This window comes from Anolis carolinensis, unplaced genomic scaffold (assembly GCF_035594765.1).
Source record: "Anolis carolinensis isolate JA03-04 unplaced genomic scaffold, rAnoCar3.1.pri scaffold_14, whole genome shotgun sequence".
NCBI lineage: Eukaryota > Metazoa > Chordata > Lepidosauria > Squamata > Dactyloidae > Anolis > Anolis carolinensis.
The window spans coordinates 12,327,312-12,399,400 of NW_026943825.1; the positions used below are offsets into that span (position 1 = coordinate 12,327,312).

At 41.7% G+C, this 72,089-nt stretch overlaps 1 protein-coding gene and 1 long non-coding RNA gene across 5 annotated transcripts; both read left to right on the top strand.

The window, feature by feature from the left end:
* Window positions 1-4,793: 4,793 nt before the first annotated feature.
* On the top strand, window positions 4,794-57,395 carry cers2 (ceramide synthase 2). 4 transcript variants are annotated; one of them, XM_062965432.1, is made up of 11 exons: window positions 4,794-4,941; window positions 20,819-20,995; window positions 42,422-42,539; window positions 44,017-44,135; window positions 45,654-45,711; window positions 45,827-45,877; window positions 46,909-47,001; window positions 50,277-50,405; window positions 51,998-52,104; window positions 53,119-53,272; window positions 54,702-57,395. In XM_062965432.1, the coding sequence occupies exons 2-11, from the start codon at window positions 20,823-20,825 to the stop codon at window positions 54,852-54,854; spliced, it is 1,155 nt and encodes a 384-aa protein (XP_062821502.1). In that variant the 5' UTR covers window positions 4,794-4,941; window positions 20,819-20,822; the 3' UTR covers window positions 54,855-57,395. The 4 variants fall into 4 exon arrangements, with proteins under 4 accessions (XP_062821502.1, XP_062821503.1, XP_062821504.1 ...); XM_062965433.1 differs by having other exon boundaries at window positions 4,817-4,941; window positions 20,822-20,995; XM_062965434.1 differs by lacking the exon at window positions 4,794-4,941 and adding an exon at window positions 5,109-5,412 and having other exon boundaries at window positions 20,822-20,995.
* Window positions 25,954-27,066, top strand: LOC134294421 (uncharacterized). The gene is made up of 2 exons (XR_010001332.1): window positions 25,954-26,490; window positions 26,576-27,066. It is a non-coding gene; the product is annotated as an uncharacterized LOC134294421 (long non-coding RNA).
* Window positions 57,396-72,089: the final 14,694 nt, after the last annotated feature.

Sequence of the window (72,089 nt, forward strand, 5' to 3'; positions counted from 1 at the left end):
CATTTATTGTTGAACCAAAAAAATGAACATTTTTTATATACTGTACTAGCTGTGCCCGGTACTAGCTGTGCCCGGCCACACGTTGCTGTGGCGAAGTATGGTGGAAGGGCCTTGAGTCTACACTGCCATAAAATCCAGTGCAAATTAGATAATCTGTGGAAGAAGCCTAAGTGAGGCCTAAATCTGCCTGTCCCCTAACTGAACCCTGGCTGTCCCTTGGCTGAGTTGGTTGCTAGGAGACCAAGTGGGCAGAGATTAGCCCTCTAAACTGGCAGCAATTGGATAAAAACAATTATTGCTCTCCCTCTAATTAGGACTTTATTTTTCTTTTCTTTTTCTTGTATCAACCTAGAGGCGTGGATGATGGGTTGTGTTGTCAAATTTCGAGGTTGGGGGGCCTGTAGTTTTGTTGTTTTGTGGGTCGCCGTGATGCCATCACTCATTTATATATATAGACAGTAGTTGTCATCACAAACCAGCATAACCAGACAAACTGTGAATCCTATCAAGAATTTCTTGTTACTGCCATAATTTCCATGTACAACAGACTGTGATATGTACATTTACCGATCCTGTATACTCTGGTGTTCTGTTTTGCGGGCATGCTTCCAAACAAAAACTTTGCTAGGTCTTACTTTCGGGGGAAGCCTTATATTTAGCAATTCAGCAAAACTTCTACTAGGTCTTATTTTCTGGGGATGTCTTATTTTAGGGGAAACAGGGTAGTAAATAAATAAATAAGGCTTTTTCAATGCCCATCAAGGAGATTAATTTGATTTTTTTTTTCATTCAACCCTGGTATTTGTGTAATGTTTGCCCCACCTGTCTTTTCCAGCACAGGACAGGACCCAACATTGGTGGTTTTATGACATTCTGACAAAGCCAGCTTTGGGTTTTAATGTGTGTATTTTCGGGCTGTGTGGGCAACCCATGCTCTTTGCAAGGCGATAAGGTTGGTGATGAGTCAGGGGTGGGGGAAAAACATGCAGTCTAGGGTAGAGCCAGGTCCTGAGTGCGAGGGTAAAAGGCCCTAACTCACGCATGGCTCTCATATGGGGCGGCAAGGCCTTCCATAAGGCAGGGGCAGGAATAGAAAAAGCTCTGCGTCTGGTCCTTTCCAAGTTCACTTCTCTAGGACCTGGTACATAAAGTAAGTCTCGTTGGGACGGTCGTTGCGACCTCCGATGATGGGAGAAGGAGAGACGGACCCTGAGGTACAATGGGCCCTGGCCGTTGTGATACTCTAGGCTGTATGAGCACTGGAAACCAGACACCAAGCCAATAAACAATCTAATAAGCAGAATATTTATTCCATCAATAGACCTTCTGGGAAAGGTCAAATATAGTCCAGTATAAGAAAGTCCAATGTCCAATATTAGAGTTTAAAGATGAAATCCGTTAACCGAAACACACTCAAACTTCCAAGCAGTTTGAGTGAGGAATAATCCGGGTCTGTAGCAAGAGTTCCAAGGAAACCAGTCCAAAGGCAAGGAATTCAAGGCAAGGCAAGGCAAGGAGACAAGGCAAGGCTGGAAATAGAGGATCCAAACGTGATCCGGACTTGACTCGAAGGCGAGGCGTTGCGCCCAATCTACACACGAGTAGAACGCCACAAGGACTAGAGGCGAAGTTAACACTCCAACTAACACGTTGACACCGCGTTGGCTGGCCAGCGCGCAGAACTTTTAAGGGACTTCAAATCTCCCTTTCAAACAGGTGTCCAACACTTTTCCCAGGGGAAAACTGACTAGAGACAACAACTTGACCAGATGCAAGCCTCCCTGGAAACTCCCAAGGGAACCGGCTTAATTAACATTCTCTCTGGCAGCTAATCTTGTGCTCCTCCTGAGACTGGCCTTCTCTGAGCATCTCGATTCCCAAAACAGCCGCCTTTGAAAAGGAGGGGAACCGCTGGGAACAGACTCGGCTTCAAGGGCTCTTTTAATGAGCTCTGGGCTTGAATTGTCAACAGGGAGCATCTGGAAGGAAGCGGACTCTTGCTGAGTCGGCAAAATTCCCAAATCCTCATCGCTCTGGTCCGCAACGAATACCGGGTCATGACCCAAAGGTCTCTGTGACATCACAGCCATAAAGAAGGTCAAAACTAGCATCTTATATAGACCACGGTAATCATTTGGAAGCCAATGCAGATGCTGCAGCACTGGTGTTATGTGGCCTTTCATGGGTGTTGTTGTGAGTAGCCTGGCTGCTGCATTCTGAACAATACGGAGCTTCCGGGTCGTGGACGTCGGAAGGCCAACATACAGGGCATTGCAATAGTCCAGCCTAGACGTGACCGTGGCATGGATGACTTTTTTTCATATCATAAAGTCCCGGGCTGTGGCGCAGGCTGTTGAGCAACCAGCTGCAGCCAGCTGCAACAAATCACTCTGACCAAGACAAACAACAAAACCAATGAAAGAACAATACAATATTTAAAAATAAAAACAATTTTAACCAACATACATTTATCAGGATTTCAATGGGAAGTGTGGTCCTGCTTCTGGCCAATGAGATAGTCAAGTTAATTAGGATTGTTGTTGTTGTTGTGTGCCTTCAAGTCATTTCAGACTTTGGGCGAGCCTAAGTCTATTTATTATTTATTTATTTACTGCATTTATTTACTACATTTATTTCCTGCCCTTCTCACCCCAAAGGGGACTCAGAGTGGCTTACAAATTATATGTTCATACAATATAATATATTATTAGCATAGCACAATATTAGCATTATATATTACTATTTTGAACTGTACCACTATACTGTAATATTTTATGTAATATAGAATATATAATTAATATTATTATATGGTATTATTATTAGTGTTATATTGTATTACATTATAATATTATTATCAATATTATATGTATATACAATATATTATTTTATAAAACTGAGGGCGGGGGCCAGGTAAATGACCTCGGAGGGGCGCATCCGGCCTCCGGGCCTTAGTTTGGGGACCCCTGCTGTACAGTAATTCTCATCACAAACTAGCATAACCAGACAAACTGTGAATCCTATCAAGAATTTCTTGTTACTACCACTATTTCCATGTACAACTATCTATGGTACATACATTTATCGATCCTGCATGCTCTGGTGTTCTGTTCGTTGGGCATGCTTCCAAACAAAAACTTTACTAGGTCTTACTTTCGGGGTAGGCCTTATATTTAGCAATTCATCAAAACCTCTACTAGGTCTTATTTTCTGGGGATGTCTTATTTTAGGGGAAACAGGGTAGTAATAAATAAATACAGTAGAGTCTCACTTATCCAACACTCGCTTATCCAACATTCTGGATTATCCAACGCATTTTTGTAGTCAATGTTTTCAATACATCATGATATTTTGGTGCTAAATTCGTAAATGCAGTAATTACAACATAACATTACTGCATATTGAACTACAGTAGAGTCTCACTTATCCAACACTCGCTTATCCAACGTTCTGGATTATCCAACGCATTTTTGTAGTCAATGTTTTCAATACATCATGATATTTTGGTGCTAAATTCGTAAATGCAGTAATTACAACATAACATTACTGCATATTGAACTACAGTAGAGTCTCACTTATCCAACACTCGCTTATCCAACGTTCTGGATTATCCAACGCATTTTTGTAGTCAATGTTTTCAATACATCATGATATTTTGGTGCTAAATTCGTAAATGCAGTAATTACAACATAACATTACTGCATATTGAACTACAGTAGAGTCTCACTTATCCAACACTCGCTTATCCAACGTTCTGGATTATCCAACGCATTTTTGTAGTCAATGCTTTCAATATATCGTGATATTTTGGTGCTAAATTCATAAATCCAGTAATTTCTACATAGAATTACTGTGTATTGAACTACTTTTTCTTCCAAATTTGTTGTCTAACATGATGTTTTGGTCCTTAATTTGTGAAATCATAACTTAATTTGATGTTTAATAGGCTTATCCTTAATCCCTCCTTATTATCCAACATATTCGCTTATCCAACATTCTGCCGGCCCGTTTATGTTGGATAAGTGAGACTCTACTGTACTTTTTCTGCCAAATTTGTTGTACAACATGATGTTTTGGTGCTTAATTTGTAAAATCATAACCTAATTTGATGTTTAATAGGCTTTTCCTTAATGCCTCCTTATTATCCAACATATTCGCTTATCCAACATTCTGCCGGCCCGTTTATGTTGGATAAGTGAGACTCTACTGTACTTTTTCTGCCAAATTTGTTGTACAACATGATGTTTTGGTGCTTAATTTGTAAAATCATAACCTAATTTGATGTTTAATAGGCTTTTCCTTAATGCCTCCTTATTATCCAACATATTCGCTTATCCAACATTCTGCCGGCCCGTTTATGTTGGATAAGTGAGACTCTACTGTACTTTTTCTTCCAAATTTGTTGTCTAACATGATGTTTTGGTCCTTAATTTGTGAAATCATAACTTAATTTGATGTTTAATAGGCTTATCCTTAATCCCTCCTTATTATCCAACATATTCGCTTATCCAACATTCTGCCGGCCCGTTTATGTTGGATAAGTGAGACTCTACTGTAATAGGTAATATTCCGGTTTACAATCGAGGTCAATTTTTGGATTTTTTTTACATTCCCTATGAATCTCTTTCCAAGGCCAGCTTTGGGTTTTATTTAAATGTGTGTGTTTTCCGGGCTGTGTGGGCAACCCCTGCTCTTTGCAAGGCGATAAGGTTGGCCATGAGTCAGGGTTGGGGGAAAAACACAGCCAGGGAGGAGGTTGCAAAAGTCACTCCCTTCTCTCTCTCTCTGGCTTTTTTTTTCTAATTCCTCCTCCTCCTCCTCCTCCTCCCCCCGGAAAGAGTGGGCTGGGCTTTGACCGGAAGCTGCCGCCCCACCTCTGCCCCCCTTTTTCCTCCCTTCTGCAAAGAGGAAGAGCCCCCCAAGAGTCGGGTGCGCGGAGGAGAGGTGAGTGGGTGGGCGCAGGGAGAGGAGCAGGAGAGAGAGGCTCACAGGACAACAACAAGTGGGGCTCCTTTTGGGGGGGAATCGGCGCTCCATTGCTTGGCCTGCTTGTGGGGGGGCAGGGGGAGGGGGCAGCAAGGGAGGGGAGGGGGAGACAAGAGGGAGGGGCCTGTGAGCAAGAGAAGGGGGGGCTCCAAAGTCGGGGTCCCCAAGAAGCGCCTTTTACGCACCAACAAGCTTTCTTTCCTTGCCCTGTTCGCTTTTACGCACCAAGAGTTGCCTTGCTTTGCGCGCCCCCCAAAAAGGGGGAAGATTTAATTGATTCCCCACTTTTTGGGGGGTCAATAATCCCCGAAACCCCTCCTTTCAAATAGGGAGGGAGGGGGGGGGGAAGGGGTCACCAAGGAAAGTTGGGGAGGGTCCCCAAAAACGCAGAAGAGGATCAGTTTTGCTGGACTGGATTGTCTCCAAAGCGTGAGTTTGTGGGGAATTAGTCCTTTTGGGGAGGGGTGTTTTTTGGGGGGTCTTTTCCTTATAATTTAGGGGTCTCTTCCTCAACATTTAGGGGTCTTTTCCTAATAATTTAGGGGTTTCTAACTCTTCATTTAGTGGCATGTTTCTCTGTTTACTTGTGACTCCTGGAAGTTTGGAAGTGGTTTGTTTGGGGTCCCTTTTTGGGTAGGGGTGTTTTTCCCTCTACATTTAGGGGTCTTTTCCTCATAATTTAAGGGTCTTTTCTTCTACATTTAGGGGCCTCTTTCTCTACATTTAGAGGTCTTTTCCTCTATGTTTAGGGGTCTTTTCCTCTACATTTAGGGGTCTTTTCCTCTACATTTAGGAGTTTTTCCCCTCTATATTTAGGGGTCTTTTCCTCTACATTTAGGTTTTTCCCCCTCTACATTTAGGGGTCTCTTCCTCTATATTTAGGGGTCTTTTCCTCTACATTTAGGGTTTTTTTTCCTCTATATTTAGGGGTCTCTTCCTCTATATTTAGGGGTATCCTCCTCATAATTTAGGGGTCTTTTCCTCATAATTTAAGGGTTTTTTCCTCTACATTTAGAGTTTTTCCCCTCTATATTTAGGGGTCTCTTTCTCAACATTTAGGGTTTTTTCCCCTCTACATTTAGGGGTCTTTCCCTCTACATTTAGGGGTCTTTTCCTATACATTTAGGGGTCTCTTTCTCTACATTTAGGGGTCTCTTCCTCATAATTTAGGGGTCTTTCCCTCTAAATTTAGGGGTCTTTTCCTCATAATTTAGGGGTCTCTTCCTCATAATTTAGGAGTTTCTAACTCTTCATTTAGGGGCATCTTTCTCTTTGTTTACTTGTAACTCTTGGGAGTTTGGATGTGGTTTGTTTGGGTCCCTTTTTGGGGAAGAGTGTTTTTTGGGGGTCTCTTTCTCTATATTTAGGGGTCTCTTCCTCATAATTTAGGAGTCTTTTCCTCTACATTTAGGAGTTTCTAACTCTTCATTTAATGGCATCTTTCTCTTTGTTTACTTGTAACTCTTGGAAGTTTGGATGTGGTTTGTTTGGGTCCCTTTTTGGGGGGTCTGTTCCTCATAATTTAGGGGTCTCTTCCTCATAATTAGGGGTCTTTCCCTCTTAATTTAGGAGTCTTTTCCTCATAATTTAGGGGTCTCTTCCTCATAATTAGGGGTCTTTTCCTCATAATTTAGGAGTTTCTAACTTCATTTAGTGGCATCTTTCTCTTTGGTTACTTGTAACGCTTGGGAGTTTGGATGTGGTTTGTTTGGGTCCCTTTTTGGGGAAGAGTGTTTTTGGGGGTCTCTTTCTCTACATTTTGGGGTCTTTTCCTCATAATTTAGGGGTCTCTTTCTCTACTTTAGGGGGTCTTTTCCTCATAATTTAGGGGTCTCCAACTCTTCATTTAGTGGCATCTTTCTCTTTGTTTACTTGTAACTCTTGGGAGTTTGGAGCTGGTTTGTTTGGGTCCCTTTTTGGAGAGCTTTGGGCAACTTTGTGTCGCCTCCTTTGGGAAGCTTAGCAACTTTGTCTCCTAGTTACTTAGTTACTTTGTCTCCTAGACGCTTCCGGAGCCTCGGCTTCCTTAGTTACAAAGTCCGCCTCCCTCTTGGAAAAAAGTAACTTCCTTAAACATGATCATCAAAGGCCCAAATGGAGTTGTTTTCCCTCCAAAGCAGCGGTGCGTAAAAAGTCGCAAAGTTTCCTTCCAAATCAACCCACCAACAACTCCTCCTTTGGGATCCCTTGAAAGTAACGCTTCGTTCCTTTCCTTTAGGAATTAAGTTCCTTTTCAACTCCTGCTCTCCAAAAACGAAGGGAAAAGTGGGTCTCTTTGAGAGAAGGGAAAAAACTCTCCTTCAGGCTTTGGAAATAGGCCAGGAACGCCTTGAGGCGTGGTGTGCTTTTCAGTTGCTGATTTTATTTTAATTCCTTGTATATTTTAAATGCATCATGTACTCCTTTGCCTTCCATCCCTTCCTTCCTTCCTTCCTTCTTCCCTTCTTTTCTGAGTGACTCACTTTCACGTGAATCTCTTCCGAAACTCTTCAGTTTTTCCTCCCTGTTTCCCAAAAAATCTGGAAGGTAATTCTTTCCAAGAAGAGGAAAAAAAAATAAGAAACTCAGAATATGATTAAGTCAAGAAGTGGAACCTTTTCCTCCTCTTTAATCCCTAAGAAACCAGACTAATTATGGTAATCTCTTTTTTTTTTGGAGAAAGTAAAGAGAAGGACATGTTCCTTTCTCAACCCATTACAAACCAGGAAAGACTTCAAAAATATGTTTTCTTCTCTTCCTCTAATTTATTTCCTCTGTGTGTGTATGGATGGATGGATGGATAGATAGATAGATAGATAGATAGATAGATAGATAGATAGATAGATAGATAATATATGTGTGTATAAGGCATGGGCAAACTTAGGCCCTCCAGGTGTTTTGGACTCCAACTCCCACAATTCCTAACAGCCGGTGTGTATCTATCTATCTATCTATATAAAAGAGTGATGGCATCACGGCGACCCACAAAACAACAAAACTACAAGCCCCCCAACCTCGAAATTTGACAACACAACCCATCATCCACGCCTCTAGGTGGATACAACAAAAAGCAAAGAAAAATAAAGTCCTAATTAGAGGGAGAGGAATAATTGTTTTTATCCAATTGCTGCCACTTAGAAGGCTAAGCTCCGCCCACTTGGTCTCCTAGCAACCCACTCAGCCCAGTGTTAATAAAAGAATAAAAAATAAAATAAATACAAATAATACAATAAAAAATAATAAAAAACACTAAAAAAATTAATACAATAAAATACTATAACAAAATAACTAAAAATAATACAACAAAGTAATAAAATATAATAAATAAAAAAAATAAGTTACAATAAAATTAATTTAAAAAATACAAATAACGTCAAATAAAAATTCCACAACAACTTTTAAACAATACCACCACCACTTTGCCACAGCAACGCGTGGCCGGGCACAGCTAGTAGGTATATAGATACTAGCTGTGCCCGGCCACGCGTTGCTATGGCAAAGTATGGTGGTATGGGAAATAAAGTATCTTATATTATCTGCTCAGAACTGGATTATATGAGGCCCCTTCTACACAGCTGTATAAAATGCACACTGAAGTGGATTATATGACAGTGTGGAGTCAAGATAATATAAGATTATAAATGGATTATATAGCGGTGTGGAAGGGCCTTGAGTCTGCACTGCCATATAATCCAGTTAAAATCAGATAATCTGATCTAACTCTGCCTGTCCCCTGGGCTGAGTGGGTTGCTAGGAGACCAAGTGGGCAGAGCTTAGCCTTCTAACTGGCAGCAATTGGATAAAAACAATTATTCCTCTCCCTCTAATTAGGACTTTATTTTTCTTTTCTTTTTGTTGTATGAACGTAGAGGCATGGATGAGGGGTTGTGCTGCCAAGTTTAGTGTTTCTGGGATGTGTAGTTTTGTTGTTTTGTCCTAGGCCGAAATTTCATTACCCTTTTATATATATAGATGGATATTTATTTATTCATGTACTACATTTATATCCCACCCTTCTCACCCCAAAGGGACTCAGAGCAGCTTATAAATAATATGTACTTACAATAAATTATATTATAAGCATAGCACAATATTAGCGTGACATATTATATTGTACTGCACCACTATACAGTACTGTAATATTAATAATATTGCATGTAATATATGATATATATTTTATATATTATTATATTGTATTATTACTATGATACTGTATTAATATGGATGTGGATATAGATAGATAGTATATGTATTTGTGTGTGTATATATATATATATATATATACCAGGCATGGGAAAACATTGGCCCTCCAAGTGTTTTGGACTCCAACTCCCACAATTCCTAACAGCCGGTGTGTGTGTGTATTGTGTGTATATATATAGAGAGAGAGAGAGAGAGAGAGAGAGAGAGATGGATATGGATGTTTATTTATTCATGTACTACATTTATATCCCACCCTTCTCACCCCAAAGGGGACCCAGAGCGGCTTACAAATAATATGTACTTAAAATAAATTATATTATTAACATAGCACAATATTAGCATGACATATTATTATATTGTACTATACCACCATACTGTAATATTATAAGTAATATTGCATGTACAGTAGAGTCTCACTTATCCAACATAAACGGGCCGGCAGAATGTTGGATAAGCGAATATGTTGGATAATAAGGAGGAATTAAGGAAAAGCCTATTAAACATCAAATTAGGTTATGATTTTACAAATTAAGCACCAAAACATCATGTTTTACAACAAATTTGACAGAAAAAGTAGTTCAATAGGCAGTAATGCTATGTAGTAAATACTGTATTTACGAATTTAGCACCAAAATATCACGATGTATTGAAAACTTTGACTACAAAAATGCGTTGGATAAGCGAGTGTTGGATAAGTGAGACTCTACTGTAATATATGATATATAATTAATATTATTAGATTGTATTACTACTATTATATTGTATTAATATGGATATAGGTAGATAGTGTATGTATTTGTGTGTGTGTATATATCACACCAGGCATGGGCAAACTTTGGCCCTCCAGGTGTTTTGGACTCCAACTCCCACAATTCCTAATAGCTGGTATGTGTGTGTGTGTGTGTATATATATATATATACACACACACACACACAAATACATACACTATCTACCTATATCCATATTAATACAATATAATAGTAGTAATACAATCTAATAATATTAATTACAGTAGAGTCTCACATATCCAACACTCGCTTATCCAACCTTCTGGATTATCCAACGCATTTTTGTAGTCAATGTTTTCAAAACATCATGATATTTTGGTGCTAAATTCGTAAATACAGTAATTACTACATAGCATTACTGTGTATTGAACTACTTTTTCTGTCAAATTTGTTGTATAACATGATGTTTTGGTGCTTAATTTGTAAAATCATAACCTAATTTGATGTTTAATAGGCTTTTCCTTAATTTCTCCTTATTATCCAACATATTCACTTATCCAACATTCTGCCGGCCCGTTTACGTTGGATAAGCGAGACTCTACTGTATATATCATATATTACATGCAATATTACTTATAATAATGGATATGGATATTTATTTATTCATGTACTACAGTTATATCCCACCCTTCTCACCCCAAAGGAGACTCAGAGCGGCTTACAAATAATATGTACATACAATAAATTATATTATTAACATAGCACAATATTTGCATAACATATTATTATATTGTACTATATTACTATACTGTAATATTATTAGTAATGTTACATGTAATATATGATACTAGCTGTGCCCGGCCACGCGTTGCTGTGGTGTTGTCTGGTGATGTTGGTGAGAACTTGTTGAGGTAGTGGTGGTATTGAATGTCTGTTGTATGGTTGTCTTTATGTTTAGTAAGCATTTGGTTGTTTGTGTACTGTGAAAGTGGTGAGGGTAGAGGGGGTCTATGTCCCTGTGTAGTATTGTATAGTATTTATACGTTGTCCATGTGTTGTGAATGCTTGGATTGTGTCCTGCTGCATAGTAGAAAGGGTTGGGCTGGATGGCCCTTTGGGGTCTCTCCAAACTCTTGGATTATATGCTTCTATTATTATTATCATCATCGTCATTATCTTCATCATCATTATGTAGAGGCTGGATGGCCATCTGTCAGGAGTGCTTGGATTGTGTCCTCCTGCATGGTAGAAGGAAGTTGATCTGGATGATCCTTAGGGGTCACTCCAAACCTTAGCATTGTATGTTGTTGTTGTTATTATTATTATTATTAGTATTAGTATTGAGAGGCTGGGTGGCCATCTGTTGGGAGTGCTTGGATTGTGTCCTCCAGATATTTTGGACTCCCAACTACTACAATTCCTAACAGCTGGTAGTGTATATGTATGTATGTAATATGTATATAGATTATGATAGATAGTGTGCATGTGTGTATCTATATATATAAAAAAGTGATGGCATCACGGCGACCCACAAAACAACAAAACTACAGGCCCCCCAACCTCAAAATTTGATGACACAACCCGTCATCCATGCCTCTAGGTTGATACAACAAAAAGAAAAGAAAAATAAAGTCCTAATTAGAGAGAGAGAGGAATAATTGCTTTTATGCAATTGCTGCCAGTTAGAAGGCTAAGCTCCTCCAACTTGGGTCTCCTAGCAACCCAATAAAAAATAATAAAAAACACTAAAAATTAATACAATAAAATACTACAATAACAGAAAATAACTAAAAATAATACAAGAAAATAATAAAATATAATAAAAAGATAACTTACAATAAAATTAATTAAAAAATACAAATAATGTCAAATAAAAATTACACAACAATTTTTAACCAATACCACCACCACTTTGCCACAGCAACGCGTGGCCGGGCACAGCTAGTAAATATATATATACCAGGCATGGAGAAACTTCAGCCCTCCAGATATTTTGGACTTTAACTTCCACAATTCCTAACAGCCAGTAGTGTGTTTGTATGTGTATATGTATAGATATAGATAGATAGGAGCCCCCATTGGTGCAGCGGGTTAAACTATCAAGCTGCTGAACTTGCTGACCGAAAGGTCGACAGTTCGAATCCAGGGAGCGGGGTGAGCTCCCACTATTAGCCCCAATCTAGCATTTCAAAAACATGCAAATGTGAGTAGATCAATAGGTACCGCTCCGGCGGGAAGGTAACGGCGCACCATGCAGTCATGCCTATGGCCACATGACCTTGGAGGTGTCTACGGACAACACTGGCTCTTTGGCTTAGAAATAGAGATGAGCACCAACCCCCAGAGTCGGACACGACTGGACTTAACGTCAGGGGAAAACATTTACCTTAACCTTATATATGCATATACACACACACACACGCTAGGAAAATATATGTAACTAGCTGTGCCCGGCCACGTGTTGCTGTGGTGAAGTCTGGTGGTATGGGAAATAAAGTATTGAGGAATTGGTGATAGTTAAGGTAAAGGGTCCCCTGGGATGAGTGGGTTGCTAGGGGACCAAGTGAACAGAGCTTAGCCTTCTAACTGGCAGCAATTGGATAAAAACAATTATTCCTCTCCCTCTAATTAGGACTTTATTTTTCTTTTCTTTTCGTTGTATCAACCTAGAGGCATGGATGAGGGGTTGTGCTGTCAATTTTCGAGGTTGTGGGGTGTTTAGTTTTGTCGTTTTGTCCGCTGCCGTGATGCCATCACTCTTTTATATACATACTAGCTGTGCCCGGCCACGGGTTGCTGTGGCAAAGTGGTGGTGGTATTGGTTAAAAATTGTTGTGTAATTTTTATTTGATGTTATTTGTATTTTTTAATTAATTTTATTGTAAGTTATCTTTTTATTTATTATATTTTATTATTTTATTGTATTATTTTTAGTTATTTTCTGTTATTATAGTATTTTATTGTATTATTTTTTAGTGTTTTTTATTATTTTTTATTGGGTTGCTAGGAGACCAAGTTGGAGGAGCTTAGCCTTCTAACTGGCAGCAATTGGATAAAAACAATTATTCATCTCCTTCTAATTAGGACTTTATTTTTCTTTTCTTTTCGTTGTATCAACCTAGAGGCGTGGATGAAGGGTTGTGTTGTCAATTTTCGAGGTTGTGGGGTGTTTAGTTTTGTTGTTTTGTCGGTCGCCAGGATTCCATCACTCTTTTATATATATAGATTAATTAATATCAGTATTATATTTATTATACTTAATATTATATTTATCAATATTTATCAGTATCAGATAAGTGAATGTTGGATAAGTGAGACTCTACTGTAATAGAGAAAAATAATAAAAGTAATAGTAGCAACAATAATAGAGAAAAATAATAAATGCAATAATACCAATCATAATAGATAAAAATAATAAATGTACCCTATATTCTTGAGTATAAGCCGACCCAAATATAAGCCAACCAGGACCCTCACCCGAGTATAAGCCGAGGAGGGTTTTTTCAGTCTTAAAAAAGGGGCTGAAAAACTAAGCTTATACTTGAGTATATCCCTGGCCTAAAATGATACATTTAAATATATTGGTTTTATGGTTCCCGTCCCCTTGATCTGGTCATGTAAGTGTGATTTATTGTTATAATTGTATTGTTTTACTTTGTTTAATAATGTGTATTATGTTGTTATGTAATGTTTGTGTTGCTTTTATGACTGTAAACCACCCTGAGTCCCATCCGGGAGATAGGGCGGTATATAAATAAAGTTTTATTATTATTATTATTATCAACACAACGACGTTGTATGGCACAGCAAGCAAGATAGATATGCTGGATTTCGTTTCGCAAAACCACAAGTCGAACACTTCCCAAGTGTCTAGGACTGTGTGATGTATTTTCTGATGATGTGTGCAGATCCCAGTAGGGTGGCCTTTCGCAATTGGCAGATGGTGATTTTGTCAATGTCTATTGTTTCCAAATGCCGGCTGAGATCTTTTGGCACAGCACCCAGTGTGCCCATCACCACCGGGACCACCTGCACTGGTTTCTGCCAGAGTCTTTGAAGTTCAATCTTGAGGTCCTGATAGCGGCTGAGTTTTTCCTGTTGTTTTTCGTCAATGCGACTGTCACCTGGGATGGCAACATCAATGATCCAAACTTTGTTCTTTTCCACAACTGTGATGTCTGGTGTGTTGTGTTCCAGAACTTTGTCAGTCTGGATTCGGAAGTCCCACAGTATCTTTGCGTGCTCATTTCCAAAACTTTTGCAGGTTTGTGATCCCACCAGTTCTTTGCTGCTGGGAGGTGGGACTTGAGGCATACGTTCCAATGAATCATTTGGGCCACATAGTTGTGCCTCTGTTTGTAGTCTGTCTGTGCGATTTTCTTACAGCAGCTGAGGATGTGATCAATGGTTTTGTCGGTTTCCTTGCACAGTCTGCATTTTGGGTCATCAGCTGATTTTTCGATCTTGGCCTTAATTGCATTTGTTCCGATGTCTTGCTCCTGGGCTGCAAGGATCAGGCCTTCTGTCTCCTTCTTCAGGGTCCCATATTATTATTATTATTATTATTATTATTATTATTATTATTATATACAGTAATCCGAAGCAGAAAACTTGGCATCGGATCCTGGGATATCGGGCCTGTCGGGAAGTGAAAGACATGGGTTTCCAAATAAAGGAGTTGGAGGAAAAAGTAGGAAAAAGTGGGAGCCTTTTAGGTGTGTTTGGATCGGAAACCCTTTTTGGAAAGGCTTGTTTGAAACCTTGGGGTGGAATTTAAATAAAAATCAGCAAGGAGTAAATAATGAAATGCGTCCCGGAGACATTGTGGCCGGTTCTCGGGAACAAAGTGATCCTTGTTGAACACGATTCAAGCCCTAGATAGCGCGGTGTCTCGTTCACGTCTGGGTGCCTCCGAGCCACGCTTCTTGGGCGGTTGGTGGTTCGTTCCGGGTACATTTGCCGTGTCCTTTCGCTACGACTCTTGAGATTTAGGAAATGCCCTTTTTTTTGCATATTGCGGGGCCAACGGTGCAAGAAGCACTTGGCCGAGCCTTTCCTCCGAACTTTGAACTTCCAGTTAATGCCGTGCCCGAAAGGCCACGTTTTGTTTGTTGTTTGCACACCGAGGGGACTTTTCCATGTCGTTCTGTCTCTTTCTTTCGGGGTGGCCTCTTTGCAACAACGACAACAACAACAGTGTGTTTTGGAGATGCATTTTGTTGTTGTCCTTTTCCCAAGCTTTGGCTGAGATTGGATTCCAATGGATATGTTTTTGTGTTGGGTTTTTTAAGGGATGATTTTGATCTCCTTAATGTTAATGTCTTCATTACTTCCATGGTTGACTTTTTGGTGCCCAGAATAACAACAACAACAACAAAAACTTTATTTATATACCTCTCAATCTCCTAAAGAAGACAAATAATAATAATAATAATAATAATAATAATAATAACTTTGTTTATATACTGCTCTATCTCCACAAGAGAACAAATAATAATAATAATAATAATAACAACAACAACTTTGTTTATATACTGCTCCATCTCTTCAAGAGGACAAATAATAATAACTTTGTTTATTTACTGCTCCATCTCCTCAAGAGGACAAATAATAATAATAATAACTTTGTTTATATACTGCTCCATCTCTTCAAGAGGACAAATAATAATAATAATAATAACTTTGTTTATTTACTGCTCCATCTCCTCAAGAGGACAAATAATAATAATAATAACTTTGTTTGTATACTGCTCCATCTCTTCAAGAGGACAAATAATAATAACTTTGTTTATTTACTGCTCCATCTCCTCAAGAGGACAAATAATAATAATAATAATAATAATAATAATAATAATAATAATAACTTTGTTTATATACTGCTCTATCTCCTCAATAAGACAAATAATAATAATAATAATAACTTTGTTTATATACTGGTCCATCTCCTCAGGAGGACTAATAATAATAATAATAATAATAAATTATAATATTATTAGAATTATATTGTGATTTTGTGATACGAAATCCAGCATATCTATCTTGTTTGCTGTGTCATAATAAAATAATAATAATAATAACTTTGTTTATATACTGCTCCATCTCCTCAAGAGTACAAATAATAATAATAATAACTTTGTTTATATACTGCTCCATCTCCTCAAGAGTACAAATAATAATAATAATAACTTTGTTTATATACTGCTCCATCTCCTCAAGAGTACAAATAATAACAATAATAATAATAATTGTGTATATACCGCTCCATCTCCTCAAGAGGACAAATAATAATAATAATAATAATAATAATAATAATAACTTTGTTTATATACTGCTCCATCTCCTCAAGAGGACAAATAATAATAATAATAATAATAATAATAATAACTTTTGTGATACGAAATCCAGCATATCTATCTTGTTTGCTGTGACATAATAAAATAATAATAATAATAATAATAATAATAATAACTTTGTTTATATACTGCTCCATCTCCTCAAGAGGACTAATAATAATAATAACTTTTTTAAATATATTGCTCCATCTCCTCAAGAGGACTAATAATAATAACAACAACAACAACAACAACTTTATATACTGCTCCATCACCTTGAGAGGACTCAGGGCATTTTCCAACATGGGATGATATTGATATTCTTAATGTTAATGTCTTTTTATTATTATTTCCATGGTTGACTTTTTGGTGCCCAGAATAATAATAATAATAATTATAATAATAATAATAATAATAATAATTATTATTATTATTATTATTATTATTATTTATATACCGCTCCATCTCCTTGATGTTAATATCTTTATTTATTATTTTCGTGGTTGACTTCTTGGTGCCAATAATAATAACAACAACAACAACAACTTTATTTATATACCGCTCCATCTGCTCGAGAGAACTCAGGGCGGTTTCAAATATGGGATGATATTAATATCCTTAGTATTGTCTTTATTATTTCCATGGTGACTTTTTGGTACCAATAATAATAATAATAATAATTTTTATTTATATACCACTCTATCTCCTTGAGAGGATTCAGGGCGGTTTCTAGGATCAGATGATATTGATATCCTTAGTATTAATGTCTTTATTATTTCCATGGTAACTTTTTGGTAATAATAATAATAATAATAATAATAATAATAATAATAATAATAATTTTTATTTATATACCACTCCATCTCCTCGAGAGGACTCGGGGCGGTTTCCAACATGAACATAAAAACATTCAGTTGTCAACAAAAAACAACAACACCACAACAAAGTACAACATAATAAACAACGTCACGAGACAAAATCAAAACAATTCTATTAAGAACAGACACAGAATTACAAATTAGAATAGGGTGTAAATCATTTTTAAAATGACGAGTCAAAGCAATATATTTCTCAATGTGTTGTCGAAGGCTTTCATGGCCGGGATCACAGGGTTGTTGTATGTTTTCCAGGCTGTCTGGCCATGTTCCGGAAGCATTCTCTCCTGACGTTTCGCCCACATCTGTGGCAGGCAAACACAGAGGTTGTGAGGTCTGCTGGAAACTAGGCAAGTGGGGTTTATATATCTGTGGAATGATGTCCAGGTTGAGTCTGTTGGAGGCAAGTGTTGAATGTTGAATTAGGCCAGCTTGATTAGCATTGAATGGCCTTGCAGCTTCAAAGCCTGGCTGCTTCCTGGCTGTGGGAATCCTTTGTTGGGAGGTGTTTGCTGGCACATGCCACGGATCTATAAACTCCACTTGCCTAGTTCCCCCCAACTTGATTAGCTAGCATTGAATGGCCTTGCAGCTTCAAAGCCTGGCTGCTTCCTGCCTGGGGGAATCCTTTGTTGGGAGGTGTTTGCTGGTTGTTACCTATCAGGAATTCCGTTTTCCCTGTTGTTGTTGTTGTTGTTGTTGTGGAATATTTACCAACTTGCTTCGTTTCCAACAGACCTCACCACCTCTGAGGATGCCTGCCATAGGTGTGGGCGAAACGTCAGGAGAGAATGCTTCTGGAACATGGCCATATAGCCCAGAAAACTCAAAACAACCCAGTATATTATTATTATTATTATTATTATTATTATTATTATTATTATTATTGCTATTTTATTATGACACAGCAAACAAGATAGATATGCTGGATTTCATATTATTATTATTATTATTATTATTATTATTATTATTATTATGACACTGCAAACAAGATAGATATGCTGGATTTCATATTATTGTTATTATTATTATTATTATTATTCAAACACAGTGCCCTTGATCTTCCTTGCTTCCCTATTGCTTGGTTTTTTCGAAATGGCTTTTGTTATTCAATGTGATGCAATTTAAAATTTCTTTCTATTTACGATGCCTTTGTTTTCTTTTCTTTTTTAATTTATGGATTGTACCAAGCCTTGTTTTTCTTTCCTTCTTTATTTCTTTCTGATGCAATCTTGTTTTCTTTTAATACTATCTCCTTGGGAAAGAAATAGGACGATCACAATAATCATAACAATAGTATCTTTCCACCATGTCTCCTGTACCAATTTAATGATATAATAACATATAATAATATTACACTATACTAATACTATAATATAGTGTATATACATGTAATATTAATAACAATATTATGATGTAATACAATGTAATAATAATTATAATTCACTATTATAATTGTATATTTATATTACATGCCATAATACTAATAATATTGCAATATAGTCGTATAATATAATAGAAATGTCTCTAATAAATAAATAATAAATAATATTAGGAAATGGGGATGGTGGAAATGTCCTTTTTGGGTTTGATGGTTTCATCTACATCCCTTGTGCCGGCAGGACTGCTGACTTGAAGGTTGGCTTGCTGACCTGACGGTTGCCGGTTCGAATCCAACCCGGGGAGAGCGTGGATGAGCTCCCTTCGTCAGCTCCAGCTCCCCATGCCAGGACATGAGAAAAGCCTCCCATAAGGATGGTCAAAACAATAGGGCATCACTGGGTTGCTGTGGGTTTTCCAAGCTGTCTGGCCATGTTCGGGAAGCATTCTCTCCTGACGTTTCGCCCACATCTATGGCAGGCATCCTCAGAGGTTGTGTGCCAGGTTTGGTTCAATTCCATCATTGGTGGGGTTCAAGGGGCTCTTTGATTGTATGCGAACTATAAATCCCAGCGACTACAACTCCTGACTTGGAATATATATATATATATATATATATATATATATATATATTTAAAGCATTCAATGATTTATTATTATTATTATTAAACAGTTTTTATTACTTTTATCTTGGTGCCTAAATCATGTTTTTATTACAGTCACCTTTAAAATTTTATTTTAAAAAGTATTTTCTTGTTAAGAGTTATTTTTCAAAGTTAGTTTCCCTAGTTTCACTAAAACCAGTCCGTAAATGGAGTATTGTTACTAGTTTTATTTTTCATTGTTGGGTTGTATGTTGTGTATTTATGTTTATTACTTGTACTATTTTTAAATTGTTGTAAGGTTGTGTGTATTGTATTGTATTGTTTTTATCATGTTGGAAACCGCCCTGAGTCCCATGAGGAGATAGGGCGGTATATAAATAAATTATTATTATTATTATTATTATTATTATTATTATTATTATTATTATTATTATTTATTATATAGTATTGTTTTGTTATTTAATATTATTATTATTATTTTGTTGTATCATATATTACTATTATATGTTTATTTTGCAGTTGCTCAAGTCACTCCTGACATGGAAAAAAATATGTTTTGTTATTTAATATTATTATTATTATTTTATTGTATCATAAATTAATATTATATGTTTATTTTGCAGTTTCTCAAGTCACTCCTGACATGGAAAAAATATATATATTTAAAGCATTCAATGATTTATTATTATTATTATTACAGTATATTATATAGTATTGTTTTGTTATTTATTATTATTATTATTATTATTATTATTATTATTATTATTATTTTGTTGTATCATATATTAATATTATATGTTTATTTTGCAGTTTCCCAAGTCACTCCTGACACGGAAAAAATTGTGTTTTGTTATTTATTATTATTATTATTGTATCACATATTAATATTATATGTTTATTTTGCAGTTTCCCAAGTCACTCCTGACATGGAAAAAATGTGTTTTGTTATTTATTATTATTATTATTATTATTATTATTTTATTGCATCATATATTAATATTATTTTGCAGTTTCTCAAGTCACTCCTGACACGGAAAAAAAATATATATTTAAAGCCTTCAATGATTTATGATTTTTATTATTCTTGATTTATATACAGTTCTTTCCTCTCTTAAATGGGAATCAAGGTGGTTTGCAATTTTTGCTTATTATTATTATTATTATTATTTTATTGTATCATATATTAATATTATATGTTTATTTCGCAGTTTCTCAAGTCACTCCTGACACGGAAAAATATATATATATATTTAAAGCCTTCAATGATTTATGATTTTTATTATTCTTGATTTATATACCATGCTTTCCTCTCTTAAATGGGAATCAAGGTGGTTTGCAATTTTTGCTTATTATTATTATTATTATTATTTTATTGTATCATATATTAATATTATATGTTTATTTCGCAGTTTCTCAAGTCACTCCTGACACGGAAAATAATGTGTTTTGTTATTTATTTATTATTATTATTATTATTATTATTATTATTATTATTATTATTATTATCTGAGTCTGCCTTTGGGTCCAAAGAGCCATTGGCCCCAATGTGGAAACAAAGCCCTGTCAATCAAGGAGTCTGGAAAGGGCATGGTGGCAGATGGGAGTTGTAGTCTTGCTGTTGTCGAAAGGGATACATACGTGCGGAGACGGTCTTTGCAAACTCGCCAGCCAAGGCTGTGACGCTGCAGCGACAAAGGCCAATGCGATCCTTCCTTCTCTCTTTGCTTCCCAGCAGGATGTTCCAAACCTTGTACAACTGCTTCTGGTGGGAGCGGCTCTGGCTGCCGGCCAACCTGACCTGGAGCGACCTCCGGGACCACCAGGGCCAGGTCTTTGCCAAGGCCTCCGACCTCTACTTCACCCTCCCCTTGGCCTTCCTCTTCCTCGGCGTCCGGCGCCTCTTCGAGACGTGAGTTGGACTAGATGCCCTCTGGGGGTTCCATATCTAGGATTTTATGAAGGATATATTGTAGAATATTGTCTGTCTATCATGCCTATGGCTGGGTGGTCTAGATGCCCTCTGGGGGTCCCTTCCAACTCTAGGGTTCTATGATGGACATATAATAGAATATTGTCTCTCTATCACATCTATGGCTGGGTGGACTAGATGCCCTCCGAGGGTCCCATCCAATCCCAGGACTTCATATCTATGGTTGGATGGACTAGATGCCTTCTGGAGGTCCCTTCCAACTCTAGAGTTCTATGATGGATATATAATAATATTGTCTGCCTATCATAACTATGTCTGGATGGACTAGATGCCCTCTGGGGGTCCCATCCAATCCCAGGATTTCATATCTATGGTTGGATGGACTAGATGCCCCCTGGGGGTCCCTTTTGACTCTAGGATTCTATGAAGGATATATTGTAGAATATTGTCTGTCTATCATGCCTATGGCTGGGTGGACTAGATGCCCTCTGAGGGTCCCTTCAAATTCTAGGGTTCTATTAGGTACATATAATAGAATGTTGTCTCTCTATCATATATATGGCTGGATGGACTAGATGCCCTCAGGGGGTCCCTTCCTACACTAGGGGTCTATGGTGGATATATTATAGAATATTGTCTGCCTATCATAACTATGTCTGGATGGACTAGATGCCCTCCAGGGGTCCCATCCAATCCCAGGATTTCATATCTATGGTTGGATGGACTAGATGCCCTCTGGGGGTCCCTTCCAACTCTAGGGTTCTATGAAGGATATATTATAGAATATTGTCTCTCTATTACATCTATGGCTGGGTGGACTAGATGCCCTCCGGGGGTCCCTTCGAACCCTAGGATTCTATTTAGGTACATATAATAGAATATTGTCTGTCTATCATAACTATGTCTGGATGGACTAAATGCCCTCTGGGGATCCCATCCAACTCCAGGATTTCATATCTATGGTTGGATGGACTACATGCTCTCTGGGATCCCTTCCAACTCTACGATTCTATGAATAATATATTATAGAATATTGACTATCATATCTATGACTGGGTGAACTAGATGCCCTCTGGGGTCCCTTCCAATTGTAGAATTCTATGATATATTATAGAATATTGTCTGTCTGTCATGCCTATGGCTGGGTGGACTAGATGCCCTCTGGGGGTCCCTTCCAACTCTAGGATTCTATGAATAATATATTATAGAATATTGTCTATCATATCTATAGGCTGGATGGACTGGATGCCCTCTGGGAGTCCCTTCCAACTCTAGGAGTCTATGAAGAATGTATTACACAATATTGTCTCTATCCGATCTATGGCTGGGTGGACTAGATGACCTCTGGGGGTCCCTTTTGACTTGAGTGTTCTATGAAGGATATATTGTAGAATATTGTCTCTCTATCATAACTATGGCTGGGTGGACTAGGTGCCCTCTGGGGGTCCCTTCCAACTCCAGGATTTCATATATATGGTTGGATGGACTAGATGCCCTCAAGGGGTCCCATATCTAGGATTCTATGAAGAATATATAATAGAATATTGTCTATCATATCTATGTCTGGACTAGATGCCCTCTGGGGATCCCATCCAATCCCAGGACTTCATATCTATGGCTGGATGAACTAGATGCCCTCAGGAGGTCCCTTCCAACTCTAGGGTTCTATGATGGATATACAATAATATTGTTTCCCTATCATATCTATGGCTGGATGGACTAGATGCCCTCTGGGAGTCCCATATCTAGGATTCTATGAAGAATATATAATATAATATTGTCTCTCTATCATATCTATGGCTGGATGGACTAGATGCCCTCTGGGGGTCCCATATCTAGGATTCTATGAAGAATATATAATATAATATTGTCTCTCTATCATATCTATGGCTGGATGGACTAGATGCCCTCTGGGGGTCCCATATCTAGGATTCTATGAAGAATATATAATATAATATTGTCTCTCTATCATATCTATGGCTGGATGGACTAGATGCCCTCTGGGAGTCCCATATCTAGGATTCTATGAAGAATATATAATATAATATTGTCTCTCTATCATATCTATGGCTGGATGGACTAGATGCCCTCTGGGGGTCCCATATCTAGGATTCTATGAAGAATATATAATATAATATTGTCTCTCTATCATATCTATGGCTGGATGGACTAGATGCCCTCTGGGAGTCCCATATCTAGGATTCTATGAAGAATATATAATATAATATTGTCTCTATCATATCTATGGCTGGATGGACTAGATGCCCTCTGGGGGTCCCATATCTAGGATTCTATGAAGAATATATAATATAATATTGTCTCTCTATCATATCTATGGCTGGATGGACTAGATGCCCTCTGGGGGTCCCATATCTAGGATTCTATGAAGAATATATAATATAATATTGTCTCTCTATCATATCTATGGCTGGATGGACTAGATGCCCTCTGGGGGTCCCTCTGAACTCTAGGGTTCTATGACGGATATACAATAATATTCTCTCTCTATCAGATCTAAGGCTGGATGGGCTAGATGACCTCTGGGGCTCCCTTCCAATTCCAGGATTACATATCTATGGTTGGATGGACTACATGCTCTCTGGGATCCCTTCCAACTCTAGGATTCTATGAAGAATGTATTATAGAATATTTTCTGTCTATCATGCCTATGGCTGGATGGACTAGATGCCCTTTGGGGGTCCCTTCCAACTCTAGGACTTATCATATCTATGGCTGGGTGGACTAGATGCCCTCTGGGGTCCCTTCTAACTCTAGTATTGTCTAAAGAATTTATTATAGACTATTGTGTGTCTACCATGCCTATGGCTAGATGGACTAGATACCCTCTGGAGGTCCCTTCCAACTCTAGGATTCTATGGAGGATGTATTCTAGAATATTGTCTCTCTATCCGATCTATGGCTGGGTGGACTAGATGTCCTCTGGGGCTCCCTTCCAACTCCAGGATTTCATATCTATGGCTGGGTGGACTAGATGCCCTCTAGGAGTCCCTTCCAACTCTAGGATTCTATGAATAATATATCATAGAATATTAACTATCAGCTCAATGGCTAGATGGACTAGATGTCCTCTGAGATCCCTTCCAACTCTACGATTCTATGAATAATATATTATAGAATATTGACTATCATATCTATGTCTGGATGGACTAGATGTCCTCTGGGGGTCCCTTTGAACTCTAGGGTTCTATGATGGATATACAATAATATTGTTTCCCTATCAGATCTATGGCTGGATGGACTAGATGCCCTCTGGGGGTCCCTTCCAAATCTAGGGTTCTATGATTGATATACAATAATATTGTCTCTCTATCAGATCTATGGCTGGGTGGACTAGATGTCCTCAGTGGGGTCCCTTCCAATTCCAAGATTCCATGATAGATAGTGCTGCTTGGTCTCTTTCAGCAGAAACTTAATAGGGGCTAAACCTCATAATAATAATAATAATAATAATAATAATAATAATAATAATAATAATGATGATGATGATGAACATGTGAAAACTGGTCAGCAAAGAATACACACAAAGGGTCAGAAAAATTCTCAAAAGCAAGCTCAATGGAGGCAACACCATCAAGGCCATAAACACCTGGGCCATACCTGTCATAAGATATACTGCTGGCATTATAAATTGGACACAGGCGGAACTGGACAATTTGGACAGAAAAACAAGAAAACTCATGACCATTCATCATTCCCTGCATCCTCACAGTGATGTTGACCGGCTATATCTGCCTAGAAGATCAGGGGGCAGAGGACTCTTACAAATAAAACAAGCAGTCAAAGAAGAAGAACATGCCCTGGCAGAAGATGTAAAGCAAAGGGAAGAACCTGCTTTGATTGAAGTCAAAAATCAGAAACTCCTCAAAGCACAGCAGACAAAAAACCAGTACAAGAAAGCCACACTACAAACTAGAGCTGACAGCTGGCACAACAAAACATTGCATGGAAAGTTCCTTGACAAAATTGAAGGAAAAGCTGATAAGGAGAAGACCTGGCTCTGGCTCACGAATGGGACCCTGAAGAAGGAGACAGAAGGCCTGATCCTTGCAGCCCAGGAGCAAGACATCAGGACAAAGGCCATTAAGGCCAAGATCGAAAAATCAGCTGATGACCCAAAATGCAGACTGTGCAAGGAAACCGACGAAACCATTGATCACATCCTCAGCTGCTGTAAGAAAATCGCACAGACAGACTACAAACAGAGGCACAACTCTGTGGCCCAAATGATTCATTGGAACTTATGCCTCAAGTACCACCTCCCAGCAGCAAAGAACTGGTGGGATCACAAACCTGCAAAAGTATTGGAAAATGAACACGCAAAGATACTGTGGGACTTCCGAATCCAGAAAGACAAAGTTCTGGAACACAACACACCAGACATCACAGTTCTGGAAAAGAAAAAGGTTTGGATCATTGATGTTGCCATCCCAGGTGACAGTTGCATAGATGAAAAACAACAGGAAAAACTCAGCCACTATCAGGACCTCAAGACTGAACTTCAAAGACTCTGGCAGAAACCAGTGCAGGTGGTCCCGGTGGTGATGGGCACACTGGGTGCCGTGCCAAAAGATCTCAGCCGGCATTTGGAAACAATAGACATTGACAAAATCACGATCTGCCAACTGCAAAAGGCCACCCGACTGGGATCTGCATCATCATCCAAAAATACATCACACAGTCCTAGACACTTGGGAAATGTTCGACTTGTGATTTTGTGAAACGAAATCCAGCATATCTATCTTGTTTGCTGTGTCATAATAAAATAATAATAATAATAATAATAATAATAATAATAATAATAATAATAATATTGCATGTATGGCTTATTTAACCCATATATAAATATACTAGCTGTGCCCGGCCACACATTGCTGTGGCTAGGACTTTATTTTTCTTTTCTTTTTGTTGTATGAATGTTATGATTGAGCCTCATGGCTCTGTTACTGGCAGACGTGGGCGTAAGACTCCTCGAGAGTCAGATACTCTCGAGGAGCGAGAAAGAAAGAGACTGCGAGATATCTTTGCAGCACCATCTGACGAAGAGTCTTTTGAGGGGTTTACGGAGAGAATGGAGGAGGGGCTGGTTAGCTCGGAGGAGGATGAGATGGATTGGACTCGGGTGAGGGAGGAATTGGGTGCCACTGGCAATGATGGGATGGAAGATGAATGGGGACCTTCAGGATTAGACCCATGGACAAGCTGGAGGGATGGGACGGGATCCACAGCTGGGGATGCTGTGGGGCGTAGTCAGAGGTGTTCCAGCTCTGATGAGGAAAGTGATGAGGAAACGCCCGGGTTAAGGAGGGCAGCTGATAGTGATGAGGATTTGTAACTGGCATAAAATGAGGCTTGGGAGCAATTGCAAATTGCGTTGGGCAAGGTAATCTGGACGAACGCTTGGGATCTGTGTGGGACGCTTTCCTGAAGACTGGTGTGTTTTCGTGTGCTGATACGTAAGTTGTTTTGGAATTTGGGGTCAGACGGCGGGAGGAATTGTGTGGGCTTTTGTTTGTGCAAACTTGTGCTTAATCTCATTAGCTTTGACCTTCCGTCGTCTTCTTGACGGACGCCATCTCCTGCTTTGGATTTCGGACTGAACTGACCACGGCTTGACTTCCCCCTACTCGGACTTGGTGAAACTACAAACGTCTGCTTCTGGCTTGAACTACGGAAAGGAACTGGGTCTACTCTACTGCTTCAATCCTCGGCTGATCTGTGTGTATTGGAAATCTTGCCTGCTGTGTGGAGGAGTGACTCAAATTACTCAAAGCACAGTGCTGGCAGCAGAGAGGAATCTGCTGCCAATTAGCTGCATTCTTTTGAACACTTTGTTCCCCGGCTTTTGTTTTGTTTATCTCCAGGCTGAAGCAAGCTGTTTGTTTTTACCCGGATTAAACTTCGGTTTAATCCGGTTTATCTTTTGAGCGTTTTTCCTTGCCCCTTTTTGCTTTTAAAGGCTAATACTGCCTGGCCCTTGTATTTTACGGGCATTTTGAGTTCTGTAATCCAATAAACTCTGTTATCTTTGATCTTGTGGCGTTCTGTCCTTGACAGATTGCCCAACGCCACTAAAAAAGGTTTATTGCAGTAATAAATCCCGTCAGGAAGACGATGGATGAGTTAAGGGCTAAGTTCGATCAATTACAAACGGCCTTTACTGTCAGTCAAACAGCTAATGCTGTTAAAGGACATGTTTTGACTCCTGAACGCTTTGACGGAACCAGGTGCAAGTTGCCAACTTTTTTGGCACAAGTTGAGCTTTATTTTTCCCAGCTCAGTGCTCATGCTTACCCTACAGACACTAGCAAGGTGGCATTTATTTTGAGTTTGTTGACTGGTCCCGCAGGACAATGGGCCACTAATTTAATTTTGGGAAATGACCCAGTCAAGGACAATTTGAATAATTTCAAGAAGTTACTAACTGACACTTTTGGGGACCCTCTCCGCACGGAGAATGCTGGGTGGGCTCTGTATCGGTTGAAACAGGGAAAGGGGACTGTTTTGGATTACTTAAATAAGTTTAACCTGTATCGCCACCAGCTGGACTGGGGGGAAAATGCATTCATGCTTTTGTTTACTGCTGGGTTAAGTGATATGCTCCAGGATGAATTAGCACGCTTGGAGCCGGCTGAGAATTGGGATGCCTTAGTAGCTAAGGTGCTGCGTTTGGACGCCAGGTTCGAGTCCCGTAAACACTCGAAAGCAATGTGTGCGCCACCTATGCATGTAACCAGGGCACCTGTGGTGATGGGGGAAGAGCCTATGGAGCTTGGGGTCTTTAAAAAGCTGTCTACAGAAGAAAAGAACCGCAGGAGGCAGCTGGGGTTGTGTTTGTACTGTGGGAATGCTGGGCATTTTGCCAAAAACTGTAATGTGAAACCTTCCCAGCTTTCGGGAAAAGGCCAGCCCTAGTGCGACGTGAGTCCAACGCATTAGGGCTACTAAAGCAGTCAACTGAGGGGAGGAAGCATGTTTTCGTACCCATTACATTATCTGTTGGGGGAAAGGAACTTGTTTCTACTTTGGCACTGCTGGACTCAGGGGCTACGGTCTCTTACGTGGATATTGAGTTTGCTAGGAAGCATGGCATTCCTAGAGTGCGCAAGGCATGCGACGTGTGGGTGGAAGGAGCGGATGGGAGACTGCTGGAGACTGGGGTGGTTAACCATGAGACCTCAGCAGTAATGTGGGAGGTGCAGGGAGTAACGGGAACGTTTGTGTGGGATATTACAAGCTTGCCCAGATACGATGTGATCCTGGGGATGGATTGGCTAGCTGTAGTAAATCCACAAGTAGATTGGGTGACACGTAAGTTGACCTTAAAGAGGCAGGATTGTTGCACTCTGAACGTTTCTCAATCTGATATGGAGGGAGTGCCTGCTGAGTATGGGGAGTTCTCTGATGTATTTTGTAAAAAAGAAGCGGACAAGTTACCGCCGCACAGGCCGTATGATTGCGCCATTAAGCTAGCGGAAGGTGCGAAATTGCCAGCAGGAAGGCTGTATGCCTTGACTGTACCGGAAAGGCAAGCTTTGCGAGAGTTCCTAGATGAAAATTTAGCCAAGGGGTTTATTCGCCCATCTAGCTCTCCAACTGCGGCACCGGTATTCTTTGTAGCCAAAAAGACTGGGGAACTTAGGTTGGTCTGCGATTATCGGATCCTAAACAAATACACCATTCGGGATAGGTACCCGCTGCCTTTAATCTCGGAACTGTTATCAAGGGTGCAAGGGGCTAAGGTCTTTACCAAGCTTGACCTGCGGGGGGCGTATAACTTAATCCGAATACGGGAAGGTGATGAATGGAAGACGGCATTTAACACGTGCTTCGGATGCCACGAGTTCCGAGTCATGCCTTTCGGACTTTGCAATGCGCCTGCGGTCTTCCAGAGGTTCATGAACGATGTGTTTAGGGACCTAATTGACCAATTTTTAGTGATTTATTTGGATGATATCTTGATTTTTTCTAAGGACGAGAAAGAACATCGTCAACATGTCAAGCAGGTTCTGCACCGTCTGCGGGCTAATGGGCTCTTCGCCAAGGCTTCCAAGTGCGTCTTTCATGTGCCTGAAGTGGAGTTCCTAGGTCATGTAGTGTCAGGTAGGGAACTTAAAATGGACCCACATAAGGTTGACGCCGTCAACTCATGGCAGGAGCTTAAGACTAAGAAGGATGTGCAAAGGTTCTTAGGATTCGCTAATTACTACCGGGAGTTTATTCCGAATTTTGCAAAGCTCACGGTGCCTTTGACGCAGCTCCTGCGTAAGAAACAGCCATTTGTGTGGGGGCGGGAAGCTCACGACGCGTTTTTACAACTAAAGTCTAGCTTTCAATCAGACAACATACTAACACATCCTGATGTTGACAAACCGTTCGTGGTAGAAGCGGACGCTTCTAGCTACGCGTTGGGGGCTGTATTGTCTCAGAAAGATTCCTCAGGGACCTTGCGTCCCTGTGGATTTTACTCGCGGCAACTAACACCATTCGAGCAGAACTATACCATATGGGAGAAGGAGTTGTTGGCGATTAAGGTGGCGTTTGAGGTGTGGCGGCACTGGCTAGAAGGGGCGCGGCACCAAATCGTGGTCAGGTCTGATCACAAGAATTTGGAGCACTTGCAAACAGCAAAAAAGTTAAACCAGCGTCAAATCCGATGGGCTTTGTTTTTCTCCAGGTTTAACTTCAAAGTGCAGTTCGTGGAGGGGAAGGCAAACTTGCGGGCCGACGCCTTGTCCCGCAAGCCGGAGTTTAAGACCAATGAGCAGGTAGTATGTCAGACCATCTTGCCTACTGCCTCTCTATGTGTTGTAGATAATGAGCTCGGGTTACATGACCAGATCCTTGAGGCTCAGAGGGACGATGTGTGGACTCAGGAGCAACTTATGCTGTTATCAGCAGGTAACCGTACAATACTGCCTCATCTACAAGATCAAGACGGAGTATTGGTACGCAGGGGGCAGGTCTATGTACCAGTGGGGGCCCTCAGGTTGGAGGTGATTAGAGCCCACCATGACGAACCCATGGCTGGGCACTTTGGCAGGTTCAAGACCGTGCAGCTTATCACCAGGAGCTACTGGTGGCCAAAGATGCGGCAAGACATTCTGCGCTTTTGTGACAGCTGCGCTGTTTGCCAGCAGAGTAAGACGCCTGTTGGGCGCCCTAGAGGGTTGTTGTCGTCTCTACCTGTTCCAGAGAGGCCATGGCAAATCATTTCCATGGATTTTATTTCGGATTTGCCTAAGTCTGGGGGTTATACTTGTATTTGGGTGGTGGTGGATTTATTTAGCAAACTGGCTCATTTTATTCCTTGTTCAACCATTCCGGCGGCCCCTACGTTGGCCTTACTGTTTTACTAAGCACATCTATCGTTTGCACGGAGCTCCCGAGGTGATTATTTCGGATAGGGCTCCGCAATTTGTGTCACGCTTTTGGAAACACTTCCATGAGTGCTTAGGTACTAAGTTAAACGTTTCTTCTGCGTTTCATCCGCAAACGGATGGTCAGTCGGAACGGGTTAATGGGCTCTTAGAGCAATATTTACGTTGTTTTTGTTTAGATCAACCCACTGCTTGGGTGAAGTGGCTACCGGTGGCTGAGTTCGCTTACAACAATGCGGTGCACGCGTCTAGTCAGCATACGCCATTTGAGCTAACTTATGGTTTTCACCCACGGGGAGGTGTGGCGCCGTCGACCAATGTGGTCTCTTCTGACCCTGTGTACCGCTCTTCGGAAATGGCTGCGTTGCATTATGTTGCCCGTCGCTTACTGTTGGAAGCTAAGGCAACGCAAAAGACTCAGGCCGATCGCCGCAGGCAGGCAGGGGAGGAGTTGGAAGAAGGGGATTTGGTGTGGTTGTCTTCCAAACATATTAAACAGGCTGGGGGTAAGTTTGCGCCTCGGTATTTGGGTCCCTTTCCTATCGTTAAAAAGATTTCTTCCGTTGCGTTTCGTTTGCGTTTACCGTCTAGTTTAAAGGTCCATCCAGTTTTCCATCGTTCACTGTTAAAATTAGATACCTCCAGTCGTCGTGGTGCTATAGCGGAGGGTATCACTGCCACCTCTCCGCCTTCGGGGGAGGAGGCCTTTGTGAGAGGGGATAGTGTTATGATTGAGCCTCATGGCTCTGTTACTGGCAGACGTGGGCGTAAGACTCCTCGAGAGTCAGATACTCTCGAGGAGCGAGAAAGAAAGAGACTGCGAGATATCTTTGCAGCACCATCTGACGAAGAGTCTTTTGAGGGGTTTACGGAGAGAATGGAGGAGGGGCTGGTTAGCTCGGAGGAGGATGAGATGGATTGGACTCGGGTGAGGGAGGAATTGGGTGCCACTGGCAATGATGGGATGGAAGATGAATGGGGACCTTCAGGATTAGACCCATGGACAAGCTGGAGGGATGGGACGGGATCCACAGCTGGGGATGCTGTGGGGCGTAGTCAGAGGTGTTCCAGCTCTGATGAGGAAAGTGATGAGGAAACGCCCGGGTTAAGGAGGGCAGCTGATAGTGATGAGGATTTGTAACTGGCATAAAATGAGGCTTGGGAGCAATTGCAAATTGCGTTGGGCAAGGTAATCTGGACGAACGCTTGGGATCTGTGTGGGACGCTTTCCTGAAGACTGGTGTGTTTTCGTGTGCTGATACCTTTGACCTTCCGTCGTCTTCTTGACGGACGCCATCTCCTGCTTTGGATTTCGGACTGAACTGACCACGGCTTGACTTCCCCCTACTCGGACTTGGTGAAACTACAAACGTCTGCTTCTGGCTTGAACTACGGGAAGGAACTGGGTCTACTCTACTGCTTCAATCCTCGGCTGATCTGTGTGTATTGGAAATCTTGCCTGCTGTGTGGAGGAGTGACTCAAATTACTCAAAGCACAGTGCTGGCAGCAGAGAGGAATCTGCTGCCAATTAGCTGCATTCTTTTGAACACTTTGTTCCCCGGCTTTTGTTTTGTTTATCTCCAGGCTGAAACAAGCTGTTTGTTTTTACCCGGATTAAACTTCGGTTTAATCCGGTTTATCTTTTGAGCGTTTTTCCTTGCCCCTTTTTGCTTTTAAAGGCTAATACTGCCTGGCCCTTGTATTTTACGGGCATTTTGAGTTCTGTAATCCAATAAACTCTGTTATCTTTGATCTTGTGGCGTTCTGTCCTTGACAATGAACCTAGAGGCGTGGATGAGAGGTTGTGCTGTCAATTTTCGAGGTTGTGGAGCGTTTAGTTTAGTTGTTTTGTCTGGTGCCGTGATTCCATTACCCTTTTATATATATAGATATACATATATATGGCATGCAGAACCTATTGCACCTAGTACAAAATTAATATTAATATTACTAATGCATGACAATATTCAAATGGATGATTTCTAAATTGAGGCCGATCTTTCCTATCCAAACCCTGCAGTTCATGGAAGGTCATTTTAGGGGAGATTAATTAATAGAAGAGAGGAGTAATTAGCGGAGAGTTTCCTACCCGGCCAAAGGAAATTCCTGTTTGTTTTCTGGCTGATAAACAGCAAGGAATTCATTGCATTTTAATAGGATCGGTTTGGAGGGAAGTGCCAATGATTCACCCGAAAGAGAGACATTTTTCCTTCCTTTATGGAGACACAAGAAGAAAAAGAGGGTCAACGTCCAACGCTTTTCACGCTTCAAAACAGGGGCAAAAGGGCTTGTTTTTCCCCCCTGCAATTTGCAACCGAAATTACAGATTTGCCAAGTCGAATGGTGCATCTACACGGCAGAATTAACACAGTTTCAGCACAGTTTCATTGCCGTAGCTCAATGCAGTGGAATCCTGGGCAAGCAGTCTTGCAAATTGTTGTTGTTGAAAATAAATGATAATAATAATATATAATTATTAATTTTAATGTGAATATAATAATATAATATACCGTATATACTTGAGTATAAGCCGACCCGAATATAAGCCGAGGCATCTAATTTTACCACAAAAAAACCGAGGAAAACATTGACCCAAGTATAAGCCGAGAACGGTAAATTTCAGAAATAAAAATAGATACCAATAAAATTACATTGATTGAGGCATCAGCAAGTTAAATATTTTTGAATATTTACATATAACTGTAATTTAAAGATAAAACTGTCCAACTCTGATTAAATCATTATTCTCATCTTCTTCAATGTAAATGTGCTTATGTATCCTTTTAATAATAATAGAGCAAAATAATAAATGTAATAATAATAATAAATACAGGAAAATAATACATGTAATAATAAATAGAGTAAAATAATAAATGCAATAATAATATCAGAGTGAAATAATCAACGTATTATTAATAATAATAAAAATAGAGTAAAATAAATGTAATAGTAGCAACAACAATCGAGTACAATAATAAATGTAATAATAATAGAGTAAAATAATAAATGTAATAATACCAGTAATAATAGAAATAAATAATAAATGTACCATATATACTCGACTATAAGCTAACCCGAATATAAGCCAACCAGGACCCTCACCCGATTATAAGCCGAGCGGGGCTTTTTCAGTCTTTAAAAAAGGGCTTAAAAACTAGGCTTATACTCAAGTATATAGGTAATTAATAATATAAAATATAGTAATAAATATTATAATATTATATAATAAATAATATATTCATTATTAAAGATAATGTAAAGACATGATAATAATATAATTATAATGTAAACATGATAATTAATATAACGTAAATGATAATAATATAAAATATCATAATACTGCACATATATTACAATATACCAGTAATAATAAATATAAGAAATAATATATAATAATTACTGATATTGTAAATATAATAATTAATACAATTTATTTATATAAAATGTAGTAATAAATACGATGTTATAATAATAAATATAATATATTATGTAATAGAAATGATATATAATATCTAATATTGTATAGTATAATATATGATAATGCTGTATATAGTAATATATAATATAGCAATGACAATATATCAATGATTAGTAGTAGTAGTAGTAATAAATAGTAATAATATTTATTACCTGTCTCTCCTTGCAGCCTGAAGCAATATAAAACAATGCTATTAAACTGCATATCACAAAATACATACAAGACCACTCCAATTGAATAAAAGTCTTTATAAAACTACAACTCCCATAGCTCTGTGTCAAAATGCAACCAAACTGGATTCATTCGACAGTGCAGGACAGTAAATAAAGAGCAACACTCTGAAAGCAGGGAACTTGGGAATTCCACAAAGGAAACAATCAGGGCCAGCTAACACCTCCCAAGAAAGGATTCTTCCAGAAAGGAAGCTGAGAAGGGAGTGAAGCAGTGTGCATTACCAAAGTCATTATTACTACTACTACTAATACTATTATTATTATTATTATTATTGACACAACGACGTTGTATGACACAGCAAACAAGATAGATATGCTGGATTTCGTTTCACAAAACCACAAGTCGAACACTTCCCAAGTGTCTAGGACTGTGTGATGTATTTTCGGATGATGCGTGCAGATCCCAGTAAGGTGGCCTTTTGCAGTTGGCAGATCGTAATTTTGTCAATGTCTATTGTTTCCAAATGCCGGCTTAGATCTTTTGGAACGGCACCCAGTGTGCCCATCACCACTGGGACCACCTGCACTGGTTTCTGCCAGAGTCTTTGGAGTTCAATCTTGAGGTCCTCATAGCGGCTGAGTTTTTCCTGTTGTTTTTCTTCAATGCGACTGTCACCTGGGATGGCAACATCAATGATCCAAACTTTGTTCTTTTCCACAACTGTGATGTCTGGTGTGTTGTGTTCCAGAACTTTGTCAGTTTGGATTCGGAAGTCCCACAGTATCTTTGCGTGCTCATTTTCCAATACTTTTGCAGGTTTGTGATCCCACCAGTTCTTTGCTGCTGGGAGGTGGTCCTTGAGGCATAAGTTCCAATGAATCCTTTGGGCCACATAGTTGTGCCTCTGTTTGTAGTCTGTCTGTGCGATTTTCTTACAGCAGCTGAGGAGATGATCCATGGTTTCGTCGGTTTCCTTGCACAGTCTGCATTTTGGGTCATCAGCTGATTTTTCGATCTTGGCCTGAATGGCCTTTGTCCTGATGTCTTGCTCCTGGGCTGCAAGGATCAGGCCTTCTGTCTCCTTCTTCAGGGTCCCATTCGTGAGCCAGAGCCACGTCTTCTATTATTATTATTATTATTATTATTATTATTATTATTATTATTATTATTAATTGCCTTTGTCCTGATGTCTTGCTCCTGGGCTGCAAGGATCAGGCCTTCTGTCTCCTTCTTCAGGGTCCCATTCGTGAGCCAGAGCCACGTCTTCTATTATTATTATTATTATTATTATTATTAATTGCCTTTGTTCTGATGTCTTGCTCCTGGGCTGCAAGGATCAGGCCTTCTGTCTCCTTCTTCAGGGTCCCATTCGTGAGCCAGAGCCAGGTCTTCTCTTTATCAGCTTTTCCTTCAAATTATTATTATTATTATTATTATTATTATTATTATTATTATTATTATTATTATTGTGTTGCTGTAAACCGTGAAAATGAATACAATCTGACTCCCAAGTATTCAAAAACACTAAAATATATAAGAATTACTGTGGTATAATAAAACACAACAATACAATCTCTAAAATCAGAACAGTAAACAAAGAACAACACTCTGAAAACAGGGCAATTCCACACAGGAAACAATCAGGGCCAGCTAATCAGGACCTTTCCGGTGCTAGTTCTGATTTCATTTTCATGCTGATGCTGCTAAAAGGATTCCAGCTGGACGGAAGACGAGGACAAAAACAATTTTTTCAAAAACGATGGCTTGAAATGTCTTTGACCAAAAGGCGAAAGTGGGTTCCGTGGGCACAATGGGGTCCTTGTGCCGGTCGACGGGCAACAAAACCACGTTATGTCATTGCCGTCCCAGGAAAAGCAAGGCCAAGCCCATCAGAAAGCCATTGTTTTGGGCGGCTGCAAAGAAGGAGACAGAGAGAGCTTTGTACCAGGGACATTGCAATATTATATTATACTAGCTGTGCCCGGCCACGTGTTGCTGTGGCGAAGTCTGGTGGCATGGGAAATAAAGTATTGAGAAATAAAATAAATGTAATAGTAACAATACTAGAGTAAAATAATAAATGTAATAATAAGAAGTAGTAGAGTAAAATAATAAATGTATTAATAATAATAAAAATAGATTAAAATAAATTTAATAGTAACAATACTAGAGTAAAATAATAAATGTAATAATAAGAAGTAATAGAGTAAAATAATAAATGTATTAATAATAATAAAAATAGATTAAAATAAATTTAATAGTAACAATACTAGAGTAAAATAATAAATGTAATAATAAGAAGTAGTAGAGTAAAATAATAAATGTATTAATAATAATAAAAATAGATTAAAATAAATTTAATAGTAACAATACTAGAGTAAAATAATAAATGTAATAATAAGAAGTAATAGAGTAAAATAATAAATGTATTAATAATAATAAAAATAGATTAAAATAAATTTAATAGTAACAATACTAGAGTAAAATAATAAATGTAATAATAAGAAGTAATAGAGTAAAATAATAAATGTATTAATAATAATAAAAATAGATTAAAATAAATTTAATAGTAACAATACTAGAGTAAAATAATAAATGTAATAATAAGAAGTAATAGAGTAAAATAATAAATGTATTAATAATAATAAAAATAGATTAAAATAAATTTAATAGTAACAATACTAGAGTAAAATAATAAATGTAATAATAAGAAGTAATAGAGTAAAATAATAAATGTATTAATAATAATAAAAATAGATTAAAATAAATGTAATAGTAACAATACTAGAGTAAAATAATAAATGTAATAATAAGAAGTAAAAGAGTAAAATAATAAATGTAATAATACCAATAATAATGCAGAAAAATAATAAATGTACCATATATTCTCAAGTATAAGCCGACCCGAATATAAACCAACCAGGACCCTCACCCGAGTATAAGCCGAGGGGGGCTTTTTCAGTCCTAAAAAAGGGCTGAAAAACTCGGCTTATACTCGAGTCTATACGGTAACTAAGATTTGTGTTAGGAAGTGATGGCGAGCATCGGACAAATCTGTGATTCTGAACTTATAAAAGTTATAAAAGTACTAGCTGTGCCCGGCCACGCGTTGCTGTGGCAAAGTATGGTGGTATGGGAAATAAAGTATCTTATATTATCTGCTTAGAACTGGATTATATAAGGCCCCTTCTACACAGCTGTATAAAATGCACACTGAAGTGGATTATATGACAGCGTGGACTCATGATAATCCAGTGCAAAGCAGATAATATAAGATTATAAATGGATTATATAGTGGTGTGGAAGGGCCTTGAGTCTGCACTGCCATATAATCCAGTTAAAATCAGATAATCTGATCTAACTCTGCCTGTCCCCTGGGCTGAGTGGGTTGCTAGGAGACCCAGTGGGCGGAGCTTAGCCTTCTAACTGGCAGCAAGTGGATAAAAACAATTATTCCTCTCCCTCTAATTAGGACTTTATTTTTCTTTTCTTTTTGTTGTATGAACGTAGAGGCATGGATGAGGGGTTGTGCTGCCAAGTTTAGTGTTTCTGGGATGAGTAGTTTTGTTGCTTTGTCCTAGGCCGAAATTTCATTAACCTTTTATATATATACTAGCTGTGCCCGGCCACGCGTTGCTGTGGCGAAGTCTGTTGGTATAGGAAATAAAGTATTGAGGAATTGGTGGTCGTTAAGGTAAAGGGTAAAAGTTTTCCCCTGACTCTGGGGGTTGGTGCTCATCTTCATTTCTAAGCCCAAGAGCCGGCGTTGTCCGTAGACTCCTCCAAAGTCATGTGGGATGACTGCATGGAGTGGCGTTACCTTCCTGCCGGAGCCGTACCTATTGATGCACTCACATTTGCATGCTTTTGAACTTCTGGGTTGGCAGAAGTTGGGGCTAACAGTGGAGGCTCTCTCCGCTCCCCCAATTCAAACCTGCAGCCTTTCGGTCCAGAAGTTCAGCAGCTCAACGCTTTAACATGCTGCGCCATCAGGGGATATTATTTCCTAAAGGTTGTGAATATACAATATTTCTTATTGGTTTTTTTTTTGTCTGTTGGAGGCAAGTATGAATGCTGCAATTAGGGAAAATGATTATCATGTAATGGCCTTGCAGCTTTAAAGCCTGGCTGTTTCCTCCCCGAGTGAATTTTTTGTTGGAAGGTGTTAGCTGGCCCTGATTGTTTCCTGTCTGGAATTCCCTTATTTTCAGAGTGGTGTTGTTTGTGATATTTTATGTGCTTCTACTGTCTGTGGCCCTGAGAAAACAGAGAATTTGACTTAGGTGATGGGAATACTTTGCTGGGAGGTGTTAGCTGGCCCTGATTGTTTCCTGTCTGGAATTCCCTTATTTTCAGAGTGGTGTTGTTTGCGATATTTTATGTGCTTCTACTGTCTGTGGCCCTGAGAAAACAGAGGATTTGACTTAGGTGATGGGAATACTTTGCTGGGAGGTGTTAGCTGGCCCTGATTGTTTCCTGTCTGGAATTCCCTTATTTTCAGAGTGGTGTTGTTTGTGATATTTTATGTGCTTCTACTGTCTGTGGCCCTGAGAAAACAGAGGATTTGACTTAGGTGATGGGAATACTTTGCTGGGAGATGTTAGCTGGCCCTGATTGTTTCCTGTCTGGAATTCCCTTGTTTTCAGAGTGGTGTTGTTTGCGATATTTTATGTGCTTCTACTGTCTGTGGCCCTGAGAAAACAGAGGATTTGCCACACTTTGATGATGGGAATACTTTGCTGGGAGGTGTTAGCTGGCCCTGATTGTTTCCTGTGTGGAATTCCCCTGTTTTCAGAGTGTTGTTCTTTATTTAGTGTTCTGATTTTAGAGATTGTATTGTTGTGTTTTATTATACCACAGTAATTTTTATATATTCTGATTTTAGTGTTTTTGAATACTTGGAGCCAGATTGTATTCATTTTCACGGTTGACCGCAACACAATAATAATAATAATGATAGTAATAATAATGACTTTGGTAATACACAGTGCTTCGCTGCCTTCTCAGCTTCCTTTCTGGAAGAATCCTTTTTTGGGAGGTGTTAGCTGGCCCTGATTGTTTCCTTGGAATTTCCAATTTCACTGCTTTATTTACTTTCTTTATTTCTTCATTTACTGTCCTGGTTTTAGAGATTATATTGTTCTGCATTATTCTATCCCAGAAATTATTTCATATCAAAGTAGAATCTCACTTATCCAACATTTGCTTATACAGTTCTGGATTATCCAACGCAGTCTGCCTTTTCATAATCAATGTTTTTGTAGTCGGTGTTTTAAATTTATTGTGATATTTTAGTGGTAAATTTGTAAATACAGTACAGTAAAGTCTCACTTATCCAACATAAACGGGCCGGCAGAACGTTGGATAAGCAAATATGTTGGATAATAAGGAGGCATTGAGGAAAAGCCTATTAAACATCAAATTAGGTTATGATTTTACAAATGAAACACCAAAACATCATGTTATACAACAAATTTGACAGAAAAAGTAGTTCAATATGCAGTAATGCTATGTAGTAATTACTGTATTTACGAATTTAGCACCAAAATATCACGATATATTGAAAACATTGACTACAAAAATGCGTTGGATAATCCAGAACATTGGATAAGCGAGTGTTGGATAAGTGAGACTCTACTGTAATTACTACATAACATTACTGTGCGTGGAACTACCTTTTCTGTCAAATTTGTTGTATAATATGGTGTTTTGGTGCTTAATTTGTATAACGATTACCTAATTTGATGTTTAATTGGCTTTTCCTGAATCCCTTCTTATTATCCAACATATTCACTTATCCTGCCGGCCTGTTTATGTTGGATAAGTGAGACTCTACTGTATATTTCTAATCTTATATTATCTGCTCAGAACTGGATTATCTGAGGCCCCTTCTTCACAGCTGTATAAAATGCACACTGAAGTGGATTATATGGCAGTGTGGACTCAGGATAATCCAGTTCAAAGCAGATAATATAAGATTATAAATGGGTTATATAGCTGTGTGGAAGGGCCTTGAGTCTACACTGCCATATAATCCAGTGCAAATTAGATAATCTGTGGAAGAAGCCTAAGTGAGGCCTACATCTGCCTGTCCCCTAACTGAACCCTGGCTGTCCTTTGGCTGAATTGGTTGCTAGGCGATCAAGTGGGCAGAGATTAGCCCTCTAAACTGGCAGCAATTGGATAAAAACAATTATTGCTCTCCCTCTAATTAGGACTTTATTTTTCTTGTCTTTTTGTTGTATCAACCCTGAGGCGTGGGTGATGGGTTGTGTTGTCAAATTTCGAGGTTGGGGGGCCTGTACTTTTGTTGTTTTTTGGGTCGCCGTGATGCCATCACTCTTTTATATATATAGACTAGCTTTGCCCGGCCACGTGTTGCTGTGGCTTATGGGAATCCTTTGTTGGCCAGGTGGAATAGCAGTGAATAGCCTTGCAGCCTCAAAGCCTGGCCATTTTCTGGAGTAGCTGTGAAGCCTGGCTCCTTCCTTAGTCGGGGAATCCTTGTTTGGCCAGCTTGATCTGCACTGAATAGTCTTGCAGCATAAAAGCCTGGCTGCTTTCTCCATAGGGCATCCTTGCTAGGCCAGGTTGAATGGGACTGAGTAGCCTCGTGGCTTCAAAACCTGAGAGTTTTCTTTCTAAGGGAAATCTTGGTTGGGCAGGTTGAACAGCACTGAATAGCCTTGCTGCTTGCAAGCCTGGCCGCTTTCTCCCTTGCGGAATCCTTGGTTGGTCAGTTTGAATAGCAATTAATAGTCTCAGTGCGGCAAGTATGAATGCTGCAATTAGCCACCTTGATTAGCATTGAATGGCCTTGCAGCTTCAAAGCCTGTTTGCTTCCTGCCTGGGAGAATCCTTGCTGGGAAGTATTAGCTGCCCTGATTGTTTCCCAATTTCCCTGCTTTCAGAGTGTTGCTCTTTATTTACTATCCTGGTTTTAGAGATTATATTGTTCTGTATTATTATACCACAGTAATTATTTTATCTTACAGTAGAGTCTCACTTATCCAATATTCGCTTATACAATGTTCTGGATTATCCAACGCAGTCAGTGTTTTTGTAGTCAATGTTTTATTTATTTATTTATTACAATATTTATATCCCGCCCTTCTCACCCAACAGGGGACTCAGGGCAGCTTACAATAAAACACATACCGGTATATAAAAATTGTGCAATACACTATAAATCAGTTAAAAAATTTTTTAACTTACATCGGACATTCATAAAACTCATTATAAAATACAGATAGGCATGTTCAAGTTTAAAGGACTGGGTCTGTCAATTGAGTTCCAGCGTACATAATGGTAATTAACGCTGCTAATTGTTATTTGAAAGCCTGGCCCCACAACCAAGTTTTCAATACATTGTGATGTTTTGGTGCTAAATTTGTAAATACAGTAATTACTACATAGCATCACTGCACATGGAACTACTTTTTCTGTCAAATTTGTTGTATAACATGTTTTGGTGCTTAATTTGTAAAATCATAACATAATTTGACATTTAGTAGACTTTTCCGTAATCCCTTCTTATTATCCAACATATTCGCTTATCCAACGTTCTGCCGGCCTGTTCATGTTGGATAAGTGAGACTCTACTGTATATTGATAATCTTATATTATCTGCTTAAAACTGAATTATATGAGGCCCCTTCTACACAGCTGTATAAAATGCACACTGAAGTGGATTATATGGCAGTGTAGACTCAAGATAATCCAGTTAAAAAGCAGATAATATAAGATTATAAATGGGTTATATAGCTGTGTGGAAGGGCCTTGAGTCTACACTGCCATATAATCCAGTGCAAATTAGATAATCTGTGGAAGAGGCCTAAGTGAGGCCTAACTCTGCCTGTCCCCTGGGCTGAGTCGATTGCTAGGAGACCAAGTGGGCGGAGCTTAGCCTTCTAACTGGCAGCAATTGGATAAAAACAATTATTCCTCTCCCTCTAATTAGGACTTTATTTTTCTTTTCTTTTTGTTGTATCAACCTAGAGCCGTGGATGATGGGTTGTGTTGTCAAATTTCGAGGTTGGGGGGCCTGTACTTTTGTTGTTTTGTCCGCTGCCGTGATGCCATCACTCTTTTATATATATAGAAGAAGATAGATTATTATATGGACTTCATTATTATTATTATTTATTTTATATTATAGATTATATTTACATTATGTTATTATATGGACATATTTTATTAGTATTCCTTAGTCACTGAATTTCAGCACTGTTTCTGCCACGTTTGAGTTCTAGGTGTTTTGGGAATAATCTCCTATATGCAAAATGCCAGAATAACTCAATTCGCTTGTCTTTCTTCCTTTCTTCCTTTCTTTCTTTCTTTCATTCTGTTTTCAGATACGTGGCCACTCCATTAGCCAGACTTTTGAATGTCAAGGAGAAAGTCCGGTTAAAAGCAACGCCGAATCCCATCTTAGAAAAACATTACATTTCTTCCTGCAAGCATCCCAAACAGGTAAAAAGAAATTATTATTATTATTATTATTATTATTATTATTATTATTATTATTATTATTATTTTATTATTAACCATATTATTATTATTTTGATATAATACAATAATAATAATAATAATAACAACAACTTTATTTTTGTACCCTGATATTATTATTGTTATTATTATTATTATTATTATTATTATTATTATTATTATTATTATTGTTGTTGTATGACACAGCAAACAAGATAGATATGCTGGATTTCGTATCACAAAATCACAAGTCGAACACTTCCCAAGTGTCTAGGACTGTGTGATGTATTTTCGGATGATGCGTGCAGATCCCAGTCGGGTGGCCTTTTGCAGTTGGCAGATCGTGATTTTGTCAATGTCTATTGTTTCCAAATGCCGGCTGAGATCTTTTGGCACGGCACCCAGTGTGCCCATCACCACCGGGACCACCTGCACTGGTTTCTGCCAGAGTCTTTGAAGTTCAATCTTGAGGTCCTGATAGCGGCTGAGTTCTTCCTGTTGTTTTTCGTCAATGCGACTGTCACCTGGGATGACGACATCAATGATCCAAACGTTTTTCTTTTCCACAACTGTGATGTCTGGTGTGTTGTGTTCCAGAACTTTGTCAGTCTGGATTCGGAAGTCCCACAGTATCTTTGCGTGCTCATTTTCCAATACTTTTGCAGGTTTGTGATCCCACCAGTTCTTTGCTGCTGGGAGGTGGTACTTGAGGCATAAGTTCCAAGGAATCATTTGGGCCACAGAGTTGTGCCTCTGTTTGTAGTCTGTCTGTGCGATTTTCTTACAGCAGCTGAGGATATGATCCATGGTTTCGTCAGCTTCCTTGTACAGTCTGCATTTTGGGTCATCAGCTGATTTTTCGATCTTGGCCTGAATGGCCTTTGTCCTGATGTCTTGCTCCTGGGCTGCAAGGATCAGGCCTTCTGTCTCCTTCTTCAGGGTCCCATTTGTGAGCCAGAGCCAGGTCTTCTCCTTATCAGCTTTTCCTTCAGTTTTGTCAAGGAACTTTCCATGCAGTGTTTTGTTGTGCCAGCTGTCAGCTCTAGTTTGTAGTGCGGTTTTCTTGTACTGGTTTGTTGTCTGCTGTGCTTTGAGGAGTTTCTGATTTTTGACTTCAATCAAAGCAGGTTCTTCACTTTGCCTTACATATTCTGCCAGGGCATGTTCTTCTTCTTTTTATTATCATCATTTATTATTATAATTATCATTTATTATTATTATTATCATTATTATCATTATTATTATGCACTCAGAAGAAAAAGGAATTTTATTACTATTGTATTATTATTATTATTACAGTTTGCACTCAGAAGAAAAAGGAACTATCCGTAAAGCACGCCTTCCAATAGTCACTCCGTTCCGGGTTTTAGTCCAAACTTTCATGGCGCCGTATCCGGATTGTGGCTGTCTCTGTGGCTTGCAATGGTTTTAATTCCCCGACTCGCTTCCGTTCCGTTTGCAGGCGGACATCGAGGCCCTTTCGAAGAAAAGCGGATGCTCCGCCCGGCAGGTCGAGCGCTGGTTCCGGCGCCGGCGCAACCAGGACCGGCCCAGTTTGCTGAAGAAATTCCGGGAAGCCAGGTAAGCGAGGCTGTACCACTTCCTGAGAGCAGGGTTATATCTATCCTAAATGAAGGACTATACCACTTTCCCAGTGGAAAGCTATACCACCTTCTGAATGTGGAGCTATATTTATTCTAAATGAGGGGCTATACCACTTTCCCAGTGGAGGACTATACCACCTTCTGAATGTGGAGCTTTATCTACTCTGAGTAGAGGACTATGCCACTTTCTGAGTGGAGGGCTGTACCTCTTTTGAGTGTGGAGCCATATCTAATCTAAATGTAGGGCTATATCACTTTCTGAATACAGGGCTATACCACTTTCCCAGTGGAGGACTATACCACCTGCAGAATATATCTACTCTGAGTGGAGGACTATACCACTCACTGAGTGGAGGGCTATACCTCTTCTGGGTGTGGAGCTACATCTATTCTAAATTGGGGGCTATACCATGTTCCGAATGCAGAGCTATACCACTTTCCCAGTGGAGGACTATACCACCTTCTGAATGTAGAGCTATGTCTACTCTGAGTGGAGGACTATGCCACTTAGTGAGTGGAGGGCTATAACTCTTCTGAGTGTGGAGCTATGTCTAATCTGAGTGGAGGACTATACCACTTAGTGAGTGGAGGGCTATAACTCTTCTGAGTGTGGAGCTATGTCTACTTTGAGTGGAGGACTATACCACTTAGTGAGTGGAGGGCTATAACTCTTCTGAGTGTGGAGCTATGTCTAATCTGAGTGAAGGACTATACCACTTAGTGAGTGGAGGGCTATAACTCTTCTGAGTGTGGAGCTATGTCTACTCTGAGTGGAGGACTATGCCACTTAGTGAGTGTGGAGCCATATCTATTAGTGAGTGTGGAGCCATATCTTCTGAGTGTGGAGCCATATCTATTCTAAATGGGGGGCTATACCACTTTCTGAGTGGAAGGCTATAATACTTTTTGAGTGGGGGTTATACCACTTTCTGAGTGGAGAGCTATACCACTTTCTGAGTGGAGGGCTATAATACTTTTTGAGTGGGGGCTATACCACTTTCTGAGTGGAGAGCTATACCACTTTCTGAGTGCAGGAATGTACTTCTTTTGAGTGTGAGGGAAGGGACTGTGTCAGGGCTATACCACTTCTCAATGTGGTTGGAAGGCTGTGTTAGAGCCATTAGTGTGCTGTGGATGTAGGTCAAAGCCTTTCCATTTCTGAGTGGGGGGCTGTACCATTTATGGGTGCAGTTGAGATTGACACCCCGAATTAGGGCCGTACATTTTTGGGTGGACCCCATTGAGGACTGTACCACTTCTGGGGTTGGGACTATACCACTTTTCAGTGCAAAATAGAAATGTAGCGTTTGTAGAAGAAGACTTCTCCTTGACACGCTAGGTTGCTTTGCTTCTTTTGGTTGCAATAAAAACAAACTGGAGAGAGTGTGATGCACTGTTTCGAATGTATGAAACGAGGGGCATTCGGCACATGCCCGGTGGAACTCTTGACATACTCAGAAAAAAAAGTCCCCACCTTTTGTGCTTCCTTTTCCAGTTGGCGATTCACCTTTTACCTTATTGCTTTCATTGCTGGCATGGTTGTTATAGCAGATGTAAGTACCATCTCCCCGTTTTCCTTTAATGATGCTAATTTTTGAAAAAATTAGAATTTGGAAATTGACCCACGTTTGCTCTTCTTTGCTCCATCTTGGTGTCTTGTTCCTGCAGAAACCTTGGTTTTATGACCTCCGGAAAGTTTGGGAAGGCTATCCTATCCAGGTGAGTAGAAAAAAGTTAACCTCGATTGTTAATCTGATTTTCCTGGATTTTGTAAGAGAGGAGGGAGACGAGAGAGACGGAGTGGTTTGAATATTGAACAATGGCTTTGGAAACCTGGGTTCACATTTTGGTATTTGATCTTAGCCTTATCTGCACAGCGGAAGCGTGCTGGGCCCATAACCCTTGTTAGGAAATTGTTAAATTGAGACTCAATCACTTCTCCGTCTCAATTCCTCTCCTCCTCCGACGTTCTGAGCAGCCGTTCAGATGCTTGGAACTAAATTCAGACTTCCCATTTGTCAGCTGAAACCAGCGGCTTATATTTTATTGCAGTTCTGTCCAATATTTACATATTTTGCCGGAGCTTAGCATTTGTGCGTCCGACCTGCTTCAGAACACCACATGGGAAGCACTGTGTCACCTCCCACATTCCACTGCATGACGAATCTTCCACTGTTCCTCTCTAGCCATAAATCTCTACTCTATGCAGTTAACTCTTACATTCACAGATCTGCTTCATTGTCCAGGAGAAAGATATGAGATGTGCGGATACGGGGGTCTTACGTTGCAATTGGCCTTTGGTTTTTACATCCACCGATTCGACCATCCAAATCTTGAAAATATTTTTTTCAAAATCGAAAAAAATGAAAATCCTTGATAATGTTGTCTTATATTGTATATAAACGGGATGATGGATTTTGATGCTAGAACCAAATCCCGGCGAATCCCCAGGCCCTGATGGAAACTCATTTGCTCCTATATCATCATGGAATACAATCTCATTTTGGCCAATCACGTTTTGATCCCTCAAATAGTACACAATCTCATTTGCTTCAACATCGATAATACATATGATACAACTCCATTGTCCCATATCGCTCTCTTATGGGACGCAAGTGCTATTCCACATGATATGTATTAGAATATTGTCACAAATGCTTCTATTTTGGTGTGGGATAGATTCGAAGGCTGTATTGTTATCGCTGCTGTGGTTGCCGTGTTCATTCTTATTCTTCGCCTTCCTTTCCCAGACCATGTTGCCATCCCAGTACTGGTATTACATGATTGAGTTGTCCTTTTACTGGTCGCTCTTGTTCAGCATTGCCTCCGACGTGAAGCGCAAGGTGAGTGAGACAAGGCTAATTTTTCTTATATAGCGTGGGTTTGCATTTTGGCATGGTAGCAGTGCCCAGCAGCATTCATGCGACATCAAATTGTCCCTTTGGTTTGCGTTTTGGCACAGTAGCAGTGCCGAACGGCATTAACGCAATACCCTCTTTCCCGAAAATAAGACAGTGTCTTATATTAATTTTTGCTCCCAAAGATGCGCTAGTCCTACTTTCAGGGGATGTATTATTTTTCCACAAAGAGGAATTCAAATTTATGGTTGAATTTTTAAAAAATGAAAATTTATTATCTACTGTACAGTAGTTGTCATCACAAACCAGCGTAAACAAACTGTGAACACTTTTAAGAATTTCTATATTATATTTTATTGCTATACTGTTTTTAAATTACTGTTTTAAATTTATGTTCTTCTGTAAATTTATGTTGTTGTTGGGCTTGTCGCTGTGTACGCTGCCCTGAGTCCCTTCTGGGAGATGGAGGTGGATACAAGAATAAAGTTATTATTATATTATTATTATTTCTTGTTACTACCTTTATTTCCATGTACAACGATCTATGGTATGTACATTTATTGATCCTACATGCTTCCAAACAAAAACTTTTCTAGATCTTACTTTTGGGGATGGCCTTATATTTAGCAATTCAGCAAAACTTCTACTAGGTCTTATTTTCTGGGGATGTCTTATTTTCAGGGAAACGGGGTATCAAATTGTTCCTTTGGTTTGCATTTTGGCACAGTAGCAGTGCCGAACGGCATTCATGCGACATCAAATTATCTCTTTCGATTGCGTTTTGGCACAGTAGCAGTGCCGAACAGCATTACCGCGACATCAAATTGTCCGTTTGGTTTGCATTTTGGCACAGTAGCAGTGCGGAATGGCATTAACGCAACATCAAATTGTCCCTTTAGTTTGCGTTTTTGGCATGGTAGTAGTGCTGAACGGCATTCGTGTGACATCAAATTAGAATCATAGAATCATAGAATAGTAGAGTTGGAAGAGACCTCAAGGGCCATCTAGTCCAACCCCCCGCTAAGAAGCAGGAAATCGCATTCAAAGCACCCCCGACAGATGGCCATCCAGCCTCTGCTTAAAAGCCTCCAAAGAAGGAGCCTCCACCACGGCCCGGGGGAGAGAGTTCCACTGCCGAACAGCCCTCACAGTGAGGAAGTTCTTCCTGATGTTCAGGTGGAATCTCCTTTCCTGTAGTTTGAAGCCATTGTTCCGTGTCCTAGTCTGCAGGGCAGCAGAAAATAAGCTTGCTCCCTCCTCCCTATGACTTCCCCTCACATATTTGTACATGGCTATCATGTCTCCTCTCAGCCTTCTCTTCTGCAGGCTAAACATGCCCAGCTCTTTAAGCCTCTCCTCATAGGGCTTGTTCTCCAGACCCTTAATCATTTTAGTTGCCCTCCTCTGGACGCTTTCCAGCTTGTCAGCATCTCCCTTCATCTGCGGTGCCCAAAACTGGACACAGTATTCCAGGTGTGGTCTGACCAAGGCAGAATAGAGGGGAGCATGACTTCCCTGGATCTAGACGTTATTCCCCTATTGATGCAGGACAGAATCCCATTGGCTTTTTTAGCTGCCGCATCACATTGTAGGCTCATGTTCAACTTGTTGTCCACGAGGACTCCAAGGTCTTTTTCGCACACACTGCTGTCAAGCCAGGCGTCCCCCATTCTGTATCTTTGATTTCCATTTTTTCTGCCGAAGTGAAGTATCTTGCATTTGTCCCTGTTGAACTTCATTTTGTTAGTTTCGGCCCATCTCTCTAGTCTGTCAAGATCGTTTTGAATTCTGCTCCTGTCTTCTGGAGTGTTAGCTATCCCTCCGAGTTTGGTGTCATCTGCAAACTTGATGATCGTGCCTTCTAACCCTTCGTCTAAGTCGTTAATAAAGATGTTGAACAGAACCGGGCCCAGGACGGAGCCCTGCGGCACTCCACTTGTCACTTCTTTCCATGATGAAGACGACGCATTGGTGAGCACCCTTTGGGTTCGTTCGCTTAGCCAATTACAGATCCACCTAACCGTAGTTTTGTCTAGCCCACATTTTACTAGTTTGTTTGCCAGAAGGTCGTGGGGGACTTTGTCGAAGGCCTTACTGAAATCTAGATATGCTACATCCACGGCATTCCCTGTATCGACCCAACTCGTAACTCTATCGAAAAAAGAGATCAGATTAGTCTGGCATGACTTGTTTTTGGTAAATCCGTGTTGACTATTAGCAATGACCGCATTTGTTTCTAAGTGTTTGCAGACCACTTCCTTAATGATCTTTTCCAGAATCTTGCCTGGTATTGATGTGAGGCTGACCGGACGGTAATTGTTTGGGTCGTTCTTTTTTCCCTTCTTGAAGATAGGGACCACATTCGCCCTCCTCCAATCTGCTGGGACTTCTCCCGCTCTCCAAGAACTCTCGAAGATGATTGCCAGTGGTTCTGAAATAACTTCCGCTAGTTCCTTCAATACTCTTGGATGTAGCTGATCTGGCCCTGGGGACTTGAATTCGTTTAGAGTGGCCAGGTGTTCCTGGACAACTTGTTTCCCTATTTGGGGTTGGATTTCCCCCAATCCTTCGTCCATTCCATGTTGCTGAGGTTGAAGATGGCTTTCTTTTTGTGAGAAGACCGAGGCAAAGAAGGCATTAAGCAGTTCTGCCTTTTCCCTATCCCCTGTCACCATCACCCCATCTACTCCTTGCAGTGGCCCTATCGCCTCCTTTTTCTTCCTTTTTCTACCAACATAAGCAAAAAAACCTTTTTTGTTGTTTTTTATGTCCCTGGCAAGCCTGAGCTCATTTTGCGCTTTAGCCTTGCGAACCTTTTCCCTACAGGAGTTGGCTATACGTTTGAATTGTCCCTTTGGTTTGCGTTTTTGGTATGGCAGCTGTGCCGAACGGCATTCACGCAACATCAAATTGTCCCTTTGGTTTGCATTTTGGCACAGTAGCAGTACCGAATGGTATTAACGCAACATCAAATTGTCCCTTTGGTTTGCATTTTGGCACAGTAGCAGTACCGAATGGCATCAAGGCAACATCAAATTGTCCCTTTGGTTTGCGTTTTTGGCACGGTAGCGGTGCTGAACGGCATTAACACAACATCAAATTGTCCCTTTGGTTTGCGTTTTGCAACGGTAGCAATGCCAAACAGCATTAATGTGACACCATATTGCTCCTTTGGTGAAGCTGAACTTTGCCATTTTGACCTTCCAGATCATAGGTTTCCACTAGTGCTTTCCTTTATCTCCTTTTTCTTCTTGTGATAGGACTTCAAGGAGCAAGTCATCCACCACGTGGCCACCATCATCTTGATCAGTTTTTCCTGGTGCACGAACTACATCCGGGCTGGGACCCTCGTCATGGCTTTGCATGACTCTTCGGACTACCTGCTGGAGGTGAGGAAATGGATAGGAAGATAATGTAATGGGTTTACTTTAAGTGGGACTGTTGAGGGGCTGGAATATAGTTTGCAAAAAACATGCATGAATTCCTACGCACACTGCACATATATTTAGTTGTTGTGCAAAAAAAAATGAAATAATACAATAGGCTTCACTGTTATCCACACAAAATCTGCAAATGTATCTCTGATGGATACAGGGGTCACAATCTATGGATATGGATATGACATGACCAACGATCACCAAGGATTGTGTTGTTATAGCTGACGATGATGGGATATGTTGTCTGACGCATCCGGGTTTTTATTTATCATGTCAGAAGTGAATTGAGAATACAGTTATATAGAAAAACCATGAACTAAGCTAAACACTTGGCATTATATTTGATCAGATACTGGCTACTTGGAGTGGCTCTGGTGATGCTATAAGAATGTCTTCCATTGTGCATGTGGACTCGAAACCCTCTCTGATTGACTCGAAACCCTCTCTGAATGACTCGAAACCCTCTCTGAATGACTCGAAACCCTCTCTGAATGACTCGAAACCCTCTCTGAATGACTCGAAACCCTCTCTGAATGACTCGAAACCCTCTCTGAATGACTCGAAACCCTCTCTAATTGACTCGAAACCCTCTCTGAATGACTCGAAACCCTCTCTAATTGACTCGAAACCCTCTCTGATTGACTCCAAACCCTCTCTGATTGACTCCAAACCCTCTCTGAATGACTCGAAACCCTCTCTGACTCGAAACCCTCTCTGAATGACTCGAAACCCTCTCTGAATGACTCAAAACCCTCTCTAATTGACTCGAAACCCTCTCTGATTGACTCCAAACCCTCTCTGATTGACTCCAAACCCTCTCTGAATGACTCGAAACCCTCTCTGATTGACTCGAAACCCTCTCTGAATGACTCGAAACCCTCTCTGAATGACTCGAAACCCTCTCTGATTGACTCGAAACCCTCTCTGATTGACTCGAAACCCTCTCTGATTGACTCGAAACCCTCTCTGATTGTTGTCCTTTTACTGGTCACTCTTGTTCAGACTGTATTGTAGTAAGTGGTTTGCGCTTCACATTCGCATGTCGTGGACTCCACTTTGTGGCCCCATTTCTTAAGATTGGTTCTGTATCTCATGGTACCAGAGCACAATCTGTTCGGCACCTTCCAAGTTGCCCAGGAGGGAGACTCTCATCCAGTCTCAGCCATGGATGGAGGTTCCAGGTTTTAGCCTGCCACTTTTGGACTCTCACTTGCTGAGGTGTTCCTGCAAGTAGATCTTAGGAAGCTATTTCTTGATTTAAGGCATTGATGTGCTGGCTGATATCCGAACAAAACATCGGCCGGAGATGTCACTGCCTTTTTCATTAAAGGCTGCTACTTCCTGATGGATATTTTCCCTGTAATAGGCAGTAAGAGCACCTAAAGCTTCTGTAAGCTTCCGTTTTAAGCTCCCTGCTTGGGCGGTGATGGCATGATCGTCAGCATAGATGAAACTCTGTCCCTTCTGGCAGTGAGAAAATCGAATGTATACATTTTCATAATGGCATCTGAATGCTTCTTTTTTCTTTTTCTTTCCCTGGTCAGTCAGCAAAGATGTTCAATTACGCCGGTTGGAAGAACACTTGCAACAACATTTTCATTGTCTTCGCGATGGTCTTCATCTTCACTCGGCTCATCATTCTTCCTTTCTGGTGAGCAGCCAACGGGACCTTCTTTGGGTTTGAACATAAATCCCGGACGGGAAGGAAGTAGAAAGACAGCATATAGTGGGCTTCTTTGTGTAATGAAAATAATGGTACAAAACCTGGAGAGCTAGGATCCAAAGCAGGCATGAGCAAGCTTGGGCCGTCCGGATGTTTTGGACTCCAACTCCCACCATTCCTAACAGCCTCAGGCCTTTTCCTTTTCCTTTGGAGTCCAAAACGTCAGGAAAGGGTTAAATTGAGACACATTCACTTGAAGCTAGCTTTTCTCATATTTATTGAAGTAATTACAATATTTACATAGCTTTGCCGGAGCGTAACATCTAAGCATCCGACGAGATTGATGGCCACGAGTGAAGCTGACAGCTGAGAAGTGTGGATTTATTTCTGTGCGACAAAGCAGGCATGAGCAAGCTTGAGCCGTCCGGATGTTTTGGACTCCAACTCCCACCATTCCTAACAGCCTCAGGCCTTTTCCTTTTCCTTTTTGTGGAGTCCAAGATGTCAGGAAAGGGTTAAATTGAGACACATTCACTTGAAGCTAGCTTTTCTCATATTTATTGAAGTAATTACAATATTTACATAGCTTTGCCGGAGCGTAACATCTAAGCATCCGACGAAATTGATGGCCACGAATGAAGCTTGACAGCCCACCCGAATATAAGCCAACAAGGACCCTCACCCGAGTATAAGCCGAGGGAGTCCTAAAAAAGGGCTGAAAAACTCGGCTTATACTTGAGTATATACAGTATGTGGATTTCCAAGAAAGAACAGGAACAAAAACCTGGACTTTTGGTCCTTGTCATAAGCCCAGATGCCCACTTTTGGGTTCTGCAGATTTTCTGGAGCTCGACTCCCATCATCCCCAACCGTTGGCCATGGAGTCAGAGTCCAAAACATTCAAAGTCTAAAAGACCGAGAACCATCTGATTGTTTGGAAGCGGTTGATTTGTGTCCTCGTTCTGCAAGGGAGTCAATGCTCTCGCTCTCTCCTCTGCCTAGGATCCTTCATTGCACGATCGTCTACCCGCTGGACCACTACCCGCCTTTCTTCGGCTACTATTTCTTCAACCTCATGATGCTGATCCTCCAGTCCCTCCACATCTTTTGGGCGTTTCTCATTATCCGCATGGCCCAGAAGTTCATAACTGGAAAGGCAAGCTTCCAATGTTTTCGTGTCGCATGCTCTCTTAGTTCAGCGCAAGTTTTTTCGTTCGGGCGAAAGGGTTGGCAAGCATGAATGCGAAGCATCTTTTAAGAGTATTGGGCGAGACTTCTGTGCCGTAAAACACATGCTTTTGGCATCCTTTTAAATGAAAGCTGAGCTTTTCCAAACTACAGTAGAGTCTCACTTATCCAACATAAACGGGCCAGCAGAACGTTGGATAAGCTAATATGTTGGATAATAAGGAGGGATTAAGGAAAAGCCTATTAAACATCAAATTAGGTTATGATTTCACAAATTAAGCACCAAAACATCATGTTATACAACAAATTTGACAGAAAAAGTAGTTCAATAAGTAGTAATGCTATGTAGTAATTACTGTATTTACGAATTTAGCACCAAAATATCATGATGTATTGAAAACATTGACTACAAAAATTGTTGGATAATCCAGAACGTTGGATAAGTGAGACTCTACTGTGTATGTTATTTCCTGTATTTTATAGGCATTGTGGAAGAGGCCTAAGAGGAACCCTGCTTGTCTCCCGGGCGCCATTGTGGCTGAGGGGGTTGCTATGACATGAAAGGGGCAGGGCCTAAAGGGGGCGGGGCCTACCCTTCTGACTGGCAGACGGGGAGAACGGCTCTTCCTCGTCCTCTGTAATTTGGACTATTTTTCTAGGTTTTTTAATTGAAAGACACAGATTGGATGGCTATGTCTTTTGTGGCCAAATTTGGTGTGATTTGATTCTGTGGTTTTGTTGTTTACTCCATGGGAATAACACACATTACATTAATATATACATATATACCTATATACATACATACATACAATATATATCTTTTAGCTTTGGATATTATAGGAAAGAGTTAACACCCCCGTGGTTTTTCCTTTGCTGTCTCTGCTCTCGCTCAGAAAGTTTTGCCTTACTTTCTGTCCCTGTAATAATTGGATTCTGGAAAGAGCGTTGCTGTGTGTTTTCCGGGCTGCATGGCCATGTTCCAGAAGCATTCTCTCCTGATGTTTCGGCCACATCTGTGGCAGGCATCCTCAGAGGTTGTGAGGTATAAGAGGATGCCTGCCATAGATGTGGGTGAAACATCAGGAGGTAATACTTCTGGAACATGGCCAGACAGCCTGGAAAACACAAAGCAACCCCGTGATTCCAGCCATGGAAGCCTTCGACAACGGATTTTGGAAAATTTGGCTTGTTGTGGAAACAAGGACTGGAGATAAAGCTTTCCCCCATGATAATAACTCTTTCAGGAGTAGGTTTCCCTTACTTCCGAGGGATAGATTTCTCTCACCTTCTTATTTTCACAGCCTCGTTCGTAATCGTAAGTAATTCGTAAGCCAGATTTTATATTGATAAATACCTAAGAGTTTGCCTTGACGTTGTGTCCGGATCCTTTTGTGCAGGTGGTGGAGGATGAGCGCAGTGACCGGGACGAGACGGACAACTCCGACGAGGAAGACGAGAAGCCCGTCGCCGCTGCCGGTTCAGCCACCAAAAACGGCCCGCTGACCAACGGCCACCCCGTCTTGAACAATAACCACCGGAAAGTTGAATGATGATCCTTGGCGTTCGTTTCTATTCCTTGGGGAGGCGGCGGGGAGTTTTCTTCCCCGGTGCCGACTCTCCCGCCGTCTGCCGCGCGATGCACAAGCGGAGACTGCGTTGTTTTTGTTTTGTTTTTGAGGCCAAAACCAAAAAAAGAGAAAATACCCCCATGAACTTTCTACGAGAACATTTCCGAATTTCCTTCTCAAGTCTCGAATTGCTCGAGCCGTCATCTTCGAGGTGGATTCAGAAAAAAGGGGCGAATGCCTTATGGGACAATTGTACGCGATGGAACATAACTCCACCATAAGGCCTTTCCTCTGACCTTGAGACCCGGTTTCCTCCTCCTCCTCCTTTCTGCCGGACTTTTTGCCTTGTTCCCTTCCCTCCCTCCCTTCCCTTTCTTCCTGACCAAATTGCCTTAAAACTAACGTCGAATTGACGCCTGTCTTTCCTCTTCTGCTCACCAAATTAAGATCTAAGAAGCCGTAGGGCGGGAGAAGGTATAAACAGTCATTATTGATACGCTTTCGGGAAAAGAAGGCTCTTTGGCGAGTCCGCCTTTTCAAGCCGAAGTCCCCCTTCCTGTGCCAAAAGGTTTTTGAATCAAAAGTGTATCAGAGAGCCGAGTTTCCGCTCTCGATCTTCCCTCAGTGCCAGGAATTTTGCAAAACATACTTATAGATATATATCACAAGGAAAGCCTTGCAACTTGGGTCCAATTTCCACATTTCTTGGAGATGTTTCTTGGGGACCGGAGACGTTCGTATTCGGGGATCGGAGACGCTCGTGTTCGGGAATCGGAGACGCTCGTGTTCGGGGATCGGAGACGTTCGTGTTCGGGAATCGGAGACGCTCGTGTTCGGGAATCGGAGACGCTCGTGTTCGGGAATCGGAGACGCTCGTGTTCGGGAATCGGAGACGTTCGTGTTCGGGATTCGGAGACGTTCGTGTTCGGGAATCGGAGACGTTCGTGTTCGGGAATCGGAGACGTTCGTGTTCGGGAATCGGAGACGCTCGTGTTCGGGAATCGGAGACGTTCGTGTTCGGGAATCGGAGACGTTCGTGTTCGGGAATCGGAGACGCTCGTGTTCGGGAATCGGAGACGTTCGTGTTCGGGAATCGGAGACGCTCGTGTTCGGGAATCGGAGACGCTCGTGTTTGGGAATCGGAGACGTTCGTGTTCGGGAATCATTCGTATTCAGGAATTGGAGACGTAACCGGATCCTCCCGTTTCCATCTCTTTGCTCCGGATCCTTCGAACGGTGCCAGTTTTGGGAAAATGCAAAGACAAGACTTTGGAAACCCCCCGGCAAGGAGGAAGAAAAAGCCATAGTCGGTGCCGCTCGAAAGCCGCCAAATCCTCAAGCGGAGGAGGCCGAGTTATTCGTAGCTGCTGCACCAAATCGGTTACCTTTCTCTCTTTTCCTGCACAACAAAAAAGAGCACCTGGGTAATTTTATTCAAACTATCGATGCCTTGATCCCATAGGATTATCATACAAAGTATTTCACAAAGCGACGGGTTGATGAAGTGTTTGAGAAAGGGTTTGAAGGTGGGCACAAAGCCGTGGAACTGGAGACTGTTTGGTTATGTCTTTGAACCTTTTCACAAGATAATAGCGTTCAGAAAAAAGCCAGGTACAACTCTAAAGGATATACATACATACATACATGTTTATGTCAAAGTTGGTGGCTTCATTAAACAAAGGTCAAGGTTGCCATTGGTGGCAGCAAAACACTTCTACTTTTCGGCACAATTTCCTATATTTCATGGCCAAAATCACTAGATTGCTGTGTTTTTTGGGCTGTATGGCCCAATTGCAGAAGCATTCTCTCCTGACATTTTGCCCACACCTACGGCAGGCATCCTCAGAGGTTGTGAGGTTTTCCAAAGTTTCACAACCTCTGAGGATGCCTGGCGTAGATGTGGGTGAAATGGTGGAGAGAATGCTTCTGGAACGTGGCCATACCGCCCAAAAAACTCACAGCAATCCAGTGATTTCGGCACCATTTCCGTTCTGTTTTGAGCTTCTTCACCAGATCCTACTATTCCTATATTTTGGAATATATATTTTTCCTCCTCTTCCACCTTCCTCTTACATTTAAACCACCCCTTTTCCCATCTTATTAACTCCAAAACACTCAGTTTTCTGTGTATCACTTGGTTTTTCTCACTCTTTGGGGAACAAAGAACAATTTTCGGTATTTCTCCCTCTCCTTTTAATTTATTAGATAGCATTTTTGAGGACCATGATGATGATGATGATTATTTTTTTGCAAAACCAATAAAAACTAGAGGTCCAGACAGAACAGCTGTGGAATTGTATAGAAAAAAAAATTGACTCTCAATCGAAGGATCCAATGGCATTTTTGTGTGTGTTTTTGTCTGTTTCCGGCCCTGGGAAAGAGCGGGAGGGAAGGGTTTTAAAGGGGAAGAAGAAAGGACCATTCGACGATCTCCAGACCAAAAGGTGTTTTTTTAAGAAGAGAAAATTTAAATATATTATTAAAAGCCTAAATAAAACTAATAAAACTTCTGTTTAAAAAAAACGAGAAGTGTGTTGTCATTCATAGAATCCTGAGAGGAATTGGCTTGAACATTTGGGAGTAGTAGGTACTGGGATTTATAGTTCGTCTACAATGAATGAGCACTCCGAACCACACCGATGATTGACAAGGACCAAACTTGGCCCTCATGACCAACAGAACATATTGGACAAGTTTGGGGAAAAGGGAGTTGTAGTTCACCTGCATCCAGAGAAACAGCGACCCCCACCGACAATGGACCAGGACCAAACTTTTCACAGAGAAGCCCAATTATCAACTGAACATACTGCAGGGATCTGTGGGAATGGGCCTTGATTTTGGGAGTTGTAGTTCACCTGCATCCAGAGAAACTGTAAATCGCGTTTTATTGATTAGCCCATCGGCCGTATCAAAACATTTAACACATAGACATACATACAACATACAACCCGCGGTTAAAAAAAGAAGTTAAAATAAACAAGCTGTTAACAAGACCCCGTTCAGGTCAAATATCTGCATCACCTCCACCATTTGCCCCAATTGATTCCAGATATGCAATTCTCAGTTGTGTTGCTTTGAAGAGGAAAAGGGCTGTTTTGTGTGTTATTTTAGGATTCTGGCCGGCCAACAAAAATGATATTTTGATATGTGGGTCCCAGTGTGTTTTGTGAATAATGTATGGCCCGAGGCATTGGTCTCTCTCTTTCTTATACAATTCACAGCCAAACAGGACATGTGCGATATCCTCCACCTCTGATGCTCCACAAATACAAAACCGTTCGTTGTCTGGAACTTGATTAAACCTTCCGTGTTTGACCATCGTATCCAGCTGCCCAAAACGAGTTCTGGTAAATACCCTCCTGAGGTGTTTAGGCATTTCTGTCTTTAGATACCTGGCTGTTTGGAAAGTATGTTTAAAACGGCTTAACCATTTCAATGAGCCAGCTTTACTCAGGGTAGCAATGTCTTTTTGGCCTTCTATATCCAGTACTCGTTGAGCAACTATTTTTGGGTCTAGTTCTTCTAAGAGATTTGGATACCGAATCGGGAGTCCACAACTCCTAATGTATTTTGTCAAATGAACTAGCCAACAGGACTGATGTTGATTTTCTATCTGCTCTAGGGGTTTGTGGGAATGGACCTTGATTTTGGGAGTTGTAGTTCACCTGCATCCAGAGAAACAGTGACCCCCACTGACAATGGACCGGTACCAAACTTTTCACAGAGAAACCCAATTATCAACTGAACATACTGCAGGGATCTGTGGGAATGGGCCTTGATTTTGGGAGTTGTAGTTCACCTGCATCCAGAGAAACAGTGACCCCCACTGACAATGGACCAGGACCAAACTTTTCACAGAGAAGCCCAATTATCAACTGAACATACTGCAGGGGTTTGTGGGAATGGGCCTTGATTTTGGGAGTTGTAGTTCACCTGCATCCAGAGAAACACTGACCCCCACTGACAATGGACCAGGACCAAACTTTTCACAGAGAAGCCCAATTATCAACTGAACATACTGCAGGGGTTTGTGGGAATGGGCCTTGATTTTGGGAGTTGTAGTTCACCTGCATCCAGAGAAACACTGACCCCCACTGACAATGGACCAGGACCAAACTTTTCACAGAGAAGCCCAATTATCAACTGAACATACTGCAGGGGTTTGTGGGAATGGGCCTTGATTTTGGGAGTTGTAGTTCACCTGCATCCAGAGAAACACTGACCCCCACTGACAATGGACCAGGACCAAACTTTTCACAGAGAAGCCCAATTATCAACTGAACATACTGCAGGGGTTTGTGGGAATGGGCCTTGATTTTGGGAGTTGTAGTTCACCTGCATCCAGAGAAACACTGACCCCCACTGACAATGGACCAGGACCAAACTTTTCACAGAGAAGCCCAATTATCAACTGAACATACTGCAGGGGTTTGTGGGAATGGGCCTTGATTTTGGGAGTTGTAGTTCACCTGCATCCAGAGAAACACTGACCCCCACTGACAATGGACCAGGACCAAACTTTTCACAGAGAAGCCCAATTATCAACTGAACATACTGCAGGGGTTTGTGGGAATGGGCCTTGATTTTGGGAGTTGTAGTTCACCTGCATCCAGAGAAACACTGACCCCCACTGACAATGGACCAGGACCAAACTTTTCACAGAGAAGCCCAATTATCAACTGAACATACTGCAGGGGTTTGTGGGAATGGGCCTTGATTTTGGGAGTTGTAGTTCACCTGCATCCAGAGAAACAGTGACCCCCACTGACAATGGACCAGGACCAAACTTTTCACAGAGAAGCCCAATTATCAACTGAACATACTGCAGGGATCTGTGGGAATGGGCCTTGATTTTGGGAGTTGTAGTTCACCTGCATCCAGAGAAACAGTGACCCCCACTGACAATGGACCAGGACCAAACTTTTCACAGAGAAGCCCAATTATCAACTGAACATACTGCAGGGGTTTGTGGGAATGGGCCTTGATTTTGGGAGTTGTAGTTCACCTGCATCCAGAGAAACACTGACCCCCACTGACAATGGACCAGGACCAAACTTTTCACAGAGAAGCCCAATTATCAACTGAACATACTGCAGGGGTTTGTGGGAATGGGCCTTGATTTTGGGAGTTGTAGTTCACCTGCATCCAGAGAAACAGTGACCCCCACTGACAATGGACCAGGACCAAACTTTTCACAGAGAAACCCAATTATCAACTGAACATACTGCAGGGATCTGTGGGAATGGGCCTTGATTTTGGGAGTTGTAGTTCACCTGCATCCAGAGAAACAGTGACCCCCACTGACAATGGACCAGGACCAAACTTTTCACAGAGAAGCCCAATTATCAACTGAACATACTGCAGGGATCTGTGGGAATGGGCCTTGATTTTGGGAGTTGTAGTTCACCTGCATCCAGAGAAACAGTGACCCCCACTGACAATGGACCAGGACCAAACTTTTCACAGAGAAGCCCAATTATCAACTGAACATACTGCAGGGGTTTGTGGGAATGGGCCTTGATTTTGGGAGTTGTAGTTCACCTGCATCCAGAGAAACACTGACCCCCACTGACAATGGACCAGGACCAAACTTTTCACAGAGAAGCCCAATTATCAACTGAACATACTGCAGGGGTTTGTGGGAATGGGCCTTGATTTTGGGAGTTGTAGTTCACCTGCATCCAGAGAAACACTGACCCCCACTGACAATGGACCAGGACCAAACTTTTCACAGAGAAACCCAATTATCAACTGAACATACTGCAGGGGTTTGTGGGAATGGGCCTTGATTTTGGGAGTTGTAGTTCACCTGCATCCAGAGAAACACTGACCCCCACTGACAATGGACCAGGACCAAACTTTTCACAGAGAAGCCCAATTATCAACTGAACATACTGCAGGGGTTTGTGGGAATGGGCCTTGATTTTGGGAGTTGTAGTTCACCTGCATCCAGAGAAACACTGACCCCCACTGACAATGGACCAGGACCAAACTTTTCACAGAGAAGCCCAATTATCAACTGAACATACTGCAGGGGTTTGTGGGAATGGGCCTTGATTTTGGGAGTTGTAGTTCACCTGCATCCAGAGAAACAGTGACCCCCACTGACAATGGACCAGGACCAAACTTTTCACAGAGAAACCCAATTATCAACTGAACATACTGCAGGGATCTGTGGGAATGGGCCTTGATTTTGGGAGTTGTAGTTCACCTGCATCCAGAGAAACAGTGACCCCCACTGACAATGGACCAGGACCAAACTTTTCACAGAGAAGCCCAATTATCAACTGAACATACTGCAGGGATCTGTGGGAATGGGCCTTGATTTTGGGAGTTGTAGTTCACCTGCATCCAGAGAAACACTGACCCCCACTGACAATGGACCAGGACCAAACTTTTCACAGAGAAACCCAATTATCAACTGAACATACTGCAAGGGTTTGTGGGAATGGGCCTTGATTTTGGGAGTTGTAGTTCACCTGCATCCAGAGAAACAGTGACCCCCACCGACAATGGACCGGGACCAAACTTTTCACAGAGAAGCCCAATTATCAACTGAACATACTGCAGGGGTTTGTGGGAATGGGCCTTGATTTTGGGAGTTGTAGTTCACCTGCATCCAGAGAAACACTGACCCCCACTGACAATGGACCAGGACCAAACTTTTCACAGAGAAGCCCAATTATCAACTGAACATACTGCAGGGGTTTGTGGGAATGGGCCTTGATTTTGGGAGTTGTAGTTCACCTGCATCCAGAGAAACACTGACCCCCACCGACAATGGACCAGGACCAAACTTTTCACAGAGAAACCCAATTATCAACTGAACATACTGCAAGGGTTTGTGGGAATGGGCCTTGATTTTGGGAGTTGTAGTTCACCTGCATCCAGAGAAACACTGACCCCCACTGACAATGGACCAGGACCAAACTTTTCACAGAGAAGCCCAATTATCAACTGAACATACTGCAGGGGTTTGTGGGAATGGGCCTTGATTTTGGGAGTTGTAGTTCACCTGCATCCAGAGAAACACTGACCCCCACTGACAATGGACCAGGACCAAACTTTTCACAGAGAAGCCCAATTATCAACTGAACATACTGCAGGGGTTTGTGGGAATGGGCCTTGATTTTGGGAGTTGTAGTTCACCTGCATCCAGAGAAACACTGACCCCCACTGACAATGGACCAGGACCAAACTTTTCACAGAGAAACCCAATTATCAACTGAACATACTGCAAGGGTTTGTGGGAATGGGCCTTGATTTTGGGAGTTGTAGTTCACCTGCATCCAGAGAAACACTGACCCCCACTGACAATGGACCAGGACCAAACTTTTCACAGAGAAGCCCAATTATCAACTGAACATACTGCAAGGGTTTGTGGGAATGGGCCTTGATTTTGGGAGTTGTAGTTCACCTGCATCCAGAGAAACACTGACCCCCACTGACAATGGACCAGGACCAAACTTTTCACAGAGAAGCCCAATTATCAACTGAACATACTGCAGGGGTTTGTGGGAATGGGCCTTGATTTTGGGAGTTGTAGTTCACCTGCATCCAGAGAAACACTGACCCCCACTGACAATGGACCAGGACCAAACTTTTCACAGAGAAGCCCAATTATCAACTGAACATACTGCAGGGGTTTGTGGGAATGGGCCTTGATTTTGGGAGTTGTAGTTCACCTGCATCCAGAGAAACACTGACCCCCACTGACAATGGACCAGGACCAAACTTTTCACAGAGAAACCCAATTATCAACTGAACATACTGCAAGGGTTTGTGGGAATGGGCCTTGATTTTGGGAGTTGTAGTTCACCTGCATCCAGAGAAACACTGACCCCCACTGACAATGGACCAGGACCAAACTTTTCACAGAGAAGCCCAATTATCAACTGAACATACTGCAAGGGTTTGTGGGAATGGGCCTTGATTTTGGGAGTTGTAGTTCACCTGCATCCAGAGAAACACTGACCCCCACTGACAATGGACCAGGACCAAACTTTTCACAGAGAAGCCCAATTATCAACTGAACATACTGCAGGGGTTTGTGGGAATGGGCCTTGATTTTGGGAGTTGTAGTTCACCTGCATCCAGAGAAACACTGACCCCCACTGACAATGGACCAGGACCAAACTTTTCACAGAGAAGCCCAATTATCAACTGAACATACTGCAGGGGTTTGTGGGAATGGGCCTTGATTTTGGGAGTTGTAGTTCACCTGCATCCAGAGAAACACTGACCCCCACTGACAATGGACCAGGACCAAACTTTTCACAGAGAAGCCCAATTATCAACTGAACATACTGCAGGGGTTTGTGGGAATGGGCCTTGATTTTGGGAGTTGTAGTTCACCTGCATCCAGAGAAACACTGACCCCCACTGACAATGGACCAGGACCAAACTTTTCACAGAGAAGCCCAATTATCAACTGAACATACTGCAGGGGTTTGTGGGAATGGGCCTTGATTTTGGGAGTTGTAGTTCACCTGCATCCAGAGAAACACTGACCCCCACTGACAATGGACCAGGACCAAACTTTTCACAGAGAAGCCCAATTATCAACTGAACATACTGCAGGGGTTTGTGGGAATGGGCCTTGATTTTGGGAGTTGTAGTTCACCTGCATCCAGAGAAACACTGACCCCCACTGACAATGGACCAGGACCAAACTTTTCACAGAGAAACCCAATTATCAACTGAACATACTGCAAGGGTTTGTGGGAATGGGCCTTGATTTTGGGAGTTGTAGTTCACCTGCATCCAGAGAAACACTGACCCCCACTGACAATGGACCAGGACCAAACTTTTCACAGAGAAGCCCAATTATCAACTGAACATACTGCAGGGGTTTGTGGGAATGGGCCTTGATTTTGGGAGTTGTAGTTCACCTGCATCCAGAGAAACACTGACCCCCACTGACAATGGACCAGGACCAAACTTTTCACAGAGAAGCCCAATTATCAACTGAACATACTGCAGGGGTTTGTGGGAATGGGCCTTGATTTTGGGAGTTGTAGTTCACCTGCATCCAGAGAAACACTGACCCCCACTGACAATGGACCAGGACCAAACTTTTCACAGAGAAGCCCAATTATCAACTGAACATACTGCAGGGGTTTGTGGGAATGGGCCTTGATTTTGGGAGTTGTAGTTCACCTGCATCCAGAGAAACACTGACCCCCACTGACAATGGACCAGGACCAAACTTTTCACAGAGAAGCCCAATTATCAACTGAACATACTGCAGGGGTTTGTGGGAATGGGCCTTGATTTTGGGAGTTGTAGTTCACCTGCATCCAGAGAAACACTGACCCCCACTGACAATGGACCAGGACCAAACTTTTCACAGAGAAACCCAATTATCAACTGAACATACTGCAGGGATCTGTGGGAATGGGCCTTGATTTTGGGAGTTGTAGTTCACCTGCATCCAGAGAAACAGTGACCCCCACTGACAATGGACCAGGACCAAACTTTTCACAGAGAAGCCCAATTATCAACTGAACATACTGCAGGGATCTGTGGGAATGGGCCTTGATTTTGGGAGTTGTAGTTCACCTGCATCCAGAGAAACACTGACCCCCGCCGACAATGGACCAGGACCAAACTTTTCACAGAGAAGCCCAATTATCAACTGAACATACTGCAGGGGTTTGTGGGAATGGGCCTTGATTTTGGGAGTTGTAGTTCACCTGCATCCAGAGAAACACTGACCCCCACTGACAATGGACCAGGACCAAACTTTTCACAGAGAAACCCAATTATCAACTGAACATACTGCAAGGGTTTGTGGGAATGGGCCTTGATTTTGGGAGTTGTAGTTCACCTGCATCCAGAGAAACAGTGACCCCCACCGACAATGGACCGGGACCAAACTTTTCACAGAGAAGCCCAATTATCAACTGAACATACTGCAGGGGTTTGTGGGAATGGGCCTTGATTTTGGGAGTTGTAGTTCACCTGCATCCAGAGAAACACTGACCCCCACTGACAATGGACCAGGACCAAACTTTTCACAGAGAAGCCCAATTATCAACTGAACATACTGCAGGGGTTTGTGGGAATGGGCCTTGATTTTGGGAGTTGTAGTTCACCTGCATCCAGAGAAACACTGACCCCCACTGACAATGGACCAGGACCAAACTTTTCACAGAGAAGCCCAATTATCAACTGAACATACTGCAGGGGTTTGTGGGAATGGGCCTTGATTTTGGGAGTTGTAGTTCACCTGCATCCAGAGAAACACTGACCCCCACTGACAATGGACCAGGACCAAACTTTTCACAGAGAAGCCCAATTATCAACTGAACATACTGCAGGGGTTTGTGGGAATGGGCCTTGATTTTGGGAGTTGTAGTTCACCTGCATCCAGAGAAACACTGACCCCCACTGACAATGGACCAGGACCAAACTTTTCACAGAGAAGCCCAATTATCAACTGAACATACTGCAGGGGTTTGTGGGAATGGGCCTTGATTTTGGGAGTTGTAGTTCACCTGCATCCAGAGAAACACTGACCCCCACTGACAATGGACCAGGACCAAACTTTTCACAGAGAAACCCAATTATCAACTGAACATACTGCAGGGGTTTGTGGGAATGGGCCTTGATTTTGGGAGTTGTAGTTCACCTGCATCCAGAGAAACACTGACCCCCACTGACAATGGACCAGGACCAAACTTTTCACAGAGAAGCCCAATTATCAACTGAACATACTGCAGGGGTTTGTGGGAATGGGCCTTGATTTTGGGAGTTGTAGTTCACCTGCATCCAGAGAAACACTGACCCCCACTGACAATGGACCAGGACCAAACTTTTCACAGAGAAGCCCAATTATCAACTGAACATACTGCAGGGGTTTGTGGGAATGGGCCTTGATTTTGGGAGTTGTAGTTCACCTGCATCCAGAGAAACACTGACCCCCACTGACAATGGACCAGGACCAAACTTTTCACAGAGAAGCCCAATTATCAACTGAACATACTGCAGGGGTTTGTGGGAATGGGCCTTGATTTTGGGAGTTGTAGTTCACCTGCATCCAGAGAAACACTGACCCCCACTGACAATGGACCAGGACCAAACTTTTCACAGAGAAACCCAATTATCAACTGAACATACTGCAGGGGTTTGTGGGAATGGGCCTTGATTTTGGGAGTTGTAGTTCACCTGCATCCAGAGAAACACTGACCCCCACTGACAATGGACCAGGACCAAACTTTTCACAGAGAAGCCCAATTATCAACTGAACATACTGCAGGGGTTTGTGGGAATGGGCCTTGATTTTGGGAGTTGTAGTTCACCTGCATCCAGAGAAACACTGACCCCCACTGACAATGGACCAGGACCAAACTTTTCACAGAGAAACCCAATTATCAACTGAACATACTGCAGGGGTTTGTGGGAATGGGCCTTGATTTTGGGAGTTGTAGTTCACCTGCATCCAGAGAAACAGTGACCCCCACTGACAATGGACCAGGACCAAACTTTTCACAGAGAAACCCAATTATCAACTGAACATACTGCAAGGGTTTGTGGGAATGGGCCTTGATTTTGGGAGTTGTAGTTCACCTGCATCCAGAGAAACACTGACCCCCACTGACAATGGACCAGGACCAAACTTTTCACAGAGAAGCCCAATTATCAACTGAACATACTGCAGGGGTTTGTGGGAATGGGCCTTGATTTTGGGAGTTGTAGTTCACCTGCATCCAGAGAAACACTGACCCCCACCGACAATGGACCAGGACCAAACTTTTCACAGAGAAACCCAATTATCAACTGAACATACTGCAGGGGTTTGTGGGAATGGGCCTTGATTTTGGGAGTTGTAGTTCACCTGCATCCAGAGAAACACTGACCCCCACTGACAATGGACCAGGACCAAACTTTTCACAGAGAAGCCCAATTATCAACTGAACATACTGCAGGGGTTTGTGGGAATGGGCCTTGATTTTGGGAGTTGTAGTTCACCTGCATCCAGAGAAACACTGACCCCCACTGACAATGGACCAGGACCAAACTTTTCACAGAGAAGCCCAATTATCAACTGAACATACTGCAGGGGTTTGTGGGAATGGGCCTTGATTTTGGGAGTTGTAGTTCACCTGCATCCAGAGAAACACTGACCCCCACTGACAATGGACCAGGACCAAACTTTTCACAGAGAAGCCCAATTATCAACTGAACATACTGCAGGGGTTTGTGGGAATGGGCCTTGATTTTGGGAGTTGTAGTTCACCTGCATCCAGAGAAACAGTGACCCCCACCGACAATGGACCAGGACCAAACTTTTCACAGAGAAGCCCAATTATCAACTGAACATACTGCAGGGGTTTGTGGGAATGGGCCTTGATTTTGGGAGTTGTAGTTCACCTGCATCCAGAGAAACAGTGACCCCCACCGACAATGGACCAGGACCAAACTTTTCACAGAGAAGCCCAATTATCAACTGAACATACTGCAGGGGTTTGTGGGAATGGGCCTTGATTTTGGGAGTTGTAGTTCACCTGCATCCAGAGAAACACTGACCCCCACTGACAATGGACCAGGACCAAACTTTTCACAGAGAAGCCCAATTATCAACTGAACATACTGCAAGGGTTTGTGGGAATGGGCCTTGATTTTGGGAGTTGTAGTTCACCTGCATCCAGAGAAACACTGACCCCCACTGACAATGGACCAGGACCAAACTTTTCACAGAGAAGCCCAATTATCAACTGAACATACTGCAGGGGTTTGTGGGAATGGGCCTTGATTTTGGGAGTTGTAGTTCACCTGCATCCAGAGAAACACTGACCCCCACTGACAATGGACCAGGACCAAACTTTTCACAGAGAAGCCCAATTATCAACTGAACATACTGCAAGGGTTTGTGGGAATGGGCCTTGATTTTGGGAGTTGTAGTTCACCTGCATCCAGAGAAACACTGACCCCCACTGACAATGGACCAGGACCAAACTTTTCACAGAGAAGCCCAATTATCAACTGAACATACTGCAGGGGTTTGTGGGAATGGGCCTTGATTTTGGGAGTTGTAGTTCACCTGCATCCAGAGAAACACTAACCCCCACTGACAATGGACCAGGACCAAACTTTTCACAGAGAAGCCCAATTATCAACTGAACATACTGCAAGGGTTTGTGGGAATGGGCCTTGATTTTGGGAGTTGTAGTTCACCTGCATCCAGAGAAACACTGACCCCCACTGACAATGGACCAGGACCAAACTTTTCACAGAGAAGCCCAATTATCAACTGAACATACTGCAGGGGTTTGTGGGAATGGGCCTTGATTTTGGGAGTTGTAGTTCACCTGCATCCAGAGAAACACTGACCCCCACTGACAATGGACCAGGACCAAACTTTTCACAGAGAAACCCAATTATCAACTGAACATACTGCAAGGGTTTGTGGGAATGGGCCTTGATTTTGGGAGTTGTAGTTCACCTGCATCCAGAGAAACACTGACCCCCACTGACAATGGACCAGGACCAAACTTTTCACAGAGAAGCCCAATTATCAACTGAACATACTGCAAGGGTTTGTGGGAATGGGCCTTGATTTTGGGAGTTGTAGTTCACCTGCATCCAGAGAAACACTGACCCCCACCGACAATGGACCAGGACCAAACTTTTCACAGAGAAGCCCAATTATCAACTGAACATACTGCAGGGGTTTGTGGGAATGGGCCTTGATTTTGGGAGTTGTAGTTCACCTGCATCCAGAGAAACACTGACCCCCACCGACAATGGACCGGGACCAAACTTTTCACAGAGAAGCCCAATTATCAACTGAACATACTGCAGGGGTTTGTGGGAATGGGCCTTGATTTTGGGAGTTGTAGTTCACCTGCATCCAGAGAAACACTGACCCCCACTGACAATGGACCAGGACCAAACTTTTCACAGAGAAGCCCAATTATCAACTGAACATACTGCAGGGGTTTGTGGGAATGGGCCTTGATTTTGGGAGTTGTAGTTCACCTGCATCCAGAGAAACACTGACCCCCACTGACAATGGACCAGGACCAAACTTTTCACAGAGAAGCCCAATTATCAACTGAACATACTGCAGGGGTTTGTGGGAATGGGCCTTGATTTTGGGAGTTGTAGTTCACCTGCATCCAGAGAAACACTGACCCCCACTGACAATGGACCAGGACCAAACTTTTCACAGAGAAACCCAATTATCAACTGAACATACTGCAGGGGTTTGTGGGAATGGGCCTTGATTTTGGGAGTTGTAGTTCACCTGCATCCAGAGAAACACTGACCCCCACTGACAATGGACCAGGACCAAACTTTTCACAGAGAAACCCAATTATCAACTGAACATACTGCAGGGGTTTGTGGGAATGGGCCTTGATTTTGGGAGTTGTAGTTCACCTGCATCCAGAGAAACACTGACCCCCACTGACAATGGACCAGGACCAAACTTTTCACAGAGAAACCCAATTATCAACTGAACATACTGCAGGGGTTTGTGGGAATGGGCCTTGATTTTGGGAGTTGTAGTTCACCTGCATCCAGAGAAACACTGACCCCCACTGACAATGGACCAGGACCAAACTTTTCACAGAGAAACCCAATTATCAACTGAACATACTGCAGGGGTTTGTGGGAATGGGCCTTGATTTTGGGAGTTGTAGTTCACCTGCATCCAGAGAAACACTGACCCCCACTGACAATGGACCAGGACCAAACTTTTCACAGAGAAGCCCAATTATCAACTGAACATACTGCAGGGGTTTGTGGGAATGGGCCTTGATTTTGGGAGTTGTAGTTCACCTGCATCCAGAGAAACACTGACCCCCACTGACAATGGACCAGGACCAAACTTTTCACAGAGAAGCCCAATTATCAACTGAACATACTGCAGGGGTTTGTGGGAATGGGCCTTGATTTTGGGAGTTGTAGTTCACCTGCATCCAGAGAAACACTGACCCCCACTGACAATGGACCAGGACCAAACTTTTCACAGAGAAGCCCAATTATCAACTGAACATACTGCAGGGGTTTGTGGGAATGGGCCTTGATTTTGGGAGTTGTAGTTCACCTGCATCCAGAGAAACACTGACCCCCACTGACAATGGACCAGGACCAAACTTTTCACAGAGAAGCCCAATTATCAACTGAACATACTGCAAGGGTTTGTGGGAATGGGCCTTGATTTTGGGAGTTGTAGTTCACCTGCATCCAGAGAAACACTGACCCCCACTGACAATGGACCAGGACCAAACTTTTCACAGAGAAGCCCAATTATCAACTGAACATACTGCAGGGGTTTGTGGGAATGGGCCTTGATTTTGGGAGTTGTAGTTCACCTGCATCCAGAGAAACACTGACCCCCACCGACAATGGACCAGGACCAAACTTTTCACAGAGAAGCCCAATTATCAACTGAACATACTGCAGGGGTTTGTGGGAATGGGCCTTGATTTTGGGAGTTGTAGTTCACCTGCATCCAGAGAAACACTGACCCCCACTGACAATGGACCAGGACCAAACTTTTCACAGAGAAGCCCAATTATCAACTGAACATACTGCAGGGGTTTGTGGGAATGGGCCTTGATTTTGGGAGTTGTAGTTCACCTGCATCCAGAGAAACACTGACCCCCACTGACAATGGACCAGGACCAAACTTTTCACAGAGAAACCCAATTATCAACTGAACATACTGCAGGGGTTTGTGGGAATGGGCCTTGATTTTGGGAGTTGTAGTTCACCTGCATCCAGAGAAACACTGACCCCCACTGACAATGGACCAGGACCAAACTTTTCACAGAGAAGCCCAATTATCAACTGAACATACTGCAAGGGTTTGTGGGAATGGGCCTTGATTTTGGGAGTTGTAGTTCACCTGCATCCAGAGAAACAGTGACCCCCACTGACAATGGACCGGGACCAAACTTTTCACAGAGAAACCCAATTATCAACTGAACATACTGCAGGGGTTTGTGGGAATGGGCCTTGATTTTGGGAGTTGTAGTTCACCTGCATCCAGAGAAACACTGACCCCCACTGACAATGGACCGGGACCAAACTTTTCACAGAGAAGCCCAATTATCAACTGAACATACTGCAAGGGTTTGTGGGAATGGGCCTTGATTTTGGGAGTTGTAGTTCACCTGCATCCAGAGAAACACTGACCCCCACTGACAATGGACCAGGACCAAACTTTTCACAGAGAAGCCCAATTATCAACTGAACATACTGCAGGGGTTTGTGGGAATGGGCCTTGATTTTGGGAGTTGTAGTTCACCTGCATCCAGAGAAACACTGACCCCCACTGACAATGGACCAGGACCAAACTTTTCACAGAGAAACCCAATTATCAACTGAACATACTGCAGGGGTTTGTGGGAATGGGCCTTGATTTTGGGAGTTGTAGTTCACCTGCATCCAGAGAAACACTGACCCCCACTGACAATGGACCAGGACCAAACTTTTCACAGAGAAGCCCAATTATCAACTGAACATACTGCAAGGGTTTGTGGGAATGGGCCTTGATTTTGGGAGTTGTAGTTCACCTGCATCCAGAGAAACAGTGACCCCCACTGACAATGGACCGGGACCAAACTTTTCACAGAGAAACCCAATTATCAACTGAACATACTGCAGGGGTTTGTGGGAATGGGCCTTGATTTTGGGAGTTGTAGTTCACCTGCATCCAGAGAAACACTGACCCCCACTGACAATGGACCGGGACCAAACTTTTCACAGAGAAGCCCAATTATCAACTGAACATACTGCAAGGGTTTGTGGGAATGGGCCTTGATTTTGGGAGTTGTAGTTCACCTGCATCCAGAGAAACACTGACCCCCACTGACAATGGACCAGGACCAAACTTTTCACAGAGAAGCCCAATTATCAACTGAACATACTGCAAGGGTTTGTGGGAATGGGCCTTGATTTTGGGAGTTGTAGTTCACCTGCATCCAGAGAAACACTGACCCCCACTGACAATGGACCAGGACCAAACTTTTCACAGAGAAGCCCAATTATCAACTGAACATACTGCAAGGGTTTGTGGGAATGGGCCTTGATTTTGGGAGTTGTAGTTCACCTGCATCCAGAGAAACACTGACCCCCACTGACAATGGACCAGGACCAAACTTTTCACAGAGAAGCCCAATTATCAACTGAACATACTGCAGGGGTTTGTGGGAATGGGCCTTGATTTTGGGAGTTGTAGTTCACCTGCATCCAGAGAAACAC

Bases quoted from the DNA above. Each gene is read 5' to 3' on its own strand.
- cers2 (XM_062965432.1), top strand. From the start codon at position 20,823: ATGTTCCAAACCTTGTACAACTGCTTCTGGTGGGAGCGGCTCTGGCTG. The intron at 42,540-44,016 runs GTAAAAAGAAAT...TTCCGTTTGCAG, and splicing joins CCTGCAAGCATCCCAAACAG to GCGGACATCGAGGCCCTTTC. The intron at 50,406-51,997 runs GTGAGGAAATGG...TTCCCTGGTCAG, and splicing joins CTTCGGACTACCTGCTGGAG to TCAGCAAAGATGTTCAATTA.